This window comes from Coregonus clupeaformis, chromosome 29, assembly GCF_020615455.1.
Source record: "Coregonus clupeaformis isolate EN_2021a chromosome 29, ASM2061545v1, whole genome shotgun sequence".
In the NCBI taxonomy this organism is placed as follows: domain Eukaryota; kingdom Metazoa; phylum Chordata; class Actinopteri; order Salmoniformes; family Salmonidae; genus Coregonus; species Coregonus clupeaformis.
Window position 1 is genome coordinate 2,937,569 of NC_059220.1, and position 71,832 is coordinate 3,009,400.

Consider the following 71,832-nt stretch of genomic DNA (forward strand, 5'->3'; position numbering starts at 1 on the left):
TCTCTGTCTGCACATCTTCCCTTACAGAGTTAGCCTATAATCCATACATTACATGGTTATAATGCATACATTACATGGTTATAATGCATACATTACATGGTTATAATCCATACATTACATGGTTATAATCCATACATTACATGGTTATAATCCATACATTACATGGTTATAATCCATACATTACATGGTTATAATGCATTGCATTGCTGTAATGCCTTGTTTGGTCTCGCTTATACGTCACCTCTATTGAACGCATCTCTGCTGTATATCTAAGGACTACCTTGGCATAAACTATGAACATTGCTCAGTCTTTTCAAAAACCCCTTGGTCTATTCAGTGGCCCTTTCCTTGCATGAAATTTAAGTCTAAACAAACTGTCGTATCGTTCAAATAGAGGTTCTAAACCAGTAGCTGTGGATTCTCATTCATTCCATGGTATTACTATGGTAACTACCCCAACTGCTGTAGTCAGTGCCTCCAGATGATGTCTCAGGGCAGGCAGGCAGGCTCGTGCTAGTTGTTGGCTCCCTGCATCTGTAATTATTTACGTGTAACCCCTGACTCCGCATACCTAGCCGCCCCAGTGCTTCTCTCCCTCTCACTGCCACCAGTAGCCGTCTGGGGATGACAACATCATTCAGGAAACTAGAAGCCAAAGCTTTCAAAGCAGCAAAAAAAGAAACGAGGAAAGAAAAAACGTTTTTCCAACTGCTGCAAGAGAAGGGGGACGATTATGACCATTTTAGGGCACGCTCGCTCCCATCCAAGCCCAACCCTTCTAACCACACGGCTTACTCAGATTCCACTGCTTTTTCTTCCCTATTTTCTCAAAGCAAAAAAAAAGGAAAGTGTGAGAGAGCGAGAGACAGAGAGAGAGACAGAAAGAGAGACAGAAAGAGAGAGCAAGCACGGCACAAATGTTTTCAGCCATTCTCTAAATACTTTCATTTGAATGATTCCATTGGAACTCAGTCTAGTCTGCCCAGTCATACTCGTTCTGATCTGAACCAAACACTCTTAAATTATATAATAAGGGACAATCAATACAATGTATCATCAACACAAAAACAAGTATGTTCTGTAATTGTATGACAAATTAGGCCTGAATCATCAACAGAATATTATAATACTGTTGACATTACCGGAACGGAGGTAGATAGGGAGATCTACAATAGGAGGAGAGGAGAGGAGAAGGGAGGAGTAGGGGAGCGAGAAGGGGGGAGGAGAGGGGAGAGGAGATGAGAGGAGATGAGGTTGGAAGAGGAGATGAGGAGGGAAGAGGAGAGGAGAGGAGATGAGGAGGGGAGAGGAGAGGAGATGAGGAGGGAAGCAGAGAGGAGTGGAGAGGAGATGAGGAGGGGAGAGGAGAGGAGATGAGTAGGGGAGAGGAGAGGAGATGAGTAGGGGAGAGGAGAGGAGATGAGGAGGGGAGAGGAGAGGAGATGAGGAGGGGAGAGGAGAGGAGATGAGGAGGGGAGAGGAGAGGAGATGAGGAGGGAAGCGGAGAGGAGATGAGGAGGGAAGCGGAGAGGAGAGGAGACATGATACAGCAGTAGGAGCACATGTCTGACATCTGTTGCTCTGCGAGGTGGGCGGATTATTCCCAGTAGTAATAGTTATTTTTTGTTGTAGGGGGGATGGGTGAACTGGAGATTAGGCCATTCGTCGGGGCTCAGCAGACACTATGCTGCTTCAACTACAGCGGGCCGGCTGCTTCTACACATTAGGATACAACTAGCCTCAATCCTTCATGTAATGGCTAGTCAAACCATTAGGATAATCAAAAGTTTTGGTGAATTTGCAATATGACACTTACATTGGTTAGCCTATCTAACTCTGAGCTAAATAAATGTAGTGTAAAAATCATTACGAAAACACCCCACTGATGTCAATAATACGCAAAAGCTTATTTGTTTGCTGTCATGGGCACATTTATGTTGGACAATAATCTTGCCAGTTCCCAACCTTCAAAAGAGCAGTATCAATTTCAAAGTAGCCTACAGGTTGCCTGCTGCGCGCTCATAAATCCCTCTCCCCTCTCATCTCACTGCTGCATTCAGGAGGTATTCAAATGCATTTACGCACCACACCAGGAAGGAGGGAGCTAGATCACTATATATCACACCGTAAAGTGTATTCACCTTTCTCTGCTGCTTCTCCCACGCCGGATCCAACAGCATATCCCGGTCCCAGTCATCTTCCTGAGGCATATAATTGTTTTCATCTCCATCATAGGGATCCATGTCGAAGGTAGGCATGGATTATACTTCTTCGCGCTCCTGTATTCTCCGGGACTCAAGGGTGGACCGGAGATGATGTTGCAGCAATACGTTACCGACCGTCTCCCGCACTGGCACACAATCAAGACGGTGTGGTTAAAATTAACGGTCCCCCGGCTTCACTGTATCTCTCTCGCTGAGTCTCTTTCCCGTCCTCTCTCTCTCTCCGCCTTTCTTTTTCTATCAATCTGTTTCAACCTCGGAACTGGAGCGCTATTCTAAGTAGGCAGGTCCTTGAACGCTGCTGCGGACAGAAGCAAAAATGTAGCTGGGAAGAAAAAAATTAACCCCAATGGCGAAAATATACAACGTGATTGGATATAGGGGAGTTATAAGTCCCTCCCACTATCGACCAGTCACACATAATTGGCTGTAGCAGCTGTCAGTGCAAATACTTATTGTACGCTGATTGTATTAGTATAGGTTGGCTGCTCTGGACATGCGGGTACCTTGATTGGATACGTTCTAATCTGTCAAAGTGTTTCATTTTGTTTGAAACAATGTAATTTAAGACCTAAATGCGTAATGTGCGCAAACTTTAGCACCTGTATTACGGTAATGTACCCTTTCAGTATAGGCTACGCCAAAAACGCACATCCTCCTGACAGTATAGCCTATAGCTGCAGGCTATTTTCAGAAGCCGCACTTCCCACCTGGAAGAGAGAGACCACACCCCCATTCTAGTCATCTATAGTAAGGATAGGTGGATATGAGTCGCGCTGTCAAGGCAACTTGTTGACACACAGACCACAGGAGGTTGGTGGCACCTTAATTGGGGAGAACGGGCTCGTGGGAATGGCTGGAGCGGTACATGTGGAATGGTATCAAATACATCTAACACATGGTTTCTATGGTTTCCAGGTGTTTGATTCCATTCGCTCCGTTCCAGACATTATTATGAGCCGTCCTCCCCTCAGCAGCCTCCATGGACATACATTTACATTTACATTTGTCATTTAGCAGACGCTCTTATCCAGAGCGACTTACAGTTAGTGAGTGCATACATTATATTTTATACTGGCCCCCCGTGGGAATCAAACCCACAACCCTGGCGTTGCAAACACCATGCTCTACCAACTGAGCTACATCCCTGCCGGCCATTCCCTCCCCTACCCTGGACGACGCTAGGCCAATTGTGCGCCGCCCCATGGGTCTCCCGGTCGCAGCCGGCTACGACAGAGCCTGGATTCGAACCAGGATCTCTAGTGGCACAGCTAGCACTGCGATGCAGTGCCTTAGACCACTGCGCCACTCGGGAGGTTATACACACACGCGATCTAGACAACTTGTTAACAGATGTCCATAAAGCGACAATGCCCTCCCGGTCATTAATGGCAGGTTAAAGCTTACTAATTTTTTTACGCTGAAGGCTGCATAATAAGTTAATGTGCAGACATGGAGTCTGTAACATGCCTAATTGTCCATTAATTACAAATCAATGAGCCAACAATTTCACGCGCTTTTTACGGAATCGCTCCAAATGGCTGAAGCAATTTGAAGACAATTCCAATGAGTTGTAAAGTTTTGAATTTTTATTGTTAATATTTTATCGGTAGTTATATAGCTACCACCACGTGTTACATCATTTTAAACTTTTGTTTATTTTGTTTTCACATATCAACCGAGTTCGGCTCGTGACTCTTGAGATCTCGTCATTCATCGCAGCTCACATTCCAAGTTTCTTTTGTCCCCCCCAAGATGACCAAGAAGGTTGGCTGAGCTGGGCTGTGCGAGGTGATGCACCACCGGGCGGCTTCAGCGCTGTCATGTAAACACACAGAGCCGTGCTGCCGTGGCCACGGTCTCTCTACCTTGTAAGGTAAAACCGCATACTGGAACTCCTCGCTGCGTGAAGGCCTCTCTCTCTCTCTCGCTCTCTCACCCTCACTGTCTCTCTCCCTCTCCGCAGGGGGGGAAACTAAACTGAATAGGCTACACGGGGTAGCGCGGGTCAGTCTTGCGTAGTTCTTAGTGGCTACATGACACTGGAGCGCTCTTCCATATATGGACAAACTTCCAAGCGGGTGAATGTTAGGGAAAGTGATGTCACAGATTAAGCTCTGGCTACAGACTGGTCTGTGTTTAAAGAGGCAGAGTTCCTTTCACAGCAGGGTGAGTGCTTTACTACTGTGCAGACAGAGGTGAGGAGAACCTCAACCAAACAATGAAAAACAGTGTAGCCTTCAACAGGGTTTAGACAGTGTAGCCTTTCTCCAGGGTTTAGACAGTGTAGTCTACTGTCTTCAACAGGGTTTAGACAGTGATTGTATTCAACATCTGTTTTTCACAGGTAGGGAGAGGAAAAGGAAGTGTTGCAGCAGGAGAGACGGGTCAGGAGAGACGGGTCAGGAGAGACGGGTCAGAGGGCATTTCTTCTAGGTTCATTATTACTCAAAAGAAACAACATCAAATCACATTTTATTCCTCACATGCTTGGTAAACAACAGGTGTAAGTGAAACGGGTCCTTCCGGGTCCTTCCGAACAACGCAGAGAGAAAGAAAGTAGAGAAATAATAGAAAAGTAGAACACGTAATAATAAATACACAACGAGGAACGATAACTTGGCTATATACACGGGGAACCAGGTAATAACATGGCTATATACACTGGGCACCAGGTAATAACATGGCTATATACACGGGGAACCAGGTAATAACATGGCTATATACACTGGGCACCAGGTAATAACATGGCTATATACACGGGGAACCAGGTAATAACATGGCTATATACACTGGGCACCAGGTAATAACATGGCTATATACACTGGGCACCAGGTAATAACATGGCTATATACACTGGGCACCAGGTAATAACATGGCTATATACACTGGGCACCAGGTAATAACATGGCTATATACACTGGGCACCAGGTAATAACATGGCTATATACACAGGGTACCAGGTAATAACATGGCTATATACACTGGGCACCAGGTAATAACATGGCTATATACACTGGGCACCAGGTAATAACATGGCTATATACACAGGGTACCAGGTAATAACTTGGCTATATACACTGGGCACCAGTACAGAGTCCATGTGCAGGAGTACAAAGTAATTGAGGTAGATATGCATGTATAACTAGGAATTAAAAGTGACTTGGCAACACAATAGATGTAAACAGTAGCAGCAGCGTATGTGATGAGTCAAAAAAGTTAGTGCAAAAAGGGTCAATGCAGATAGTCCGGGTAGCTTTTTGGTTAACTATTTAGCATTATTATGGCTTGGGGGTAGAAGCTGTTCAGGGTCCTGTTGGTTCCAGACTTGGTGCATAGATACTGCTTGCCCTGTGGTAGCAGAGAGAACAGTCTATGACTAGGGTGGCTGGAGTCTTTGACCATTTTTAGGGCCTTCCTCTGACACCACCTGGTATAGAGGTCCTGGATGGCAGGGAGCTCGGCCCCAGTGATGTACTGGGCCGTACTCACCACCCTCTGTAGCGCCTTGCGGTCGGGTGCCTTGGAGTTGCCATACCAGGCGGTGATGCAGCCAGTCAAGATGCTCTCAACGGTGCAGCTGTATAACCTTTTGAGTACCTGAGGGCCCATGCCAAATATTTTCAGCCTCCTGAGGGGGAAGAGATAGTGTTGTGCATTCTTCATGACTATGTTGGTGTGTGTGGACCATGATAGATTCTTAGTGATGTGGACCCCGAGGAACTTGAAACTCTCGACCCGTCGATGTGAATGGGGGCGTGCTCGGCCCTCCGTTTCCTGTAGTCCACAATCAGCTCCTAAGGGAGAGGTTGTTGTCCTGGCACTACACTGCCAGGTCTCTGACATCATCCCTAAAGGCTGTCTCAGGTGATGAGGTCATTATTTGAATCAGCTGGGGAAAAACCTAAACATGCATCCCTTGGGGTCCCCAGGACCAAGTTTGGGAAACGCTGCTAAAGGCTGTCTCATCGTCATCGGAGCTCAGGCCTACCACCACCGTGTCACCAGCAAACTTAATGATGGGGTTGGAGTCATGCGGGGCCACGCTGTCATGGGTGAACAGGGAGTACAGGAGGGGACTAAGCATGCAACCCTGAGGGGCCCCCGTGTTGAGGGTCAGTGTGGCGGATGTGTTGTTGCCTACCCTCACCACCTGGGGACAGCCCGTCAGGAAGTCCAGGATCCAGTTGCAGAGGGAGGTGTTCAGTCCCAGGGTCCTTAGCTTAGTGATGAGCTTGGAGGGCACTTTGGTGTTGAATGCTGAGCTGTAGTCAATGAACAGCATTCTCACAAAGGTGTTCCTTTTGTCCAAATGGGAAAGGGCAGTGTGGAGTGCAGTAGAAATTGCGTCATCTGTGGATCTGTTGGGGCGGCATGCGAATTGGAGTGGGTCCAGGGTGTCTGGGATGATGGTGTTGATGTGAGTCATGACCAGCCTTTCAAAGCATTTCATGGCTACAGATGCGAGTGCTAAAGGGCAATAGTCATTTAGACAGGTTACCTTGGTGTTCTTGGGCACAGGGACTATGGTGGTCTGCTTGAAACATGTAGGTATTACAGACTGGGTCAGGGAGAGGCTGAAAATGTCAGTGAAGACACTTGCCAGTTGGTCAGCGCATGCTCTGAGTACGCGTCCTGGTAATCCATCTGGCCCTGTGGCCTTGTGAATGTTGACCTGTTTAAAGGTCTTACTCACATCGGCTATGGCGAGCGTGATCACATAGTCGTACGGAACAGCTGGTGCTCTCATGCATGGTTCAGTGTTGCTTGCCTCGAAGCGAGCATAGAAGGCATTTAGCTCGTCTGGTAGGCTCGCGTCACTGAGCAGCTCGCGGCTGGGTTTCCCTTTGTAATCCATGATAGTTTGCAAGCCCTGTCACATCCGACGAGCGTCAGAACCGGCGTATTAGTGTTCCGCTCCTTAAAGACGGCAGCTCTAGCCTTTAACTCAGTGCAGATGTTGCCTGTAATCCATGACTTCTGGTTGGGATACAGTGCTTTCAGCAAGTATTCACACCCCTTGACTTTTTTCAAATTTTGTTGTGTTACAAAGGGGGATTAAAATTGATTTAATTGTAAATTTTTTGTCAACGATCTACACAAAATATTCTGTAATGTAGAAGAGAATAAATAAAAAATCATGGAATATAAAACAGCTGTCAGTCTTTCTGGGTCTCTAAGCACACCTGGATTATTATTATTTTAAACTGTGTCAAATTGGTTGTTGATCATTGATAGACAGCCATTTTGAAACTGTAACTAGGCCACTCAGGAACATTCAATGTCGTCTTGGTAAGCAACTCCAGCGAATATTTGGCCTTGCGTTTTAGGTTATTGTCCTGCTGAAAGGTGAATTTACTCCCCCAGTGTCTGGTGGAAAGCATAGCTTGATGCAGCCACCACCATGCTTGAAAATATGGAGTGGTACTCAATGATGTGCTGGATTTGCCCCAAACAAAAAAATCATTTCTTTGCTAATTTTTTTTGCAGTATTACTTTAGTGCCGTATTGCAAACAGGATGCATGTTTTGGAATATTTTTATTCTGTACAGAATTCATAATTTTCACTCTGTCATTTATGTTCATATAATGGAGCTACTGCAATGTTGTTGATCCATCCTCAGTTATCTCCTATCATAGCCATTAAACTCTGAAACTGTTTTAAAAATCACAAATTGACCTCATGGTGAAATCCCTGAGCGGTTTCCTTCCTCTCCGGCAACGGAGTTAGAAAGGACGCCTGTATCTTTGTAGTGACTGGGTGTATTGATACACCATCGCAATTGTAATTAATAACTTCACCATATTCAAAAGGGATATTCAATGTCTGCTTTTCTTTTTTTTACCCATCTACCAATAGGTGCCCTTCTTTGTAAACCATTTGAAAACCTCCCTGGTCTGTGCTTGAAATTCACTGCTTGACTGAGGGACCTTACAGATAATTGTATGTGTGGGGTACAGAGATGGGGTAGTCATTTTAAAATCATGTTAAACACTATTATTGCACACAGAGTGAGTCCATGCAACTTGTTATGTAACTTGTTAAGCACATTTTTACTCTAGAACTTATTTAGGCTTTTCATTTTTAATTCATTTGTAAACACTTCTAAAAACATAATTCCATTTTGGCATTATGGGGTATTGTGGGTAGATCAGTGACACCAAATCTCAATTTAATCAATTTTAAATTTAGGCTATGTCAAGGGGTGTGAATACATTCTGAAGGCACTGTATGTACGTACGGCCACTGCGGGGGGGACGTCATCGATGCACTAATTATTGAAGCCGGTGACTGACGTAGTAAACTCCTCAGTGCCATCAGATGAATCCCGGAACATATTCCAGTCTGTGCTAGCGAAAGTTCTGTAGTTTAGCATCCACTTCATCGGACTACTTCCGTAACGAGCGCGTCACTGGTACTTCCTGTTTAGAGTTTTTGCTTGTAATCAGGAATCAGGAGGATAGAGTTATGGTCAGATTTGCCAAATGGAGGGAGAGCTTTGGAGTAAAGGTGATATAGAGTTTTGTCGACTCTAGTTGCACAGGTGACATGCTGGTAGAAATGAGGTCAAATGGATTTCATTTTCATTTTTCCTGCTTTAAAATCACCGGCCACTAGGAGCGCCACCTCTGGATGAGCATTTTCCTGTTTGCTTATGGCCTTATACAGCTCATTGAGTGCGGTCTTAGTGCCAGCATCGGTTTGTGCTGGTAAATAGATAGTTACGAAAAATATAGATGCAAACTCTCTTGGTAAATAGTGTGGTCGACAGCTTTTCATGAGGTATTCCAACTCAGGCGTGCAGAACCTCGAGACTTCCTTAATGTTAGCGATCGCGCACCAGCTGTTGTTTGCAAAGAGAGACACACCCCTCCCCGCTAACCTTACCCGACGCTGCCGTACGGTCTTGACGACGCGTAGAAAAACCAGCTAGATGTGTATCATCCGTGTCCTTGTTCAGCCACGACTCGGAGAAACACAGGATATTACAGTTCTTCAGGTCCCGTTGATAGTCTCAAACAAAAGCTTGTCCAGTTTGTTCTCCAGTGATTGTACGTTGGCCAATAGAACGGAGGGTAGAGGCAGATTATTTATTCGCTGACGGGTTTTGTCAGGGTGCACGCACATCGGCCTCTCTTACGCAGTCTTTTCCGTTTCCGAGTCTCTGGGATTAAGGCCTGGTCCGGGGGAGCAGTAGAAATCTTTCATCGAGGTTAGAAATCGAGGTTAGTGATCGCTGTTCTGATGTCCAGAAGGAAACGATGGCGGAATCATTATGTACCAAAAAAAATAATAATTGCAGAGTTGGTCAGGAGCCTATAAAAACAGAAGCTATCCATTTGCAGCACCATTCTTCCATTAATAGGTTACTGTCTAATTACCATTTTCTCAAGTTCTTACTCAGTACCGGGCCATTTCTGTCCTGGAGGAGGACGACGACATCTAGGAAGAGGAGGTTGTGTCTGCAAAGGAGGAGGAAGAGGAGGAGGAAGAGGAGGAGGAGGAGGAGGCTGGGCAGTTCTAGACACCCTTTTCATCCCGTCGGCATCGACCCTATTCCTAGATGATGTAAAGTGTTGAACTGATCACAGTTGGAAGTAGTAAGACGAGCAGTTTGGGTTTTCTGAGTTTCTGAGACGGAGGTCGTGTGAAGAGCCTGTGTGCGTGACTGCGTGTGTTTGATCGTTCTCTTGCATCTTACCCAAGGCATTCCAACCACGTCGTAGGGAATTCAAAATGCAGCCGTCATTCCTTCAGTTGCAGATATCATTCCTTGTATTGGATAACTAGCTGGGAAAACAATGACAATGTTTTTAATGGTTGTATAAATAAAGGAATGAATGTGTGTGGTCTTAGTGCCCTATGCATTAAATACGACTGTCTTTGTTCAAAAACCGAATATTTTACCCTTTACATAAATGCAAAATATTTCACAATTCTTTATAAGAAGATAAACAGTCAAAAACAACAAGTTGCTGCTGTGTCAGAGGGGGGGGGAAGTGAAGGATGTCCATCTATTTCCTGTCAAGTCTGAGTCCCAAATTGGCTCCCTACTCTCTATATAGTGCACTACTTTTGACCAGGGCCCATAGGAGGGAATAGTGCACTACTTTTGACCAGGGCCCATAGGAGGGAATAGTGCACTACTTTTGACCAGGACCAATAGGGAATAGGGTGCCATTTGGGACACGCCCACAGTGACAGCTTGCTGTGGACAGCAGCACTAAGGGAGATTACTCAGAGAAATACTAGATCAGAGCAAGTAGCTTGATTACCTCCAATAACAATACTGTCTGGTCCGTCTTCCCTCAGATCTCCACCATGAGGGAACAGACATAGAATGACTAGAAGGGAAAGGTATGTAAGTTGGTGGTCTAGACTTAGCCCCAGGATATCCTCTGGCGATAACCTCTAACAATATGGCCCATTCTTAATTGGATTGGCTCAACTCCTGAATCCTCTCTCCTCCGCCCTCTCTTGCCTCCTTTTGAAAAGGGTCATGGATAATTGAGGATAGGGGGCGAGGAGAGGGAACATCTTCCGTTTGCCTACTAATTAATTGACACTCTCCTTGACCACTTATCGGTTTCCGGTCACAGAGGAGAGAGGAGAGACTTTTTACCAAAATGAGAATAGGCCATTGACTAGACAGTGGTCTTAAAGACGTCCTACTAGCATCATGGATTCCAAGACAGACAGCTACAGTAGATGACATCATTTGCCCCACTAACAATCCTTCCACTGTTAGGGAATCTGTGGGTGCGTCCCAAATTGCTCCCTTCATACCCTTTATAGTGCACTACTTTTGACCAGGGCACTATATAGGGAATAGGGTGTCAATTGGAACACATCATGTTTCAGTCAGAGAGGGTGTGACTTCTTTGCTATCTGATCAGAAGACTTTAGTCCTTTTATGGTTATTTGGCTCACTATTAGTCACTGTGAATGAAGTCTTTTTTTGCTAGAGACCTACCATAACCCTGTGGAATTTCTCTCCCATCAATTACACTGAAATTGCTAGCTGCTTGTTAGTTGGCACTATAAATAGTGGCGTATTTAGAAATGTTATTTCATAATCGAGAAGGATATTATATTCAATATGAAAATGACGGTGGACGTACATTCGATTTACAATAAGTGACAGGAATGACGGTTGACGTACATTCGATTTACAATAAGTGACAGGAATGACGGTGGACGTACATTAGATTTACAATAAGTGACAGGAATGACGGTGGACGTACATTAGATTTACAATAAGTAACAGGAATGACGGTGGACGTACATTAGATTTACAATAAGTGACAGGAATGACGGTGGACGTACATCAGATTTACAATAAGAGACAGGAATGACGGTGGACGTACATTAGATTTACAATAAGTGACAGGAATGACGGTGGACGTACATTAGATTTACAATAAGTGACAGGAATGACGGTGGACGTACATCAGATTTACAATAAGAGACAGGAATGACGGTGGACGTACATTAGATTTACAATAAGAGACAGGAATGACAGTGGACGTACATTAGATTTACAATAAGAGACAGGAATGACGGTGGACGTACATTAGATTTACAATAAGAGACAGGAATGACGGTGGACGTACATTAGATTTACAATAAGAGACAGGAATGACGGTGGACGTACATTAGATTTACAATAAGAGACAGGAATGACGGTGGACGTACATTAGATTTACAATAAGAGACAGGAATGACGGTGGACGTACATTAGATTTACAATAAGAGACAGGCATGTAGGCAGTTACCACAGCTGACTAATGTTTTCATTGAACAAAATCAGTGACACAGGAATGTTCATCATAAAATGAAAAAGGTAAGACCTCTGTTCTGGAGTTTGGTCCATAGATTTGGTCTAGCCGATGACTGTATGATATGAATGGACAAAGTCATCGATCACGTGACACCATATGTGAAGACCGCGCACGTTATGTCTCCATGAGATGCCGTCATAATCAACTTCATTTGGTTTTAATGCGTTACCATAGCGATTATGATGGAGACATAACATGCGCAGTTTGACTGATGGCAGCCCATTCTTGCATAATCAATGCTTGGAGTTTGTCCGAATTTGTGGGGTTTTTGTTTGTCCAACCCGCCTCTTGAGGATTGACCACAAGTTCTCAATGGGATTAAGGTCTGGGGAGTTTCCTGGCCATGGACCCAAAATGTCAATGTTTTGTTCCCCGAGCCTTATGGCAAGGTGCTCCATCATGCTGGAAAAGGCATTGTTCGTCACCAAACTGTTCTTGGATGGTTGGGAGAAGTTGCTCTCGGAGGATGTGTTGGTACCATTCTTTATTCATGGCTGTGTTCTTTGGCAAAATTGTGAGTGAGCCCACTCCCTTGGCTGAGAAGCAACCCCACACATGAATGGTCTCAGGATGCTTTACTGTTGGCATGACACAGGACTGATGGTAGCGCTCACCTTGTCTTCTCCGGACAAGCTTTTTTCCGGATGCCCCAAACAATCGAAAAGGGGATTCATCAGAGAAAATGACTTTACCCCAGTCCTCAGCAGTCCAATCCCTGTACCTTTTGCAGAATATCAGTCTGTCCCTGATGTTTTTCTTGGAGAGAAGTGGCTTCCTCGCTGCCCTTCTTGACACCAGGCCATCCTCCAAGTCTTCGCCTCACTGTGCGTGCAGATGCCCTCACACCTGCCTGCTGCCATTCCTGAGCAAGCTCTGCACTGGTGGTGCCCCAATCCCGCAGTTGAATCAACTTTAGGAGATGGTCCTGGCGCTTGCTGGACTTTCTTGGGCGCCCTGAAGCCTTCTTCACAACAATTGAACCTCTCTCCTTGAAGTTCTTGATGATCCTATAAATGGTTGATTTAGGTGCAATCTTACTAGCAGCAATATCCTTGCCTGTGAAGCCCTTTTTGTGCAAAGCAATGATGACGGCACGTGTTTCCTTGCAGGTAACCATGGTTAACAGAGGAAGAACAATGATTTCAAGCACCACCCTCCTTTTAAAGCTTCCAGTCTGTTATTCTAACTCAATCAGCATGACAGAGTGATCTCCAGCCTTGTCCCCGTCAACACTCTCACCTGTGTTAACGGGAGAATCACTGACATGATGTCAGCTGGTCCTTTTGTGGCAGGGCTGAAATGCAGTGGAAAAAGTTTTTTTGGGATTAAGTTCATTTTCATGGCAAAGAGGGACTTTGCAATTCATCTGATCACTCTTCATAACATTCTGGAGTATATGCACATTTGCATCATAAAAACTGAGGCAGCAGACTGATAATTAATATTTGTGTCATTCTCAAAACGTTTGACCACGACTGAACACGAAAATAGTCCAAATTGGTGAAGTGAAATGAAAAAAATAACTTGTTTCAAAAGATTCTAAAAAATAAATAACGGAAAAGTGGTGCGTGCATATGTATTCACCCCCTTTGCTATGAAGCCCCTAAATAAGATCTGGTGCAACCAATTACCTTCAGAAGTCACATAATTAGTTAAATAAAGTCCACCTGTGTGCAATCTAAGTGTCACATGATCGGTCACATGATCTCAGTATATATATATATACACCAGTTCTGAAAGACCCCACTAAGCAAAGGGCACCACCAAGCAAGCGGCACCATGAAGACCAAGGAGCTCTCCAAACAGGTCAGGGACAAAGTTGTGGAGAAGTACAGAACAGGGTTGGGTTATAAAAAGATATCCGAAACTTTGAACATCCCACTGAGTACCATTAAATCCATTATTTAAAAATGGAAAGAATATGGCACCACAACAAACCTGCCAAGAGAGGGCCGCCTACCAAAACTCACAGACCAGGCAAGGAGGGCATTAATCAGAGAGGCAACAAAGATACCAAAGATAACCCTGAAGGAGCTGCAAAGCTCCACAGCAGAGATTGGAGTATCTGTCCATAGGACCACTTTAAGCCGTACACTCCACAGAGCTGAGCTTTACGGAAGAGTGGCCAGAAAAAAGCCATTGCTTAAAGAAAAAAATAAGCAAACACGTTTGGTGTTCGCCAAAAGGCATGTGGGAGACTCCCCAAACATATGGAAGAAGGTACTCTGGTCAGATGAGACTAAAATTGAGCTTTTTGGCCATCAAGGAAAACGCTATGTCTGGCGCAAACCCAACACCTCTCATCACCCCGAGAACACCATCCCCACAGTGAAGCATGGTGGTGGCAGCATCATGCTGTGGGGATGTTTTTCATCGGCAGGGACTGGGAAACTGGTCAGAATTGAAGGAATGATGGATGGCGCTAAATACAGGGAAATTCTTGAGGGAAACCTGTTTCAGTCTTCCAGAGATTTGAGACTGGGACGGTGGTTCACCTTCCAGCAGGACAATGACCCTAAGCATATTGCTAAAGCAACACTTGAGTGGTTTAAGGGGAAACATTTAAATGTATTGGAATGGCCTAGTCAAAGCTCCCTTCATACCCTTTATAGTGCACTACTTTTGACCAGGGCACTATATAGGGAATAGGGTGTCAATTGGAACACATCATGTTTCAGTCAGAGAGGGTGTGGCTTCTTTGCTATCTGATCAGAAGACTTTAGTCCTTTTATGGTTATTTGGCTCACTATTAGTCACTGTGAATGAAGTATTTTGCTAGAGACCTACCATAACCCTGTGGAATTTCTCTCCCATCAATTACACTGAAATTGCTAGCTGCTGTTAGTTGGCACTATAAATAGTGGCGTATTTAGAAATGTTATTTCATAATTGAGAAGGATATTATATTCAATATGAAAATGACGGTGGATGTACATTCGATTTACAATTCGATTTACTGGGAAACTAAATACAGGGAAATTCTTGAGGGAACCTGTTTCAGTCTTCCAGAGATTTGAGACTGGGACGGAGGTTCACCTTCCAGCAGGACAATGACCCTAAGCATACTGCTAAAGCAACACTCGAGTGGTTTAAGGGGAAACATTTAAATGTCTTGGAATGGCCTAGTCAAAGCCCAGACCTCAATCCAATTGAGAATCTGTGGTATCACTTAAAGATTGCTGTACACCAGCGGAACCCATCCAACTTGAAGGAGCTGGAGCAGTTTTGCTTTGAAGAATGGACAAAAATCCCAGTGGCTAGATGTGCCAAGCTTATAGAGACATACGCCAAGAGACTTGCAGCTGTAATTGCTGCAAAAGGTGGCTCTACAAAGTATTGACTTTGGTGGGTGAATAGTTAAGGCACGCTCAAGTTCAGTTTTTTTGTCTTATTTCTTGTTTGTTTCACCCCAAAAAATATTTTGCATCTTCAAAGTGTTAGGCATGTTGTGTAAACCAAATGATACAAACCCCCCCAAAAAATCAATTTTAATTCCAGGTTGTAAGACAACAAAATAGGAAAAATACCAAGCGGGGTGAATACTTTTGCAAGCCACTGTACATCTGGTGTATTAGAAACAAGTACTGGTACCATGATAATAATAATTATTATTATTATTGTACAAAGACTGACATTTTCCCGATTCACTATATCGGTCTGGTCTATAAATTGGTTTGGTCTAGCAGCATATCTAACCATCATTGTGTGTTCTACATTCTCCAGTCTATGGTCTGTTCAGGGTCACATTTCTTTCACTGCAGTGTTGAAGCTTCGTTGCCATGGTGACTTGGTACTGTGGGTGCAGAAACATTATCCAATAGCTCTTCAATTAGAGAAACGCAATAGTACACTAAACACAGAATGTATGTCAATTATTGTGGTAGTAATGGCATGTTTAAATTAGCTATTTAATTATATTTTTTACTCTGTAAGTATCCCAGGGTATCTTGAAAGGTGGGAGTGAAACGTCATCATCATCATCGTAAATTGATTTTAAAAAATCCTGATAACGGATAGAAAAAGGACTCAGAAATGGCAGCAGTGTAATCATCGGGTAGCAGTGTAATCATCGGGTAGCAGTGTAATCATCGGGTAGCAGTGTAATCATAGGGTAGCAGTGTTATCATAGGGTAGCAGTGTACTCACCGGGAAGCAGTGTACTCACCGGGCAGCAGTGTAATCATCGGGTAGCAGTGTAATCATCGGGTGGCAGTGTAATCATAGGGAAGCAGTGTACTCACCGGGAAGCAGTGTACTCACCGGGAAGCAGTGTACTCACCGGGAAGCAGTGTACTCACCGGGAAGCAGTGTACTCACCGGGTAGCAGTGTAATCATCGGGTGGCAGTGTAATCATCGGGTAACGGTGTAATCACCGGGTAGCAGTGTACTCATAGGGTAGCAGTGTACTCATAGGGTAGCAGTGTACTCACCGGGTAGCAGTGTACTCACCGGGTAGCAGTGTACTCATCGGGCAGCAGTGTACTCATCGGGTAGCAGTGTAATCATCGGGTAGCAGTGTAACAGCGCCGGAAGAAGATGGCTGCCGTTTTACAGCCCTCTAACCAATTGTACTATTGTGTGTTTTTCCGCGTTATTTGTAATTTATTTTGTACATAATGTTTCTGCCATCGTCTCTTATAACCAAAGAGAGCTTCTGGATATCAGGACAGCGATTACTCACCTCGTATTGGACGAAGACTTTTTCTTCAACGAGGCGTTCGCGAGGAATATTCTACAGACACCCAACAAGGCCCAGATCCCCGTCATTCGCGTGAGGAAGAGACGGAGATATCGTGGACGCAGATCCGGGTGCCTTGTAAGGATCCGACGGCGAACGAGTAAACTGCCTCTCCCATCAATCCTATTAGCCAACGTTCAAGCTTTTGAGAATAAAATGGACGATTTAAGATTACGGTTATCCTACCAACGGGACATTAAAAACTGTAATATCTTATGTTTCACGGAGTCGTGGCTGAACGACAACAATGACAACATTCAGCTAGCAGGCTATACGCTACATCGGCAGGACAGAACGGCAGACTCTGGTAAGACAAGGGGCGGCGGTCTGTGTATATTTGTAAACAACAGCTGGTGCACAAAATCAAATACTAAGGAAGTCTCAAGGTTTTGCTCGCCTGAGGTAGAGTATCTTATGATAAGCTGTAGACCACACTATTTACCAAGAGAGTTTTCATCTATATTTTTCATAGCTGTCTATTTACCACCACAAACCAATGCTGGCATTAAGATTGCACTGAATGAGTTGTACAAGGCCATTAATCAACAGGAAAACGCTCCTAGTAGCCGGGGACTTTAATGCAGGGAAACTTAAATCCGTTCTACCTCATTTCTACCAGCATGTTAAATGTGCAACCAGAGGGGAAAAAACTCTAGACCACCTTTACTCCACACACAGAGACGCATACAAAGCTCTCCCTCGCCCTCCATTTGGCAAATCTGACCATAACTCTATCCTCCTGATTCCTGCTTATAAGCAAAAACTGAAGCAGGAAGCACCAGTGATTCGGCTAATAAAAAAGTGGTCAGATGACGCAGATGCTAAGCTACAGGACTGTTTTGCTAGCACAGACTGGAACATGTTCCGGGATTCTTCAGACAGCATTGAGGAGTACACCACATCAGTCACTGGCTTCATCAATAAGTGCATCGATGATGTCGTCCCCACAGTGACCGTACGTACATACCCCAACCAGAAGCCATGGATTACAGGAAACATCCGCACTGAGCTAAAGGGTAGAGCTGCCGCTTTCAAGGAACGGGACTCTAACCCGGACGCTTATAAGAAATCCCGCTATGACCTCCGACGAACCATCAAACAGGCAAAGAGTCAATACAGGTCTAAGATTGAATCATACTACACTGGCTCTGACGCTCGTCGGATGTGGCAGGGCTTGAAAACTATTACAGACTACAAAGGGAAGCACAGCCGCGAGCTGCCCAGTGACACAAGCCTACCAGACGAGCTAAACCACTTCTATGCTCGCTTCGAGGCAAGCAACACTGAAGCATGCATGAGAGCACCAGCTGTTCCGGACGACTATGTGATCACGCTCTCCGTAGCCGATGTGAGTAAGACTTTTAAGCAGGTCAACATTCACAAGGCCGCAGGGCCAGACGGATTACCAGGACGTGTACTCCGAGCATGTGCTGACCAACTGGCAAGTGTCTTCACTGACATTTTCAACATGTCCCTGACTGAGTCTGTAATACCAACATGTTTCAAGCAGACCACCATAGTCCCCGTGCCCAAGAACTCTAAGATAACCTGCCTAAATGACTACCGACCCGTAGCACTGACGTCTGTAGCCATGAAGTGCTTTGAAAGACTGGTCATGGCTCACATCAACAGCATAATCCCAGAAACCCTAGACCCACTCCAATTTGCATACCGCCCCAACAGATCCACAGATGATGCAATCTCTATCGCACTCCACACTGCCCTTTCCCACCTGGACAAGAGGAACACCTACGTGAGAATGCTATTCATTGACTACAGCTCAGCATTCAACACCATAGTGCCCTCTAAGCTCATCACTAAACTAAGGATCCTGGGACTAAACACCTCCCTCTGCAACTGGATCCTGGACTTCCTGACGGGCCGCCCCCAGGTGGTAAGGGTAGGTAACAACACATCTGCCACACTGATCCTCAACACGGGGGCCCCTCAGGGGTGCGTGCTCAGTCCCCTCCTGTACTCTCTGTTCACCCATGACTGCATGGCCAGGCACCGACTCCAACACCATCATTAAGTTTGCCGACGACACAACAGTGGTAGGCCTGATCACCGACAACGATGAGACAGCCTATAGGGAGGAGGTCAGAGATCTGGCCGTGTGGTGCCAGGACAACAACCTCTCCCTCAACGTGACCAAGACAAAGGAGATGATTGTGGACTACAGGAAAAAAAAAGAGGACTGAGCACGCCCCCATTCTCATCGGCCGGGCTGTAGTGGAACAGGTTGAGAGCTTCAAGTTCCTTGGTGTCCACATCACCAACGAACTATCATGGTCCAAACACACCAAGACAGTCGTGAAGAGGGCACGACAAAGCCTATTCCCCCTCAGGAGACTAAAAAGATTTGGCAAGGGTCCTCAGATCCTCAAAAAAATTCTACAGCTGCACCATCGAGAGCATCCTGACTGGTTGCATCACCGCCTGGTATGGCAACTGCTTGGCCTCTGACCGCAAGGCACTACAGAGGGTAGTGCGTACGGCCCAGTACATCACTGGGGCAAAGCTCCCTGCCATTCAGGACCTCTATACCAGGCGGTGTCAGAGGAAGGCCCTCAAAATTGTCAAAGACTCCAGCCACCCTAGTCATAGACTGTTCTCTCTGCTACCGCACGGCAAGCGGTACCGGAGTGCCAAGTCTAGGTCCAAAAGACTTCTCAACAGCTTCTACCCCCAAGCCATAAGACTCCTGAACAGCTAATCATGGCTACCCGGACTATTTGCACTGCCCCCCCACCCCATCCTTTTTACGCTGCTGCTACTCTGTTAAGTATTTATGCATAGTCACTTTAACTCTACCCACATGTACATATTACCTCAACTACCTCAACTAGCCGGTGCCCCCGCACATTGACTATGCAACGGTACCCCCCTGTATATATAGCCTCCCTACTGTCACTTTATTTTACTGTATATATAGCCTCCCTACTGTCACTTTATTTTACTTCTGCTCTTTTTTTCTCAACACTTTTTTGTTGTTGTTTTATTCTTACTTTTTTGTTTAAAATAAATGCACTGTTGGTTAAGGGCTGTAAGTAAGCATTTCACTGTAATGTCTGCACCTGTTGTATTCGGCGCATGTGACCAATAAAATTTGATTTGATTTGATTTGATTTGATAATCATCGGGTAGCAGTGAATTATTGTTTAATTGAAGAAAGAAACAGAAAGATAACATGTGCTGCTGGTGACAGAGGGGGTTGATGAGGACGGAGAGACAAGGACAATCATAATACCTTCTTTAATGCACAACTCAAACAGCGGTTTGCCTGGCTCCAACAGCTGACACTTCACCAAGCTAAGCAGAGAAGCTCACTGACAAATCTAAATGAATCAAGTCTCTAACGCCAATAGAAATTAAATATGCTGTCTGAAGCCTTAGTTCTGAACTGGAGCTTCCTTACAGGAGTGTTTTCTTCAACAACAAAAAACAACTAAACTGGACGTATTTTTTTCATATAAAAAATAAAAACAATAATAACATTTCTGCCTTATAAGACTAAATTACTAACTAGTAGGGCATTTATAATTCCATTATTGTCAATGTCAATATTATTACTTCTATTTTAGGATCTTTTCATTATTAATGTCATCTATGGTTTGACCGCAGAAGTGATGACCATTTCTAGAAGTTCTAGAATGCGTTGCTGCCATAGTAATAATTGGACCAATCATTATCCAGTATGTTCTGATTGACAAACAGAGAGCCAAGCCCTCCTAACCACTGTGTCCTGCTCTTAGCAGAATACGTCCCAACGTCTCAAAAATTCAAAATTTGCGACACCCTTTTTAGTGTCACCAAACCAAGAAACTGGATTGTAAAAACCCATAGAAAAGCCACCCTAAGGTGAGTCTCTGGTTACATCCCAAATGTAGGCTCAAAAAGGCCCCTGGTGAAAAGCAGTGCACTATATAGGTCAGTGGTTCTCAAACCTCTCCTCGGGGACCCCCAGCTGTTCCAGGTGTTTAATCTATTCCAGAGTTAGCAGACCTGATTCAACTCGTCAACTAATCCTCAAGCCCTTTGGCTAGGTGAATCAGCTGAGCTAGTTCAGGGTTGCAACGATGTTGTGAAACGTCCCCGAGGAGAGATGTTTGAGAACCACTGGGAATAGGGAGCAATGTAGGACAGCATCTTTGACCAAATGATCACCTTCCCAAGACAGGCATCATCATCATCATGTCTTCAACTTCTTCTCTGAGGGCGAATTCTCCAATCCCTCCAACTCCCCTTGACCTCCGGACCCCAGGTGAGTCCGTTTCAGCTGGCCTCTCTGAGAAGACAACCCTGCCTCTTCCTTCTCCTCTACCTGGGTCCTAGTGTCTGTTTGTTTCTCCTCTAAGGCCTCCCTCTCTCCCCTGGAGTCTGAGGACTCAAACAGGTCTGGAGCCAGACGGTCCCTGGAGTCTACTGGCACTTCAGTCATCTCAGTCTGGTCAGGGTGCCGCAGGCCGTTAACGCCAGGGCTGTGGTGATGTCTGGAGGAAGGGGAGACCCAGCTACTGTTGTCCTCCTCCGGACTCTCCAAGCCCTCGACCATCCTCTCTAAAGCAGCCTCCCTCCCCCCCTCCCAGGACTCGGTCCTCTGCTGCAGGGCGTCTTGAGCCAGAAGGGAGGTGATGTGGAGCCCCTCCTGCTCCGCTCGGTCTCGGTCGTCCTGGCTGTCCAGAGACACTGCAGGGCTGGAACCGGCAAGTCTGCCTGAATTGCTAGTACGTCTCCCCGTTTCCGAGCTCCTCCTTTGGAGCACGATCTGGACCGAGTCCTGGTCCTGCTGCAGCTCCGCGGAGGACGCGGAGGAGGATGAGGCCTCATCGACGGAGATCTTGGGGTAGGAGCAGGAGTCGACCCCCCCGGGGTACAGTGCCTGGGCGGACTCAGGGCGCCCCCCGCTGGGCCGGCAGGGGAAGTGCATGCGGCTCCTCCGGGCTGCGTTACGTTGCCTGGTGCTGGCCCTGCGGCGCTCCTCGTCCTCAGAGCTGGTGGAGGTGGTGGAGGAGCTGGAGGAGGCCCCAGCGGGGGAGGATGTGGGGCTGGAGTGTGTGGAGTTGTCTCGGGGGCTGGGGGAGCGCGGGCGGGGCATGGGGTCAGGCCAGAACCTAGAGGAGTCAGAGGCCTCTCCCACCAGGTCCAATAAGACCGCAGACTGGTGTTGTCGCTGACGACTCCTGGGCAGCAGCGGCTCCACCCCCTCTTGACGCTCCGCCCCCGAGGCCTCGGGTGCAGCCAATGAAGATGAGGAGGAGTGGTCAGAGTCGCCTGTAGCAGCAGCAGGGTGTACAGGTGGAGCAGCACCACCAACCCCAGTCCCAACCAGGGCCCCGGAGCCGTCTCTTACAGCCCGCGTGGAGCGTCGGCCCCTGGCGTGGAGCTGCTGGATGGCCCCCTCACTCAGGTCGCTGTCCGAGTCCGAACTCCAGCCCTCGATCTCCCGACGCACCAGAGAGTCAAAGAAGGCCATCATACGAGGGTCCTCCTGGATGGACTGAGATGAGATAAGAAAGATGCAATCGTACTTAATGAATCCCCCAAAATATGTGTGTGTGTGTGTGTGTGTGTGTGTGTATGTGTGTGTTACCTGTGAGACGTAGTCGTGGCTCAGGCCGCTGCCGCTGTTCAGCACCAGGTTGATATATTCCTCATGGCTGTACAGACTCCTGGACTTATCCTCTACACAGCCATCCAGGTCTCCCACACTCTCCGGCTGCTGGTAGGGGCTCCACGCCTGGGGGAGGGAGGAGAGGGGAGCGGGTGGGAGGGAGGAGAGGGGAGCGGGTGGGAGATGGAGGGAGGGAGGGAGGGAGCGGGTGGGAGAAGGAGGGAGGGAGCGGGTGGGAGAAGGAGGGAGGGAGCGGGTGGGAGAGGGAGGGAGGGAGCGGGTGGGAGAGGGAGGGAGGGAGGGAGCGGGTGGGAGAGGGAGGGAGCGGGCGGGGTCAGGTTTAGAGTGCACCTGGGCCTGTATCAGCTTTCACACTTCTGGTACAGAACAAGAGTTACTGTAGGAGAGACTAGAGCTATGATGATGAACAGACTAGAGCTATGATGATGAACAGACTAGAGCTATGATGATGAACCAACACTCATCTTCCTTCTCTACAAGCTCAGGCCAGTAGACAAGCTTGTGAACAGATGGTGAAGGAGAAAGTGGACAGATGGTGAAGGAGAAAGTGAACAGATGGTGAAGGAGACAGACAGTGGACAGATGGTGAAGGAGACAGACAGTGGACAGATGGTGAAGGAGACAGACAGTGGACAGATGGTGAAGGAGACAGACAGTAGACAGATGGTGAAGGAGACAGACAGTGAACAGATGGTGAAGGAGACAGACAATGAACAGATGGTGAAGGAGAAAGACAGTGGACAGATGGTGAAGGAGACAGACAGTGAACAGATGGTGAAGGAGACAGACAATGAACAGATGGTGAAGGAGAAAGACAGTGGACAGATGGTGAAGGAGACAGACAGTGGACAGATGGTGAAGGAGACAGACAGTGGACAGATGGTGAAGGAGGCAGACAGTGAACAGATGGTGAAGGAGGCAGACAGTGAACAGATGGTGAAGGAGACAGACAGTGGACAGATGGTGAAGGAGACAGACAGTGGACAGATGGTGAAGGAGACAGACAGTGAACAGATGGTGAAGGAGCCAGACAGTGAACAGATGGTGAAGGAGCCAGACAGTGAACAGATGGTGAAGGAGCCAGACAGTGAACAGATGGTGAAGGAGCCAGACAGTGAACAGATGGTGAAGGAGCCAGACAGTGAACAGATGGTGAAGGAGACAGACAGTGAACAGATGGTGAAGGAGACAGACAGTGAACAGATGGTGAAGGAGCCAGACAGTGAACAGATGGTGAAGGAGCCAGACAGTGAACAGATGGTGAAGGAGACAGACAGTGGACAGATGGTGAAGGAGACAGACAGTGGACAGATGGTGAAGGAGAAAGTGGACAGATGGTGAAGGAGACAGACAGTGAACAGATGGTGAAGGAAAAAGTGGACAGATGGTGAAGGAGACAGACAGTGAACAGATGGTGAAGGAGAAAGTGGACAGATGGTGAAGGAGACAGACAGTGAACAGATGGTGAAGGAGAAAGACAGTGGACAGATGGTGAAGGAGACAGACAGTGAACAGATGGTGAAGGAGGCGATGAGCCGTCTGTCTTCACCTCAGACCCTGTGATTGATGAGGGACAATGAGTCATCATTACTCGAGACCTGAGACTCATACAGGGTGGGAAACAACCTAGAGGGACGGATGGGTGTAACTACCTTTCCAAGGGTTTAAGGAGTAGAAGGGCTGATTCATTCATGCCGAGATGATGATTCATTTTTTCCTTTTCTTGCAACAAACAATTACCTTCAAGATTCTGTGCATTTTCTAAGTACTTAGACAACTGAACTGATGACCTTCTAATCATGATGACGTAATCAATTGACGTTCATTCAAGCATGGTGATGATATAATGTTGATATGATGTCATTGATGATTTCATGAACCAAATCATTGTACCGAGTCATTTTACACAAAGTCAAAACACCCACCCCGACCTGTGTTTTGTACGATTATGAAAACGTGTTTTTTTTGTTGTTTTTCCTCAACGACGTCACTACTGACCTTGATGACCTTCTCGACCCCGGAGGAGCAGATCATATAGGTGCTGGGGTTGAACCGGACCTGGTTCACGATGGAGCGGTGACCCTTTAGGACCATGCTCGCTCCGTTCACCACACGACCCGGGCCTCCTGGAGGGGTGAGACGGAATAAGAGAGATCGTAATCTGTAACCACGTTTCCATCCAAACATTTCATGCGGATGAATAACCGGATGCATGAAAAAGGTCACGACTGGGCAGATGGAAACGTTAAAATGCCGGTACAATTTTATAAATGCCAACCGACAATTTGGTGGGATCTTTTTGTGTCGGTAAAATGTATTAAAGCAAGAAATGGCAGAAACGCCTTTTATGTGCAAATATTGATATAATAACCGTCATATCGAAGTAAATTTGGAGTCACGCGATGACATGTTGTGTGGTCCTCCCACTACAACTCATCGGGAAACCATGCCGTTTATTAGGCTACAGATCAAATAAGTTATGATGAACTTCACAGGGTGGTGAAAGGGCACGGTGATGAGCTTCATGCTCCTTTCCAATAAATATCAAGGGTCTTATTCTGGTGACATGATGATGATGATCGATGCTTGGCTGCAGTTTTGACAAATAAGAAATCTCTCTTATCCATAATAATCTCATCATGTAGGTATCCCTACCCACATTGTCTCCGCGAGCCGATGGCTAGAGCGCACTTGGGTACACTCGCTATACATTTTACATGTTTTAGTCATTTTAGCAGACGCTCTTATCCAGAGCGACTTACATGAGCAATTTAGGGTTAAGTGCCTTGCTCAAGGGCACATTGACAGATTTTTCACCTAGTCGGCTCGGGGATTAGAACCAGCGACCTTCGGTTACTGGCACAACGCTCTTAACCACTAAGCTACCTGCCGCTCTATATAAGGCAAAACCATCAGTAGAGTTGAAAATGTGAGTGAAACTCATTGAACACGGGAATTTAACAGCAAAAGTAATTTATATGTGCACCACGCCATCACGCACAGCCTTTTTCACCCGCAAAAAAAAAAAAAAAAAAAAAAGTCAGTTTGCTGGAAACATCTCTGGTGGGAAAACGCCACCAGAGATGTGTTTTATCTGTCACAAATTGGACAGAAACGTAGCTATTGACACAAACAAGATCAACAAACTGATATATACGGAAACGCACACTCTTACCTGCTTCAGGATCCTTTGGGATTCTCCACATATAGAGGTTGAAGTCATCTGATCCAGACAAGATGTACTGGAGGACAACAAAAGAGATTAAACATAAGAGTTCACCGAGGCTGCGTCTCAAAATGGCACCCTATTCCCTATGTAGTGCACTACTTTAGACCAGGGCCCTGATGGAAAAAGTAGTGCACTACATCGGGAATAGGGGGTCATTAGGGACGCATTGTAAGACATAGTCCTCTAAGCAAAACATCATCATGATGTTAAAAGCTATTACATAATATTCTCTGCCGCCTGTTAATTAAAAAGAGAAGCCGTCGTCAACAAACAAATTGCCAAAACAAAAGCTGCTAGATGGCCAGGGAACATCTAAACTTAAAACATTACGGCCATTTTGAGATAAGGGTCCAAATTCATAAAGTGCTGATCTAGGTTAAGTTCATTTTTGTATTTTAGAATAATAATAATAATAATAATAATAATAATAATATGCCATTTAGAAGACGCTTTTATCCAAAGCGACTTACAGTCATGTGTGCATACATTTTTACGTATGGGTGGTCCCGGGGATCGAACCCACTACCCTGGCGTTACAAGCGCCGTGCTCTACCAATTGAGCTACAGAGGACCATTCATTTCATTTACATCATTTAGCAGACGCTCTTATCCAGAGTGACTTACACATTGGTGCATTCACCTTATGATAGCCAGTGGGACAACCACTTTACAATATATTATTCTCTTTTTTTCCCCCTCTTTTTTTTGGGGTAAGGCGGGGTAGAATGATTACTTTATCCTATCCCAGGTATTCCTTAAAGAGGTGGGGTTTCAAGTGTTTCCGGAAGGTGGTGAGTGACTCCGCTGTCCTGAGATTACATGGACAGGGTGATCTAATCCTAGATCAGCACTCTTGACGCTTTATGAATCCGGGCCTAGATCCTCGGTGTAAAATGTGACATTTTTCCTTTTTAAACTTTCCTTTTTTTAAATTTAAAATCAAGGATCCATTTGTAGATACAGCAAACAGTCAGCACAGTTACAGACGGAGACCGACGTATTTATGACAAATCTCTTCTCCGAGAGAAGATAGAATTTGAGATGTGGTGTAACTTCTACAAAAACACACTGAGCAGAAATATGTGTGCTGTCCGTTGCCAGGCAATGAGGAGCCAAGCCAATGAAGCCAGAAGATAATAATGATCCAAAATGACCCAAAGACTGTATCCCAAATAGCACCCTATTCCCTATATAGTGCACTACTTTTGACCAGGGTAGTGAACTATGTAGGGAATAGGGTGCCATTTGGGGATGCAGTTTTTGTCTTTCTCACTAGGGTAATTATATATCTACTAACTAAAGGGCTCCTAGTGACATCACTAGGGTTATTAGGAGGCCTGTGGTGACACCTGGTCATGCAGCACACCTGGGAGGGGAGGGGAGGGGAGCCCCAGGACACGTCAAGTAGGACTGTAGCCATTCCCGGCACTAGCCTTTTTGGGGTCTCTTAAGCAAGATCATCACCTTCACAACAAGTAGTCAGGGGGCCATGCGCACAGAATAGAGAAAGCACTACTGAATGTAGCTGCGGCCATTTCACTCGGGTCTGTCCAGCTGATGTGCTTCACCACCTCCCACAGGCCTCACCTCTCCCTCTTTCTCGGTTTCATTCTGGTCTCTCACACCACTGGTAGAACCCACTGGTAGAACCCACTGGTAGAACCCACTGGTAGAACCCAGCCTGCTGCAGCACAGTTCTGTTCTTTTAGCGTAGAAGAGTCTTCTGTAGCTAGGTCTCCCCTGACAACACCGCAGCATATTGTGAACATAAACTACACATGGTTGCAGAGTGATGTCATGTCTCATACGAGGAGGGACTAGCCCCTAAATTACACCCTATTCCTTACATAGTGTCCAGAGCTCCGGTCAAAAGTAGTGCACTACGTAGAGAATAGGGTGGCATTTGGGACGCTGTGAAATATATATCGGGGTCGTTGACTTTCTAGGTATGCAGGAAAACAAAACAAGTCTGTGTGGTTCAGATGGTAAGAGTGTTAAGCTAGCGATGCAAAAGGTTGTGGGTTCAAGTCCCACATCCATATACTGAAAATGTATGCACTCACTGTAGTGTAAGTCGCTTTGGATAAAGTTCTGCTAATTGGCATGTACAGTACCAGTCAGAAGTTTGTCCACACCTACTCATTCAAGGGTTTTTCTTTATTTTTTACTATTTTCTACATTGTAGAATAATAGTGAAGACATCAAAACTATGAAATAACACATATGGAATCATGTAGTAACCAAAGCCACCCTTTGCCTTGATGACAGCTTTGCACACTCTTGGCATTCTCTCAACCAGCTCCATGAGGAATGCTTTTCCAACAGTCTTGAAGGAGTTCCCACATATGTTGAGCACTTGTTGACTGCTTTTCCTTCACTCTGCGATCCAACTCATCCCAAACCATCTCAATTGGGTTGAGGTCGGGTGATTGTGGAGGCCAGGTCATCTGATGCAGCACTCCATCACTCTCCTTGGTCAAATAGCTCTTTCACAGCCTGGAGGTGTGTTTTGGGTCATTGTCCTGTTGAAAAACAAATGATAGTCCCACTAGCGCAAAACAGATGGGATGGAGTATCGTTGCAGAATGCTGTGGTAGCCATGCTGGTTAAGTGTGCCTTGAATTCTAAATAAATCACCAACAGTGTCACCAGCAAAGCACCATCACACCTCCTCCTCCATGCTTCACGGTGGGAACCACACATGCGGAGATCATCCGTTCACCTACTCTGCGTCTCACAAAGACACGGTGGTTGGAACCAAAAATCTCCAATTTGGACTCATCAGACCAAAGGACAGATTTCCACCGGTCTAAAGTCCATTGCTCGTGTTTCTTGGCCCAAGCAAGTCTCTTCTTATTATTGGTAATCCATTTTAGAATAAGGCTGTAACGTAACAAAACGTGGAAAAAGTCAAGGGGTCTGAATAATTTCCAAATGTACTGTACATTGGCGAAAGACTGCCACTTAAGTATTGTGGTCAGTTTGTATTACCTTGTAAATTCAGCTATAACGACAAACAAGGAATAATGATTCGACATCCTCTCCTTTTTTAGTTTTTTCTATCTTGTCTCATCGCTGCAACTCCCCAATGGGCTCGGGAGGCAAAGGTCGAGTCATGCATCCTCCAAAACATGACCCGCCAAACCACGCTTCTTAACACCTGCCCGCTTAACCTGGAAGCCAGCCGCACCAATGTGTCGGAGGAAACACCGTTCACCTGACGACGAGGTCAGCATGCAGGCGCCCGGCCCTCCACAAGGAGTTGCTAGAGCGCGATGAGCCAAGTAATGCACCCCCGGCCAAACCCTCCCCCAACCTGGACGACGCTGTGCCAATTGTACGCCGCCCTATGGGACTCCCGATCACAGCCGGTTGTGATACAGCCAGTGATCGAACCCGGGTCTGTAGTGACGCCTCTAGCGCTGCGCTGCACCACTCGGGAAGCCCACGACATCATCTCCTAATCTGTCCAGAACTCTTATTCTTTTTACAGCAGGTTCGCAAGTCACAAAAATAAATAAAATGACATTGTAGTATAGTTAAATCCTTCCTTCTCTCTCTCCCCCAAGCAAAACCCATCTGTCTCCACCTCCCCCTCCCTGTTTCCTCCCCCCTTTACCCCACCCAAGCTTCTCCCAACCTCTCACCCAAGCCAAGCTTGTCCCTACCTCCCATCCTTGGTCACCCAAGCCAAGCTTGTCCCTACCTCCCATCCTTGGCCACCCAAGCCAAGCTTGTCCCTACCTCCCATCTTTTCCCACCCTCGGATACACTTAATCCCATCCATTCATCGACCTACTCATCCATTCTCAATAATTCCCGGCCTACATACGTGACTTGTTTCAGGAAACCAGGCGTATGTCACGGGTCACTACTTCACAGGAGAGCCATTTGAACTTAAACTTTTTTTTTTGGCAGAAATGCCTTCTGGAACGTGTGAATTTTCATGTGCCTTAATAACAAACTTGTATGCGAATACGAATAAAATTGTTAAAATTACGAGCCCTGTTGGTTTAGCTACAGAAAAAGACAGCAACCTTCCCGCTAGCCATGATTGGCTGAGATAATGAATGGGCTGGAAATGCAGAGAGATGAGTTCGGATTGGTCTGCCATGTAGCACGCTTCTGTCTATTTGAGCGGATCAGTATGTGCAGGTAATCCTGTGTAACGCGGCTTTAAAAAAATAAATATACATTGCGTAGTGGAACTGCATAAGTGTTGCTCTCCACTTTCTGGAGGACCGAGTTTTGAAATAAGTGGAATGACAGTATGATAGCTAAGGAGATGGCGAAAACACCCGTCTCCGGATTACATCTTCAAACTAAGGGCAACCATGGCATCCGTGACAAAGAGTGAGAAGCGTCCATCCATGTATACGGGTAAGATCTAGTCTAGCTAGCTACATTTTCATATATTTCAAGTTTCTAATTTTGTCAGGAAGTAGTTTTCATTTCAAGTTATAGTGTACTAGCTAGCTAACGTTAGCTGGCTGGCTTGCTAGCTAACGTTACGTGTATGATCTGTGTAGTAATATTATTCGTATCTCAGAGCCATTTGCTTTGCTAGTTATAGCCTAATGTTACCTAGCTAACATTGAACCTGGTTGGTTAGCTATCTGCAGATTCATGCAGGGTAGTAACGTCATGAGTTGGGATTATGGTTCATTGTTTAGCTAGCTAGCTACATGTCTTAACAAAAGACTTCACTATGCAAGTAACCATTTCAATTGAATGTTAATTATGTCACTGCGAAAACTGATAGACGTAGCTGGTAAATTCACTCTGGCTATCTACTCCGATTTCAGAGCACTCTCGTCTGAGTGTGCCAGAGCGCAGAATAACTGACGAATTTACCAACACCAACTGAATATTGCCGGTGTCAGTAAACTTTGGCAAAAAAGCGTAAATTGTTGCTAGCAGCACAGTTGCCGTCACCAACGCTCTGGATAACATAAAAACAGCCTAACCAGCTCTGCTAGGGCGAGTAAAATGGTCATTGAGCTGTTCTCTCATTTGTGTCTGGAAGTAGCTAGCAAGCTAGCCAGTTAGCTTGGGTGATTGACTGCTGTTGTTAGGACAGAATTCTCAGATCAAGCTTAAGAGGGTGTGAACGATGCTGAATGGGTTTAGACAAAGAAGAGCTCTTCAGTAGGTACCAAAACATTCAAAGGCCATTTTCTCAAACGTGAGGTTACAAGTTTATCAACTTTCAAAGCAGAATTACTTTCCCATTGTTCCTCAACTGTAGTGTATGATATACCATTTTCTAGCTCTGAGTCTCTACTTTTCGTTTTGAGCCGGTCGGTCACCCTATGCATCCACCCACCCACTCTCCCACCATCCTACACATATTCACCATGGCTCACCCTCCCATTCTGACACACACGAGAGAACAGTTATTGACATATGCTATATTTCCCCCTTTGAATTGTCTTTTCAGTGTCCATGTAGTCCACTGGCTACTTCTATAGTTACTTCATAGAGAAGAACAGATACTTGGGGGAAAGTAGAGTATAGATTGTATTGTTGGGAGGGGGAGGAAAGGATATGGTCTCAATGAATGATAAGCCGGTCTCAGGCATCACTCACTATGTAGCCTAGTGCGCACATCGTTTCTTGTAGCTTGATTAAGGCGCTTGTGAATTCCATCCATTGCGTTCCCTTCTATTACCCACAGCACTGCCAGGAAGCAGCGTTGAGATTTGAATCCTTTTTCCTCCGGTGACTGTCTGATCGGAATGCATTACTTGTGTTTTTTTTCCCTCAGCTTGGCAGACAGGTCCTGGATGAATCGAATGGACTGGCCGTGGATTTATCTAAATGTTCCCCTCTGTGGCTTCAGAATGTTGACTTTGGTCTGATAGCTCCACAGCTTGAAGATTACCATGCGAGGGTATTTAGCGTTATTCTGTTTCACGGCAATCCTATGGCATCGTTCCAGATTCTTCGGTGATATATCCACGTCAACTTCCTATCCTTTTTTGTCCTCGTCTTCCAGTAAGGACAATATTCATGTTGTTTCGTCTCATTCGGTTTTCTTGCTGGTCCAATTAATCTTCTAAAAGTTTGAAACTTTTTTTCCAGAAGGCTAATTTTGTTGTCTTGTTCATTCATGCGCACGCCTTGAATGCGCATGTCTGGCACGATAGACTCCTTCTCTTCGAGCAAATCTACTTATTTAAAAAAAAAGACTGTAGCAGTTTGTTTGTTTTGGTGAGCGTTTGAGCCGTTTTCCTGGATATCCTTTAGCTCTCTCCAAGTTGCCCCTCGTCTTTTCCCCCTGGGGGAAGCCACGGCTTGCTGGATTTGTGTCACCGCGCAATTTTACCAACTGATTGGTTCGCTGTTGTACAAAAACAGACTGCTCACTCTCTCTGTTGCTTGAGGATATATTGAGGCTTCATTTAAACTGTGTCTGATTTCTACATACAACCACAGTTTTGTTGGTAGAAAACCCATGCGTCCTATCGGTGGTACACGCCTCCATCTTTATCTAAATCTATATATACACACTACCGGTCAAATGTTTGGGGTCACTTACATGTCCTTGTTTTCCATGAAAACATACATGAAATGAGTTTGAATAGGAAATATAGCTAAATGAATAGGAAATGTAGTCATTGACAAGGTTAGAAATAATGATTTTTAATTGAAATAATAATTGTGTCTTTCAAACTTTACTTTCGTCAAAAGAATCCTCCATTTGCAGCAATTACAGCCTTGCAGACCTTTGGCATTCTAGTTGTCAATTTGTTGAGGTAATGTGAAGAGATTTCACCCCATGCTTCCTGAAGCACCTCCCACAAGTTGGATTGGCTTGATGGGCACTTCTTACGGTCAAGCTGCTCCCACAACAGCTCAATGGGGTTTCCACAACACCTCTTTCTATTCTGGTTAGAGACAGTTTGCTCTGTTCTGTGAAGGGAGTAGTACACAGCGTTGTACGGGATCTTCAGTTTCTTGGCAATTTCTCGCAAGGAATAGCCTTCATTTCTCAGAACAAGAATAGACTGACAAGTTTCAGAAGTTAGTTGTTTCTGGCCATTTTGAGCCTGTAATCGAACCCACAATTGCTGATGCTCCAGATACTCTAGTCAATTTCTAATGATCAATTAGCCTTTTAAAATGATAAACTTGGATTAGCAAACACAACATGCCATTGGAACACAGGACTGATGGTTGCTGATAATGGGCCTCTGTACGCCTATGTAGATATTCAATATATTTTTTTTTTAATCAGCAGTTTCCAGCTACAATAGCCATTTCTTTCGAAAACAAGGACATTTCAAAGGGACCCCAAACTTTTGAACAGTAGTGTATATATTTGTTTTTACCCCTTTTTCTCCCCAATTTCGTGGTATCTAATTGGTTGTTACAGTCTTGTCCCATCGCTGCAACTCCCGTACGGACACGGGAGAGGCGAAGGTCGAGAGCCGTGCGTCCTCCGAAACACAACCCAACCGAGCAGCCCTGCTTCTTGACACAATGCCCGCTTAACCCGGAAGCCAGCTGCACCAATGTGTCGGAGGAAACACTGTACGCCCGGCCCGCCACAGGAGTCGCTAGTGCGCGATGGGACAAGAACATCCCTGCCGGCCAAATCCCTCCCCTAACCTGGATGACGCTGGGCCAATTGTGCGCCGCCCCATGGGTCTCCCGGTCTCGGCCGACTGCGACAGAGCCTGGACTCGAACCAGGATCTCTAGTGGCACAGCTAGCACTGCGATGCAGTGCCTTAGACCACTGCGCCACTCGGGAGGCCCCGATCCTCTTGCTTGACTAAATTGATACCTTGCTACACTGATGCATTGAAAACTGATGCATTATTAATTCACACAATGAACCCACAGACCGGTCAGTGGCAGTGTCCCAGATAACAATTTTGATTGGTCAACAGCTTAGAGCAAAGAACAACTTTGTCGACTGCTGTCGAATAATGAATGAATATTCAGACACATCCAACCTTTTTTTTTTAAAAAGAAGACTGATTTATTTATTTACTAGCAAGCAATGAAAACGTTGTATAAAATAAAACTCCAAAACATCAAACAATGTTTTGACTGAAGTGTCATAGTGAATAGACTAGACCCTGCACATCTAGCGGACTGGCTGCCGGAGCATTAAACAACAGTTAGAAGAAAAAGGAGATGTAGACAGACTAAACAAATGGTCATCAGTAAACACTCCCGCTATAAAGTTCCTCTACATGAAAAGAAAGTAAAATGGAAAAAATATATATACAAAAAAATAAATGAATGTAGGCCTATGTAACGGTTTTGACGGTTATTTTATTTTCATGGCAGGCTTCATCCACGACCGTCAGTTACACGGTTATTCAATTACCGTCACAGCCCTACAAACACCGAGGGTAAAGCAGCAGTTCTGTAGGAAAACAGAAAAGCTCTGAGAAGGTCACAAATGCTGCACCCTATTCCCTATATAGTGCACTACTTTTGACCTGAGCCCGTAGGGCTCTACAAGCTGTACAGGGAATAGGGTGGCATTTGTGATGCACCCACAGCCCCGAAGCTCACCTGGTCCTTGTCTCCAGCGAAGCAGCAGCTCTTCATGGTACAGGAGTTGAAGTAGCCCTGGTTGTCGAACTGGAAGCTGGGTAGGCGTGAGTGTAGCTCGTAGAGGACTGGGGGTAGCCTGCGACGCAGGGCCAGGAGCTGGGTCCCCGTGCTGTTGAAACGCACCGACATGGCACTCTGAAGGGACATGCTGCCACCGTACCGCAGCAGAGAACTGGGACAGACAAAAAGAAAGAGAGGTGGGTTAGGAAGGAGCCGGGTTTCCTCTCTGGGTTTCTTCCTGGCCACTGTGCTTTGCGCTGCTGCCTTGACTCTTTGGGTTCTAGGCCGACTGTTTGTTAAAGCACCGCGACAGCTGCTGATGTGAAAACGGGCTTTAGAAAATAAAATGTGATCGACAGACAGCGTACATTTTAGTCATTTAGCAGACGCTCTTATCCAGAGCGACTTACATGAGCAATTTAGGGTTAAGTGCCTTGCTCAAGGGCACATCGACAGATTTTTCACCTAGTCGGCTCGGGGATTAGAACCAGCGACCTTTCGGTTACTGGCACAACGCTCTTAACCACTAAGCCACCTGCCGCTACAGGTAGATAGAAAGCAGCAATATAAAGAGAGGGTCCTTAGTAGGTCTGATTATATTTAGTGGCAGTTTCAATCTTATACGGTCAGAATAGAAGCAATGAGAGAAATGAATTAAATAATAAAAGAGTGCCCTCTGGTGGACAAATTGGGTAAAACAGATGCTGGATTACAGCCTGAAAATTCAGAGTGTGACAGTTTTTACATCATCATTTAACAGAAGCCTCACGTGCGAGGCTTGCGGATGTCCCACAGCCCCACCCCCTCCTTGGAGTTGGCTGTGGCCAGCAGTCGGGGCTCTGCCGGGTTGAACATCACACTGTGGAAGGCTGATGGGTAATTGGCCAGACAGAAGGGTTCTGAAAAACACAGGGAAGGACATGTGTTTAACTCGGATGACATGGTCATTGATCAGGGGGAGGCCTATTGCAATATGTTTTATATACAGTAATACACTGAAAATACACTTTTATATACAATAATACACTGAAAATACACTGCTTTATACTGAACAAAAATATAAAAAACGCAACATGTAAAGTGTTGGTCCCATGTTTCATGAGCTGAAATAAAAGATTTGTGCACACATTTGTTTAAATCCCTGCTAGTGAACATTTCTCCTTTGCCAAGATAATCCATCCACATGACAGGTGTGGCATATCAAGAACAGCCTGATCATTACACAGGTGCACCTTGTGCTGGGGACAATAAAAGGCCACTCTAAAAAATTTGCAGTTTTGTCACACAACACAATGCCACAGATGTCTCAAGTTTTGAGGGGGCGAGCAATTTCGCATTCTGACTACAGGAATGTCCACCAGAGCTGTTGCCAGATCATTTAATGTTAATTTCTCTACCATAAGCCTCCTCCAACGTTATTTTAGAGAATTTGGCAGTCCATCCAACCGGCATCACAACCGCACACCACGTGTAACCACGCCAGCTCAGGACCTCCACATCCGGCTTCTTCACCTGCGGGATCGTCTGAGACCAGCCACCCGGACAGCTGATGAAACTGAGGAGTATTTCTGTCTGTAATAAAGCCCTTTTGTGGAGGAAAACTCAATTCTGATTGGCTGGGCCTTGCTCCCCAGTGGGTGGGCCAGTCTCCCTAGTTGGTGGGCATATACCCTCCCAGGCCCACCCATAGCTCCGCCCCCTGCCCAGTCATGTGAAATCCATAGATTAGGGCCTAACGAATTTATTTAAATTGACTGATTTCCTCATATGAACTGTAAGTCAGTAAAATCGTTGGAATTGTTGCGTGTTGCGTTTATATTTTTTGTTCTCCTGAGTGGCGCAGTGGTCTAAGGCACTGCATCGCAGTGCTAACTGTGCCACTAGAGATCCTGGTTCGAATCCAGGCTCTGTCGCAGCCGGCCGCGACCGGGAGACTCATGGGCGGCGCACAATTGGCCCAGCGTCGTCCAGGGTAGGGGAGGGAATGGCCGGCAGGGATGTAGCTCAGTTGATAGAGCATGGCGTTTGCAACGCCAGGGTTGTGGGTTCGATTCCCACGGGGGGCCAGTATAAAAAAAGATATGTATTCACTAACTGTAAGTCGCTCTGGATAAGAGCGTCTGCTAAATGACTAAAATGTAAAATGTAAATGTATTATTATTACCTCCGTGTGGCGGCTGCCGTGTGTCCCAGATGAGAACACGTCCGTCGTCAGAGGAGCTGGCGAACACGTTGTCGTTAACCGGGCTGACTGACAGGCCGTACACCGCATCGTCATGGAGGAACACGTTCAGAGTCTCACCTCTGGAAGAACAGAATACAGCTGCTTCATGTACAATAGCAAAGTCAATATCTGTGTCAATATTTTCCCCGATAGGCCTATTTGAGGAGATGTGTTATCTAAATGCGGTTTCAGACTATGTTCCAAATCCCATATATTAATTAATACTAACATAACACATAGAAAGAAGCCTTGTTTTAATACTAACCTACCACTTAGAATGAAGTATTAATACTAACCTACCACTTAGAATGAAGCCTTGTATTAATACTAGAGCTTGTATGATACTGCATGCGATTTAACAGCAGCCAAAGTACATTCATTCATTTTATTCTGAAGGATTGACAGAACATTTTGGCGTCTATGTTGTTACAACGGTCAAGTTAATTAGCCTACTTCATGGACAACATTAAAATCAAGATTCCTGAGGTAAGTTCTTGTAAGTTTTGATCATTTGTTTTCCGAGTTAAAATTAAGCAATTGGGAATGTGAAAATGGACTGTTTGAATATGCTTATTTTTGCATACAAAACCAAAAGATGACTTGATATTTCGATGTTAAAATGTGTGTGGGGTTAAAGGTGGAATGCCTGGTCAAGTGCACAGCCAACACTTCCTGTCCTTTCAAAGTAAGAGGTCAACCTTTAACTCCATTCTATGAATCTATGACCTATTAATAGCTGCCCATGACGTGCCACAGCGCCAAGATAAGGTAAGCTTTCTACATTTTTGCATAAGATTTAGTGTGTATTGGTTTATTAATGAACTGCTGTTACTGTATATGGTTAGCTGACTGATATAGCCTAGCTAACCATTAGTCATCGTATTAAATGATGCTTTACAGCCCAAAAAAAAAGAAACAGTATCTATTGCTAGACTAGAGATATTCCCTTAGCTGTAGTTAGTCAGTGGTTGCACGTCTAACTAGCTGGAATGAAGCCAGGGTGTGAATAGTAGACGTGTAAATATATAATCTCACTGTTTACAGCAGGTCTCCAGCTACCCAGACCTGCCTGATCAGCCTGATAAGGTGCCGTGGGTGTGGTCTCCAGCTACCCAGACCTGCCTGATCAGCCTGATAAGGTGCTGTGGGTGTGGTCTCCAGCTACCCAGACCTGCCTGATAAGGTGCTGTGGGTGTGGTCTCCAGCTACCCAGACCTGCCTGATCAGCCTGATAAGGTGCTGTGGGTGTGGTCTCCAGCTACCCAGACCTGCCTGATCAGCCTGATAAGGTGCTGTGGGTGTGGTCTCCAGCTACCCAGACCTGCCTGATAAGGTGCTGTGGGTGTGGTCTCCAGCTACCCAGACCTGCCTGATCAGCCTGATAAGGTGCCGTGGGTGTGGTCTCCAGCTACCCAGACCTGCCTGATCAGCCTGATAAGGTGCTGTGGGTGTGTCCAGCTTACACCTGTGCAAATCTGTGTATAGCAACGGAATGAACGATCCCAACCAATGCCTGGGTCGTGCCGTAGGTCCACCACACACCCGAAGTGTCTAGACTGTTTCTGGACAGGCCATGGGTAGTGTCTAGACTGTTTCTGGACAGGCCATGGGTATTATGGTAGCTCAGGCAGTCTGGCAACGTCAACAAAAATAAAAATAAATGAATATCTGTCAAATACTTGCTTCGTCTGTCCTTGGGAGAACCTCAATTGCATTTCCTTGATTCGTTACATCTGCTCACCTCGTCTCCTCAAAACCCATTAGACGAGAAGGTCAGAGGTCCCTCCCCTCTCACCTTCTTATCCAATGGGTTTTGAGAAGGCGGCGAAGAGAGAGGACGTGAGGAATGAAGGACGTGCAATTGAGATTCTCCCCTTGTTTCCCCCCCCATTCCTCACCTCCCTCTCAAAGCCCATTGGAGGAGAGGAGGCTCCTCCCCTCAGGCTCCAATACACTATCAAGGAGAGGAAGCAAGAATGTGACGTCTAGTACACACACACACACACACACACACACACACACACACACACACACACACACACACACACACACACACACCTTGAAGAGTTTACCGATGATAATATTGTCATTAATGGCTATTATTATTATTATTATTATTATTATTGTCAATGATTTTGTTGACAGAACCTATTGTATTATATTATTATATTATATTCTATCGACTATTAAAACATATAGAAATCTTTTCATTCTTCTGGTAGGTTTAGCATGGCTATAAATGCTAGAGAAGTTGACTAAAGCACAAACAGACCTGCTACTAGGCATGTCACATTGTTAATGGCAGGTAGATGTTTTGTTGTTGCTAGTGGCAGGTAGATGTTTTGTTGTTGCTAGTGGCAGGTAGATGTGTTGTTGTTGCTAGTGGCAGGTAGATGTTTTGTTGTTGCTAGTGGCAGGTAGATGTTTTGTTGTTGCTAGTGGCAGGTAGATGTGTTGTTGTTGCTAGTGGCAGGTAGATGTGTTGTTGTTGCTAGTGGCAGGTAGATGTGTGGTTGTTGCTAGTGGCAGGTAGATGTGTTGTTGTTGCTAGTGGCAGGTAGATGTGTTGTTGTTGCTAGTGGCAGGTAGATGTGTTGTTGTTGCTAGTGGCAGGTAGATGTTTTGTTGTTGCTAGTGGCAGGTAGATGTTTTGTTGTTGCTAGTGGCAGGTAGATGTGTTGTTGTTGCTAGTGGCAGGTAGATGTATTGTTGTTGCTAGTGGCAGGTAGATGTGTTGTTGTTGCTAGTGGCAGGTAGATGTGTTGTTGTTGCTAGTGGCAGGTAGATGTGTTGTTGTTGCTAGTGGCAGGTAGATGTGTTGTTGTTGCTAGTGGCAGGTAGATGTTTTGTTGTTGCTAGTGGCAGGTAGATGTGTTGTTGTTGCTAGTGGCAGGTAGATGTGTTGTTGTTGCTAGTGGCAGGTAGATGTGTTGTTGTTGCTAGTGGCAGGTAGATGTGTTGTTGTTGCTAGTGGCAGGTAGATGTTTTGTTGTTGCTAGTGGCAGGTAGATGTGTTGTTGTTGCTAGTGGCAGGTAGATGTGTTGTTGTTGCTAGTGGCAGGTAGATGTTTTGTTGTTGCTAGTGGCAGGTAGATGTTTTGTTGTTGCTAGTGGCAGGTAGATGTTTTGTTGTTGCTAGTGGCAGGTAGATGTGTTGTTGTTGCTAGTGGCAGGTAGATGTTTTGTTGTTGCTAGTGAAGGTAGATGTTTTGTTGTTGCTAGTGGCAGGTAGATGTTTTGTTGTTGCTAGTGGCAGGTAGATGTTTTGGTTGTTGCTAGTGGCAGGTAGATGTGTGGTTGTTGCTAGTGGCAGGTAGATGTTTTGTTGTTGCTAGTGGCAGGTAGATGTGTTGTTGTTGCTAGTGGCAGGTAGATGTGTTGTTGTTGCTAGTGGCAGGTAGATGTTTTGTTGTTGCTAGTGGCAGGTAGATGTGTTGTTGTTGCTAGTGGCAGGTAGATGTGTTGTTGTTGCTAGTGGCAGGTAGATGTGTTGTTGTTGCTAGTGGCAGGTAGATGTGTTGTTGTTGCTAGTGGCAGGTAGATGTGTTGTTGTTGCTAGTGGCAGGTAGATGTGTTGTTGTTGCTAGTGGCAGGTAGATGTTTTGTTGTTGCTAGTGGCAGGTAGATGTGTTGTTGTTGCTAGTGGCAGGTAGATGTGTTGTTGTTGCTAGTGGCAGGTAGATGTGTTGTTGTTGCTAGTGGCAGGTAGATGTGTTGTTGTTGCTAGTGGCAGGTAGATGTTTTGTTGTTGCTAGTGGCAGGTAGATGTGTTGTTGTTGCTAGTGGCAGGTAGATGTGTTGTTGTTGCTAGTGGCAGGTAGATGTTTTGTTGTTGCTAGTGGCAGGTAGATGTTTTGTTGTTGCTAGTGGCAGGTAGATGTGTTGTTGTTGCTAGTGGCAGGTAGATGTTTTGTTGTTGCTAGTGAAGGTAGATGTTTTGCTGTTGCTAGTGGCAGGTAGATGTTTTGTTGTTGCTAGTGGCAGGTAGATGTGTTGTTGTTGCTAGTGGCAGGTAGATGTGTTGTTGTTGCTAGTGGCAGGTAGATGTTTTGTTGTTGCTAGTGGCAGGTAGATGTGTTGTTGTTGCTAGTGGCAGGTAGATGTTTTGTTGTTGCTAGTGGCAGGTAGATGTTTTGTTGTTGCTAGTGGCAGGTAGATGTTTTGTTGTTGCTAGTGGCAGGTAGATGTGTTGTTGTTGCTAGTGGCAGGTAGATGTTTTGTTGTTGCTAGTGGCAGGTAGATGTTTTGTTGTTGCTAGTGGCAGGTAGATGTGTTGTTGTTGCTAGTGGCAGGTAGATGTGTTGTTGTTGCTAGTGGCAGGTAGATGTTTTGTTGTTGCTAGTGGCAGGTATATGTGTTGTTGTTGCTAGTGGCAGGTAGATGTTTTGGTTGTTGCTAGAGGCAGGTAGATGTGTTGTTGTTGCTAGTGGCAGGTATATGTGTTGTTGTTGCTAGTGGCAGGTAGATGTTTTGTTGTTGCTAGAGGCAGGTAGATGTGTTGTTGTTGCTAGTGGCAGGTAGATGTGTTGTTGTTGCTAGTGAAGGTAGATGTGTTGTTGTTGCTAGTGGCAGGTAGATGTGTTGTTGTTGCTAGAGGCAGGTAGATGTTTTGTTGTTGCTAGTGGCAGGTAGATGTTTTGTTGTTGCTAGTGGCAGGTAGATGTGTTGTTGTTGCTAGTGGCAGGTAGATGTGTTGTTGTTGCTAGTGGCAGGTAGATGTTTTGTTGTTGCTAGTGGCAGGTAGATGTGTTGTTGTTGCTAGTGGCAGGTAGATGTTTTGTTGTTGCTAGAGGCAGGTAGATGTGTTGTTGTTGCTAGTGGCAGGTAGATGTTTTGTTGTTGCTAGTGGCAGGTAGATGTTTTGTTGTTGCTAGTGGCAGGTAGATGTGTTGTTGTTGCTAGTGGCAGGTAGATGTGTTGTTGTTGCTAGTGGCAGGTAGATGTGTTGTTGTTGCTAGTGGCAGGTAGATGTTTTGTTGTTGCTAGTGGCAGGTAGATGTTTTGTTGTTGCTAGTGGCAGGTAGATGTTTTGTTGTTGCTAGTGGCAGGTAGATGTGTTGTTGTTGCTAGTGGCAGGTAGATGTTTTGTTGTTGCTAATGGCAGGTAGATGTTTTGTTGTTGCTAGTGGCAGGTAGATGTTTTGGTTGTTGCTAGTGGCAGGTAGATGTTTTGTTGTTGCTAGTGGCAGGTAGATGTGTTGTTGTTGCTAGTGGCAGGTAGATGTGTTGTTGTTGCTAGTGGCAGGTAGATGTTTTGTTGTTGCTAGTGGCAGGTAGATGTGTTGTTGTTGCTAGTGGCAGGTAGATGTGTTGTTGTTGCTTGTGGCAGGTAGATGTTTTGTTGTTGCTAGTGGCAGGTAGATGTTTTGTTGTTGCTAGAGGCAGGTAGATGTGTTGTTGTTGCTAGTGGCAGGTAGATGTTTTGTTGTTGCTAGTGGCAGGTAGATGTGTTGTTGTTGCTAGTGGCAGGTAGATGTGTTGTTGTTGCTAGTGGCAGGTAGATGTTTTGTTGTTGCTAGGAGTTATGGTTTCATTGTGCCCATCTAGACTATTATTCCTGTAACTACACATGTGAAGCTGCAAGAAAATCATATTTAAATGTATATCAAACCATTTTTAAAAATGTTGACCCTGATTTTGGCCCCTTTATTTATAGAAAGACCCACATTCATTCCAAGTAGCGAGCTGGAGTGGGAACCAATGTCTGCATTAATGTCTTGCTGGTATATGGGGAGATTAGTTGTAATTTCATAAAAACATAAAATTTCTGACTAACACATTAAAATGCAGCTAAACGCATTAGGAGTATTTTAGACAGAGTAAACACTTTGCGGGAGAACCAGCAGGGTGGGACGAGCTGGAGAACCCAGCCCAGAGCGAGAAGGAAAGGGGTCGTCCATGGCCTATGCTCCCAAAGAAGGAAGTAGGCACGTACACACCGAGGAGGATGAATAATAACACTCACCGCTCTACATCATGAAGGATGACCTGTTCATCGTTGCCTTTAAAAAGAGACAATAGTAACAGTTTAGTTGAACGGTACCTACATGAAGAACTTCATAACCCATTCATAACCCATAGAGGGCAGGTAGATGTTGGAAATGCATTCCAGGTGACTACCTCATGAAGCTGGTTGAGAGAATGCCAAGCGTGCGCAAAGCTGTCATCAAGGCAAAGGGTGGCTCTTTTTTGGTTACTACATGATTTCCATGTGTGTTATTTCATAGTTTTGATGTCTTCACTATTATTCTACAATGTATTAAAGTTTTTTAAAAATAAAATAAAAACCCTTGAATGAGTAGGTGTTCTAAAACTTTTGACCGGTAGTGTAGATGTTAAATTCTTTGTGGGTAGCTAGCTAGCTAACAGTAGTAGCTAGCCAGTTAGCCCTATTGACTTGCGATCTATGCACACTACAGTTGCTATTGTAGGCAGGTAGAAATGCCAAAATTAACACAGTATGTGTTTATTAACATATCAAGCTGAGATGTGAATGGGGAACTTTTCATTCTGAAGTCAGTTTTTTTCTCTCTCGCTTCAGCTCAAATAAATGTCTGCCATTGACTTCCAAGAAATGTTGCGTTGTTTTTTTATGTGGTTGCGTCATATTTCTGCGCATACTTCCCGTTGAAGCTTGAATAGATGGATGCTTCAAAATAAGTAGTACAACTGGAGTACGCGTCGGGAGAAGTGCCCTCCGTGCTCCGTTACGCATACTTTGATTTGGACTCACTCAGACCCTCCCGTGCCCGGAGCACGGTTGTATGCATTTTGAGAAACACCCTGTATGTTAACTAAAACGGATCATTTTATGTTCTCTTACCCCCAGAGAACACCCTCTTGTTGGTACTGTCGAAGGCCAAGCAGAAGATGTTGGAGAGGTGTTCTCCCTTCAGTATGAGAGGCTTGGCCGAGCGGGCATGGAGGACTCTCTCCAGATCCCATAGCAACACTCTGCGATCATCTCCTCCTGTGGATTGAAAAGACACACACAGTAAACAAAACCAGTACAACAAACTTCTGGTTTGGTCTGGGGTTTTTACTCTTGCAAGGCCCACCGGTAGAGAAACACACCATCACCTCCCCTAGCTACCACACCATCACCGCCCCTAGCTACCACACCATCACCGCCCCTAGCTACCACACCATCACCGCCCCTAGCTACCACACCATCATCACCGCCCCTAGCTACCACACCATCATCACCGCCCCTAGCTACCACACCATTACCTCCCCTAGCTACCACACCATCACCGCCCCTAGCTACCACACCATCACCGCCCCTAGCTACCACACCATCACCGCCCCTAGCTACCACACCATCACCTCCCCTAGCTACCACACCATAACTGGAATAACTAAGAGTCTCTTCACATTTACTACACTTCTCGTAAAAATACCGTTGGCTACACATACTACTCAAATGTAAAAATACTAATTGAGCCAACACTCCTACAGTATAAATGGTAATAGCAGGGCAATGTTTTTTTTAAACAGCTGAAATGCAGACTTTTTCCTAATAGTTGAGACTTGTTTTATTTCGTTTTTACCTGAAATTGCAGTAAACAGCCTGTTACATTCTGAAATTGTCACAGTAGCTGCCTGCTGCACTGAGCATGGTACAAATATGGAAGCCCATCACCACCACCAAAAACACACAAAATGTAGATCATACAAATAGGATGTTCTCATTTTAACATTGTGTGGGGATTTCCGAGTGGCCCAGAGTTTTTCCTGATCTGGTAGTAGACCATCTTGTTACATTTCACAGCAGGGGATCAAATACTTTTTTCCCCTCACTGTAGATCTGCTTTAGCCTTGCACAGCCATTTTTATCCATCTTCTTATTCCTCTGAATTATGTGATTCATACCAAGGTGGGTACTTTAGTACTTATGAGTACATGTCAACTATTGTATACAGATACAGAATATACTATATAGTGTATACAGATACAGAATATACTATATAGTGTATACAGATACAGAATATACTATATTTAAATTTAAATTTTAGTCATTTAGCAGACGCTCTTATCCAGAGCGACTTACATGAGCAATTTAGGGTTAAGTGCCTTGCTCAAGGGCACATCGACAGATTTTTTTCACCTAGTCGGCTCGGGGATTAGAACCGGCGACCTTTCGGTTACTGGCACAACGCTCTTAACCACTAAGCTACCTGCCGCCCATAACCACTAAGCTACTAACCTAACCAACTCCGACCCTAGTTGTAGCTATGACATGGTAATGAACCATCTGTAAAAAACGGTTTTATTTGGGCTATGATGGGACCAGATGATTTTTCTAAATCCGTGTTTTTTTTTTCTGGCCCTAGAGAGGATGAAAACCTTAGACCAGTGACAGTTTGGTGAGAATCACCCCTATATCGAAGGAAGGGGCAGGAATGTGGTGTTGCTAGCTAGCTGCTACAGGCATGTCACAGATGGATTTTGGCCAACATTCTTATCATTTACTCATCAAGGATACATTTGATCTCAATTTAATTTTTATTTAACCTTTATTTAACTAGGCAAGTCAGTTAAGAACAAATTCTTATTTACAATGAAGGCCTACACCGGCCAAACCCGGACGATGCTGGGCCAATTGTGTGCCGCCCTACGGGACTCCCAATCACGGCCGGTTGTGATACAGCCTGGAATCGAACCAGGGGGGTCTGTAGTGACGCCTCAAGCACTGAGATGCAGTGCCTTAGACCGCTGCGCCACTCGGGAGCCCATCAATACAGTTCTGTTCCCAAAACTACAATATCTTATGAACACAGTGGACAAAGTTTTTGTAGACCTTACCCTTTGCCAAAGTTACAAAAAATTGCATTGTTTAGGAGTGCGTTATTGCACACGCGCACTTCAGAGTAGGTGTTCCCTAACGGAAACATGCAAATGTATGCAAAAAAAACGCGCCAATAGGATCTCGCTAGGTCGTGCTTGGCTCTGCCCACCTCCTTGGTTGTTCTGCCCACTATGGCTCATTTGTTCCATTTACATTTTAGTCATTTAGCAGACGCTCTTATCCAGAGCGACTTACAGTTAGTGAGTGCATACATTATTTTTTGAATTTTTTCATACTGGCCCCCCGTGGGAATCGAACCCACAACCATGGCGTTGCAAACGCCATGTTCTACCAACTGAGCTACATCCCTGCCGGCCATTCCCTCCCCTACCCTGGACGACGCTGGGCCAATTGTGCGCCGCCCCATGGGTCTCCCGGTCGCGGCCGACTATTTGAACCAGGATCTCTAGTGGCACAGCTAGCACTGCGATGCAGTGCCTTAGACCACTGCGCCACTCGGAGGACGCCCCCAAATGTTCCCATTTGAAACGACAGGCTGTGGTCTATCTTGGTTTAGTTATAAAACTCTTAGGTCATGTTGTGGTAGTTTGTCAGATGGATAACATGCTAACCTAGTTAGCCAAAATGAATGTCCGTTTTTTTAACCCATGCAGGCTTGGCCTGTACATGCCAGTCTTTTCGTGGTCATAATTGAGAGAGAGCCAAATGTGCATATTCGCTGTCTCGACCAGCTAAGCTTGATTTCTGACGTGCTAGCTTGCTGGAATTTGTAGCTAGCTAGCAACTCCATAACTAGTGATCTAGTTACCAACTTACCGGACACAAGGTATTCACCTCCATTGTTGGAAAACTCTATGGCGTTTACACATCCGAAATGTCCCAGCATATCCTTCTTGTAAAGGCTTGTGCATCCTGCCAACCGGAGTCTCTGGAATTCTTCCTTCATCAGCGGGTTCCCGAAAAGCCTTCTCTGGGACAGAAAGCCCACAGAGGACCTCATACCGCAACCCTTCACCTCCTTCATTTTTCCTGGAGCCGTTAGCTAGCTAGCCCGGTTAGCTTGTCAGCTAGACACAACAGGAAGATAGCTTGCGATTCCTCACCTATTTGTGCACTTTAGCAATATATTGTAAATGTTTCCAAGTTCATATCTGCAATCTGTTGGTGTCTAACCTACATTATGGAGAAGAGCGAGATATCCCCGAGAGTACCGCTGTTGATGTCGTTATTAGCAGCAGATCCTTCTCTTTCCGTGTAGTCCCAGTCGCTTCCTGCTCCGCTCCCCTTCAGTCGTCACTAGTTACCACAGCCAAAAAGTCATAAACCCCGCCTATACAATTTATCTTTCTTAAAGTGTGACCTTAAACCTAACCTTAACCATTTTTGGAAGCATAGGACCTTATCTTTCATATCAGGGAGAAATCATTTTCAAAAAACAAAAGGTTAAATTGATACACACCTTTATAAAGGTTCCCACACGGCCATATCATCTTGTTACTACGTGTGTGTATGGAAGACAGAGGGACCACCTGTGCTAATTAACTATCTAGCGTGCTCCTAACACCTGTGTGTAGGAAACGTGTTGTCTCTGAAAAATACTGTCGGCTGCAACTGCGATAAAGCCGGTTAAAACAGTACAGTAAGTGTATATTTTGAATTTGTGAAATTATTTTGATGTGATAGTAAAGGGATTTATGTCTCTAGAACCATATCGCAATTGAGATTCGATTCATGTTTAGATAAAGTATTTGGCTCTTGACTGCCAGAGCCAGTCTACATATATAACATATGGTCCTTGGACCTTAAAGGGAAACTTCAGGATTTTGGCAATATAACCTGTATCTACTTCCCCAGAGTCAGATTAACTTGTGGATACCATTTTTATGTGTCTGTGTCCAGTATGAATGAAATCAAATCACATTTCGGAAGTCTCAGATATCCATAGACTTTCAGTCATTGCACAAACACTAGTTAGCAATTGCGCTAATGCTAGTGAGCAACTTCCTTCAAACCACACGCAGAGGAATAAAAATGGTATCCATGAGTTCATCAGACTGTGGGGAAGTAGATAAAGAGCCTCATTGCCAAAATCCCAAAGTAATGGTAGGCTGATTAAGAGTACATCTTGGGCTAGCCTAACCCTAAATGAAGACAAAATCACATCTTTGTTTTCACGAATTTTTACGACATAGCCAATATATCGCATTAGTGGATACTCACACTGCTGTCAGGGCAGGTCTGCCGGGTTTGACTAACAGAAGTGAATTTTCGTAGCAGGTCAGGAGAACTAGTGTGGCAGGTTAGGAGAATTAGGAAAAGGGTTAGGGGTAGATAAAATGCTGAATTTGTCCCTGACACGACTCGAACACATCTACAATAGCTACAACCAGGCTTGCTCTGAGAACAGTCTTGGTTTCCACTAATGCGATTCTGCCTGCTTCAAGATCCTAGATCCCTGTCACAAACGTCATCACGTGCCAGCTGACCCATTCAAGTCGTTCTTTCTTCTTCAATGGAATATTGGCAATCGCACGATTTAATGTGCATCCCGCCACTTACTGTGCGGGATGGAAACAGGATTCCCAAAAATGGAACAGAATACTAAACTAAATCGGACAACTTTTCTGTTAAAAAATAAAACGGCTCTGACCCCTACACAGGCTCAAGGGGAACCTGGGAGGGCGGATCTTCCGGCACCAGTACACCTTGAAAGTCTTCAGATGTAAAATCCTTAAGTCCCAAAAACTTTTCTGCCACAATAATGTCCAGTTTCTTAAGACTTCTTTGACACTTGTGCCGTACAGTTTATAACTGTGGCAATGAACGCCACAAATCTACCTTTTTTAACACACAGGGTATCTTTTGACTGGCAGCAGACATTTACTACAGGCTGTGGTGCGTCCACTACCATATCTTCACTAGAATAACTTGTTTTCTCAATTATTTTAAATCGCTTCCGCGTAGGAGATTCGATTGACCGCTCTAACTTTTGTCACCTCAATCTCCTTCACCCTTACAGGGCACTCCAGGAACTCAGGATCATGATCCCCTACCACAAATGCAACACCGTCGTCCTTCTACACACCGTTCTTCAAAATGGTCAAAGACTCCAGCCACCCTAGTCATAAACTGTTCTCTCTGCTACCGCACGGTAAGCGGTACCGGAGCACCAAGTCTAGGTCCAAAATACTTCTCAACAGCTTCTACCCCCAAGCCATAAGACTCCTGAACAGCTAATCATGGCTACCCGGACTATTTGCACTGCCCCCCCACCCCATCTTTTTACGCTGCTGCTACTCTGTTAATTATTTATGCATAGTCACTTTAACTCTACCCACATGTACATATCACTTCAACTAGCCGGTGCCCCCGCACATTGACTCTGCACCGGTACCCCCCTGTATATATAGCCTCCTTACTGTTATTTTATTTTACTTCTGCTCTTTTTTTCTCAACACTTTTTTTTGTTTTATTTTACTTTTTTATAAAAAAAATAAATGCACTGTTGAGTAAGGGCTGCAAGTACGCATTTCACTGTAATGTCTGCACCTGTTGTATTCGGCGCATGTGGCCAATACAATTTGATTTGATTTTTTATACTCTGTCCATCTGCACACACTTGAAACATGGCCAAATCCTTTACAATTCTTACACTGCAATGGTTTGGGGACGAAAGCACTTACGGCATATCTTAAATAACCGAGCTTCACATGGGTAGGTATTTGCTCTTTTTCAAAAAACAACAGGACCGACAGACTTTTCTTATTTTTCTCCATTCACCCAGCGGGTCAGGCGTCGGGCCCCGACCACACCAGGAATTTTCTTCAGGTATTCAACCTGAACATCCGTCGTCACTCCTGAGATGACTCCTTTGACGGGTGCTCTACTCTACTACTAAGTTGAACTCTACTAAGTTCAAAACACAAAATTTCTGTTGTTCTGATTCTTTTTGAGGCCCCACTGCAATCTTCCTCTGTTCTTCAGAAATACAATGAATCAAAAATAAGACCACTCCTGGTCACTCTGATAGACTCCACTTCTCCCAGCGCATACTTTACCATTTGACACCTCAAACGGGTTTCCCAAATACAGTGAGGGAAAAAAGTATTTGATCCCCTGCTGATTTTGTACGTTTGCCCACTGACAAAGAAATGATCAGTCTATAATTTTAATGGTAGGTTTATTTGAACAGTGAGAGACAGAATAACAACAAAGAAATCCAGGAAAACACATGTCAAAAATGTTATAAATTGATTTTCATTTTATTGAGGGAAATAAGTATTTGACCCCCTCTCAATCAGAAAGATTTCTGGCTCCCAGGTGTCTTTTATACAGTTAACGAGCTGAGATTAGGAGCACACTCTTAAAGGGAGTGCTCCTAATCTCAGCTTGTTACCTGTATAAAAGACACCTGTCCACAGAAGCAATCAATCAATCAGATTCCAAACTCTCCACCATGGCCAAGACCAAAGAGCTCTCCAATGATGTCAGGGACAAGATTGTACACCTACACAAGGCTGGAATGGGCTACAAGACCATCGCCAAGCAGCTTGGTAGAAGGTGACAACAGTTGGTGCGATTATTCGCAAATGGAAGAAACACAAAAGAACTGTCAATCTCCCTCGGCCTGGGGCTCCATGTAAGATCTCACCTCGTGGAGTTGCAATGATCATGAGAACGGTGAGGAATCAGCCCAGAACTACACGGGAGGATCTTGTCAATGATCTCAAGGCAGCTGGGACCATAGTCACCAAGAAAACAATTGGTAACACACTACGCCGTGAAGGACTGAAATCCTGCAGCGCCCGCAAGGTCCCCCTGCTCAAGAAAGCACATATACAGGGCCGTCTGAAGTTTGCCAATGAACATCTGACTGATTCAGAGGAGAACTGGGTGAAAGTGTTGTGGTCAGATGAGACCAAAATGGAGCTCTTTGGCATCAACTCAACTCACTGTGTTTGGAGGAGGAGGAATGCTGCCTATGACCCCAAGAACACCATCTCCACCGTCAAACATGGAGGTGGAAACATTATGCTTTGGGGGTGTTTTTCTGCTAAGGGGACAGGACAACTTCACCGCATCAAAGGGACGATGGACGGGGCCATGTACCGTCAAATCTTGGGTGAGAACCTCCTTCCCTCAGCCAGGGCATTGAAAATGGGTCGTGGATGGGTATTCCAGCATGACAATGACCCAAAACACACGGTCAAGGCAACAAAGGTGGCTCAAGAAGAAGCACATTTAAGGTCCTGGAATGGCCTAGCCAGTCTCCAGACCTTAATCCCATAGAAAATCTGTGGAGGGAGCTGAAGGTTCGAGTTGCCAAACGTCAGCCTCGAAACCTTAATGACTTGGAGAAGATCTGCAAAAAGGAGTGGAACAAAATCCCTCCTGAGATGTGTGCAAACCTGGTGGCCAACTACAAGAAACGTCTGACCTCTGTGATTGCCAACAAGGTTTTTGCCACCAAGCACTAAGTCATGTTTTGCAGAGGGGTCAAATACTTATTTCCCTCATTAAAATGCAAATCAATTTATAACATTTCTGACATGCGTTTTTCTGGATTTTGTTGTTGTTATTCTGTCTTTCACTGTTCAAATAAACCTACCATTAAAATTATAGATGATCATGTCTTTGTCAGTGGGCAAACGAACAAAATCAGCAGGGGATCAAATACTTTTTTCCCTCACTGTATGCATCCTTACTCAACAAACGCAGCCCAACAAGAAGCGATTCATTATAATTCATACACGTATCCTCCACTCCAATTTTAGACAATTTCCTGTTTGTTCCAGTTTTCGATACTGCTGTTGTCCATTCAGAACATTCGTCTTCACCAGCTTTGCTCGACACGCTGCTTGATTCGAACTCCGCATCCACTTCCGCCATCTTTAACTTTAAGCATCAGTTGTCAGAGCACCTTACCGATCACTGCACCTGTACACAGCCCATCTGAAATTAGCCCACCCAACTACCTCATCCCCATATTATTTATTTTGCTCATTTGCACCCCAGTATCTCTATTTGCACATCATCTCTTGCACATCTATCATTCCAGTGTTAATACTAATTCTAATTATTTTGCACTGTAGCCTATTTATAGCTTTACCTCCATAACTTGCTACATTTGCACACACTGTATATACACTGCTCAAAAAAATAAAGGGAACACTTAAACAACACAATGTAACTCCAAGTCAATCACACTTCTGTGAAATCAAACTGTCCACTTAGGAAGCAACACTGATTGACAATACATTTCACATGTGTTGTGCAAATGGAATAGACAACAGGTGGAAATTATAGGCAATTAGCAAGACACCCCCAATAAAGGAGTGGTTCTGCAGGTGGTGACCACAGACCACTTCTCAGTTCCTATGCTTCCTGGCTGATGTTTTGGTCACTTTTGAATGCTGGCGGTGCTTTCACTCTAGTGGTAGCATGAGACGGAGTCTACAACCCACACAAGTGGCTCAGGTAGTGCAGCTCATCCAGGATGGCACATCAATGCGAGCTGTGGCAAGAAGGTTTGCTGTGTCTGTCAGCGTAGTGTCCAGAGCATGGATGCGCTACCAGGAGACAGGCCAGTACACCAGGAGATGTGGAGGAGGCCGTAGGAGGGCAACAACCCAGCAGCAGGACTGCTACCTCCGCCTTTGTGCAAGGAGGAGCAGGAGGAGCACTGCCAGAGCCCTGCAAAATGACCTCCAGCAGGCCACAAATGTGCATGTGTCTGCTTAAACGGTCAGAAACAGACTCCATGAGGGTGGTATGAGGGCCCGACGTCCACAGGTGGGGGTTGTGCTTACAGCCCAACACCGTGCAGGACTTTTGGCATTTGCCAGAGAACACCAAGATTGGCAAATTCGCCACTGGCGCCCTGTGCTCTTCACAGATGAAAGCAGGTTCCAACTGAGCACGTGACAGACGTGACAGAGTCTGGAGACGCCGTGGAGAACGTTCTGCTGCCTGCAACATCCTCCAGCATGACCGGTTTGGCGTTGGGTCAGTCATGGTGTGGGGTGGCATTTCTTTGGGGGGCCGCACAGCCCTCCATGTGCTCGCCAGAGGTAGCCTGACTGCCATTAGGTACCGAGATGAGATCCTCAGACCCCTTGTGAGACCATATGCTGGTGCGGTTGGCCCTGGGTTCCTCCTAATGCAAGACAATGCTAGACCTCATGTGGCTGGAGTGTGTCAGCAGTTCCTGCAAGAGGAAGGCATTGATGCTATGGACTGGCCCGCCCGTTCCCCAGACCTGAATCCAATTGAGCACATCTGGGACATCATGTCTCGCTCCATCCACCAACGCCACGTTGCACCACAGACTGTCCAGGAGTTGGCGGATGCTTTAGTCCAGGTCTGGGAGGAGATCCCTCAGGAGACCATCCGCCACCTCATCAGGAGCATGCCCAGGCGTTGTAGGGAGGTCATACAGGCACGTGGAGGCCACACACACTACTGAGCCTAATTTTGACTTGTTTTAAGGACATTACTTCAAAGTTGGATCAGCCTGTAGTGTGGTTTTCCACTTTAATTTTGAGGGTGACTCCAAATCCAGACCTCCATGGGTTGATACATTTGATTTCCATTGATAATTTTTGTGTGATTTTGTTGTCAGCACATTCAACTATGTAAAGAAAAAAGTATTTAATAAGATTATTTCATTCATTCAGATCTAGGATGTGTTATTTTTGTGTTCCCTTAATTTTTTTGAGCAGTGTATATTTACTGTTGTATTTTTGACTTTGTTTTGTTTTACCCCATATGTAACTCTGTGTTGTTGTTGTTTTTATCGCACTGCTTTGCTTTATCTTGGCCAGGTCGCAGTTGTAAATGAGAACTTGTTCTCAACTGGCTTACCTGGTTAAAAAAAGGTGAAATAAAAATAAACATTTTTACCTCGCAACCCGTCCCGCTATCTGGGGTCCTTGGGATGCCCCCCCCATTCAAGTCAATTAGCCAACTTTGACAAAGTTGCCTCCCAATAATATGCCTACATAATTCACGTCACTTGAACCATGCATTGGACAACATGTTTTTTTTAATGATATCACATTTGGCAAAGCTGGCTGACCATAATAATAAATTAAACATTACTGTCACTTGATTTTGCACAAAAAAAAAAAAAAACTCACAGATAACAAACACAACCTAAATAAGATTAATATCACATTTTAAATAAGTAAATCAAAAGCACACATTGTAGTGAGGTTTTTTCATTCCCGACATTGGGATTACAGTGGTAGTCTTAAAAAAAACACAACAATACATATTATTATTTTAATAAGGGAACCTTCCATTCATTACAATCCATTTTCCCAAGATAAACAGGATATGGAAAACTCCCTCTAACCCACGCCTACACCAATCCAATGCTTTTAGATTTGTGGGGAGTAGTGAAAGAGTGCACACTGCAGGAGGAAGGAGAGATAATTGAGACGTAGCCACTGTATACCATAGGAGTCGTAGACTATTTGGAATAATACATTTCTCCCCCTAGGGTAGGGTTGGTGGATACCTCCCCCTGGTATACTGAGCAGGGTAGGGTTGGGGGATACCTCCCCCTGGTATACTGAGCAGGGTAGGGTTGGGGGATACCTCCCCCTGGTATACTGACCCTGGTATACTGAGCAGGGTAGGGTTGGGGGATACCTCCCCCTGGTATACTGAGCAGGGTAGGGTTAGGGGATACCTCCCCCTGGTATACTGAGCCAGGGTAGGGTTGGGGGATACCTCCCCCTGGTATACTGAGCCAGGGTAGGGTTGGGGGATACCTCCCCATGGTATACTGAGCAGGGTAGGGTTGGGGGATACCTCCCCCTGGTATACTGAGCAGGGTAGGGTTGGGGGATACCTCCCCCTGGTATACTGAGCAGGGTAGGGTTGGGGGATACCTCCCCCTGGTATACTGAGCAGGGTAGGGTTGGTGGATACCTCCCCCTGGTATACTGAGCAGGGTAGGGTTGGGGGATACCTCCCCTGGTATACTGAGCAGGGTAGGGTTGGGGGATACCTCCCCATGGTATACTGAGCAGGGTAGGGTTGGGGGATACCTCCCCCTGGTATACTGAGCAGGGTAGGGTTGGGGATACCTCCCCTGGTATACTGAGCAGGGTAGGGTTGGGGGATACCTCCCCATGGTATACTGAGCAGGGTAGGGTTGGGGGGATACCTCCCCTGGTATACTGAGCAGGGTAGGGTTGGGGGATACCTCCCCCTGGTATCCTGAGCAGGGTAGGGTTGGGGATACCTCCCCCTGGTATACTGAGCAGGGTAGGGTTGGGGGATACCTCCCCTGGTATACTGAGCAGGGTAGGGTTGGGGGATACCTCCCCTGGTATACTGAGCAGGGTAGGGTTGGGGGATACCTCCCCCTGGTATACTGAGCAGGGTAGGGTTGGGGGATACCTCCCCTGGTATACTGAGCAGGGTAGGGTTGGGGGATACCTCCCCCTGGTATACTGAGCAGGGTAGGGTTGGGGGATACCTCCCCCTGGTATACTGAGCAGGGTAGGGTTGGGGGATACCTCCCCCTGGTATACTGAGCAGGGTAGGGTTGGGGGATACCTCCCCATGGTATACTGAGCAGGGTAGGGTTTGGGGATACCTCCCCTGGTATACTGAGCAGGGTAGGGTTGGGGGATACCTCCCCTGGTATCCTGAGCAGGGTAGGGTTGGGGGATACCTCCCCCTGGTATACTGAGCAGGGTAGGGTTGGGGGATACCTCCCCCTGGTATACTGAGCAGGGTAGGGTTGGGGGATACCTCCCCCTGGTATACTGAGCAGGGTAGGGTTGGGGGATACCTCCCCCTGGTATACTGAGCAGGGTAGGGTTGGGGGATACCTCCCCTGGTATACTGAGCAGGGTAGGGTTGGGGGGATACCTCCCCTGGTATACTGAGCAGGGTAGGGTTGGGGATACCTCCCCTGGTATACTGAGCAGGGTAGGGTTTGGGGGATACCTCCCCTGGTATACTGAGCAGGGTAGGGTTGGGGGATACCTCCCCCTGGTATACTGAGCAGGGTAGGGTTGGGGGATACCTCCCCCTGGTATACTGAGCAGGGTAGGGTTGGTGTATACCTCCCCCTGGTATACTGAGCGGGGGGGGCATTTCGAGGCACTTCTGTACATCAAGAAGAAATCATCTTGTGGTCCTCTGTAGCTCAGCTGGTAGAGCGCGGCGCTTGTAACGCCAGGGTAGTGGGTTCGATCCCCGGGACCACCCATACACAAAAATGTATGCACGCATGACTGTAATTCGCTTTGGATAAAAGCGTCTGCTAAATGGCATATTATTATTATTATTATTATTATCTTGGTAATGGTTTAAATATTCGGCACACAATGAAATCACTGCTACAACAGTAGGCTATAAATGTATTTCATAGTGTTGTTATTATGACGAAGTTTCACCAAGGACTGTACTAACTAGTACAACGTTTACATAAGGAGTGGTTGACGATACTTCAACAAATAAGTAGTAATTTGGTTGCTACAGTTTTTAAAAGCTTCTCTAACTTCTGAAAATATTATGAAGCCCGACTGTTTTAAAAAAAAGTGTTTTGAAATTAGTATTGTAAATAGCACTAAGTGTTTTACTGAGTGGCATCCAAGAGACCAAGCAAAATAAGGGACGATCTGATGTCACAGCAGTGACGCAGTGCAGTTTTATTGTATGGGTTTTTTAATGCACACGTTAAATTAACCGTACTGTTTTTTTTTATTTATGTCTGGTCAGCTCAGAAGTATGACAGATTACAATGCCTGTCTATGTGCCATTAGTGATCTGCAGCTAGTTTGCATCAGTGGTGTATTCATTAGTGGCACGCGCCGTTGCGAACAAGTTTCTTATTGGACAAGTTCACGTAGTCCCACCCCATTTTCTTCCGTGGGGGGGGGGGGGGTTTAAAAACACTGACCCTCTAGAATGGACCTAAACATTTTTAAAAAAGTGCTTTACATTAAGGTTTTCATCAATGTATACATTCACCTCTACATCATGAAGTAGTAGACTATCATCCGGAGCGGGTAAACAAAGCCACAGATTTAGAATTCTGAATATTGTTCTAATCCTACACATTCAGTTGAATAGCTTTGTTTAAATATTCCATATGTAATGTTTAATGGGGAGCTAACATGGCTGCCATAGAACGTTGAGGTGTCGTGTAAATACATCATAATGCAGAAACGTCACTGTTCCAATTCTCTAAATATAATGGCTGTAGGATCAGGTCATCTGTGAGTTGCAGTCTTAACTGTATGTCTAGTGTTCTGCCAGAAGGTGTGTGTGTGTGTGTGTGTGGTTGTTGTGAGATAAAGAGATGGGGTTACAAGGACGGACGGATAAAGAAGGAGGGGATATGTATGAGATATTCTCTGGGATAGCTTGGTGATGGCTGGTGGTACGTCCACTGCTCCCTTTCTAAAGAAGAAGATAAGAGGACAGGATAGAGTGCGAGAGAGCAAGGGATTCACCAACCATTAGTCAGTGCAGGGTCGGTTCCATCTCAATTATGAGCTGCGTTTACATATAATCGATTGGATGTTACAGGACAATATACAGTATATTGTAGCCTGGGTACCTGTCTGTTTGTGCAATCATGCCACTCCTTGTCATTGCCAAACATATGACACAGAGTAAAAGGAGTGGAAAAATAGCACAAAGCAGGTATGGATTTCAGGCTAAGTCTATTGCACATTTCACTCTTCTTCCGATGAGTGAAAAGGGTCTGTGGCCTGCTTCAACAACAGGAGCCACTGGCATTAGGGGAGTATTCATTAGTGCACAGCGTAGCAAACCGCAGTGCAACAAAACGTTTTGCAATGAAAAATTAGTTTATTTTGGACACATTCTGGTAGGTTCCTGTCCCGTTTTCATTATGTTTGCTTCCGTTTGGTTCCTAGTGAATACACCCCAGGACTAGGGGTGTCTAGGGTGGTTAAAGTCATTTCAGTGGAGGATCCAGACCACTTCTTCCAAGGCTGACAAGATAACATATGTTATTGTGTTGTCCATCGTTTTCAGTGCCTTTGGTTACGAAGTGATCTTGAATTAGGACGTGCCTGGGAAAGTGTTTGAAACTATCCATCTTCGCCACATAAAAAAAGCAAAGTGGGGGAGGGAGCGTGCCGAAGGTTTGCGCATCGCTAGTTAAGAGTTAAGTCGTTCATTTTCCAAACAATTATTTCATTTAGGTTTCCGCTCATCTTTTTCCTTCTTCAAAAGTCTATAAAACATCAGCAGGGTTTAAAAAGCTTGGTGAGAACTAAATCTCCTTGCGACAGCCTTGCCTTGAGAAGTTTTATAATATATAAAAACAACAACAAGAAGAAAACACAAAAGAAGTATGAACTTAAACAATAGGTAAAGCTGGGGCTTAAATTAAGACAGCGGGGTGCGTAGCCTGGTCCCAGATCTGTTTGTGCTGCCTTGCCAACGTTTGGCTTGACAATGACCATAGGAGTTGGAAAGAGCACAGACAGATCTGGGACCAGTCGAAAATGCGTGGCTTGTTAATAAGGGCCTTTAGTGTGTCCAAAGATCCCGATGGGGAAATGTTTGACGTGTGACGACCACTGTGCTGCCAACTGGAAAAACTTGACATCATTCCACTCCACTCCATCAATCAGCACTGGAAGAAGAGAGAAGAAGAAATAATAATAATAATATATATATATACATATACACACATACATACATTCCTGAATCACAGAATATAATATATTAAATTATTTTTATTTTTTTTAGCCCCTTTTTCTCCCCAATTTCGTGATTACGATCTTGTCTCATCGCTGCAACTCCCCAAAGGGATCGGGTCGAGGCAAAGGTCGAGTCATGCGTCCTCCGAAACATGACCCGCCAAACCGCTCTTCTTAACACCCGCCCGCTTAACCCGGAAGCCAGCCGCACCAATGTGTCGGAGGAAAACACCGTTCAACTGACGACCGAAGTCAGCCTGCAGGGGCCCCGGGCCCGCCACAAGGAGTCACTAGATGAGCGATGAGCCAAGTAAAGCCCCCCCCCCGGGCCAAACCCTCCCCTAACCCGGACGACACTGGGCCAATTGTGCGCCGCCCTATGGGACTCCCGGTCACGACCAGGTAATAACACAGCCTGGGATCGAACCCGGGTCTGTTGTGATGCTGCGGCACTCGGGAGGCCCACAATACATGTTCTTATACTAGTTCTTGGGTATCTATGTAATACCTGAATCAGATAGACTTGTCAGCATCTGTTTAAAGACAAGATGGTCTAAACTCTTTTGGGTATAAAACGAGTCAGATGTAAACACATGAATGCTAACGTGACTAGATTTGGTTGTCTGGGGTCCGGAGATTAGGAGGAGTCTTACCCCTCAGCATGGTCTGCTGGTGCTTGGCTGTGCAGATCAGTCGACTGATGCCCTCGATGACCTGGCTCTTGGACTCCATGTCCTTGTCTTTAGTCTTCTTTGGCAGGAACATGACTGAGAAGAGAGAACAGAAGAGTCAGGATTCCTAACTTAAGATGTGAATGCTAATCATCACAATCAACGATGACGACAAACGTTTTTATTTTATTTTATTTTTTTAGCAAAAACTCAAGTTAGGATTCGGGCTTTACATTTCAAGATAATTGTGATTTCATTCATGTCTTTAGAATAGCTTCACTAATCAGTGATAACAATATATACAGGAGTGAGTCCATTCATTAAAGGGAGTGTCACGGGGAAACCCTACACTAGTGTGTCTGTGTTGAGTCTGCAGTTGGCCTTCATGAGGAGCGTTACGGTCAATCCCAGCTCTTAGCCATAAAGATACTTGATTTACTTTATTTATAACCTTTACCCTTCTTGTTCTTCTCCTTCATGACGACGGTCATGGACATGGTGGTCTGCGGCTGGGCCCCGGCCTGGGGGAGCCTGCCGACCTGGAGCGAGCGAAACGTACACTTCAGAGTGTTCTTAGAGGAGGAGGAGGAGGAGGAAGAGTCCCTCTTCTCCACGTCCCTCTTCCTGTCAGCCGGGCAGGGAGCCACCCAGTAGTCAACCTGTAGTCCCATCAGCTCCCCCTGGGGAGAACTACAACACCCAGCAGACATCACACCACAGAGGGAGGAAGGGGGCATGAGGAGAAAAGGGAGAATGGTACAAGATGGGGGGAAGGTAGAAAATCAAATCCGTTGGCGAAATGAACAATATGGAAGCCACAATCTAAACTATTCAACCCCCGACCCTCCCAGACGGTTATCTTCTCTACTCCTCCAGAAGCAGTTGTGGTGGTGTACCTGTACTGTACCTGTATGAGCTGTGGACAGAGGGGGAGGAAGGAGGGGTGGGCGAGGCTTCCTTCAGGGCGGGGGACACCTGAGGAGGGGTGGAGGAGAGGAGGGCCGTCGCCATGGGAGCTGCATCGTCCGAGTCACCTGATGAAGACACAGGGATCACAATCAATCATCAGGCTGTACAACACACAGGGGTACAATTACATCACGTGATAGATTAGATTAGGGGCCAGATTCCCGGGACACAAGAGTAAACCTATGCCTAGATTAAATGTACAGGATTAGGTTTAATTGGTGCCCAGGAAACCCAGCCCTAATAAGTGTACTGTATAACTACAGTATCCCATCAAAACGTTCTCATTGACGACATGAAAGTAGTAACATGCAAACAGCCACTGGTGTGAAACCCATCACTAACCTGATGTCGCTGATGACTGTTCCACCATTCCAACGTTCACCATCTGGGGAGGGAGGTCAGGGTGAAAAATATGGACCCATGGACACAAGTTGAAATGATCAGGTTGAAGGATAAAAATGTATCCGTCTCTACAATAAGGTGAAAGGGGAAAAAAAGCCACTTACCCCGATGAACGGGATGAACCTCTGACAAGAGTCCTCATTTGGGCTGTAGATTGGACAGTGGTACCAGGAGATATCAGACAGACAGGAGACATGGGGAAACAGGCACAGAGTGAGCATGTGCAGAAGCGCCAACCTATCAGGATGGAAGAGGGTTTGTCTAGTGTCTAGTCCACTGAGACGAAGGCTTTAAGAGCACCACGATGAGGTAGTCACCAGGAATGCATTTCAATTAACAGGTGTGCCTTCTTAAAAAGTTAATTTGTGGAATTTATTTCCTTCTTAGTGCGTTTGAGCCAATCAGTTGTGTTGTGACAAGGTAGGGGGGTATACAGAAGATAGCCCTATTTGGTAAAAGACCAAGTCCATTTTATGGCAAGAACAGCTCAAATAAGCAAAGAGAAACGACAGTCCATCAATACTTTAAGACATGAAGGTCAGTCAATCCGGAACATTTCAAGAGCTGTGAAAGTTCCTTCAAGTGCGGTCGCAAAAACCATCAAGCGCTATGATGAAACTGGCTCTCATGAGGACCGCCACAGGAATGGAAGACCCAGAGTTACCTCTGCTGCAGAGGATACGTTCATTAGAGTTACCAGCCTCAGAAATTGCAGACACAGACACATGTCAACATCAACTGTTCAGAGGGGACTGTGTGAATCTGGCCTTCATGGTCGAATTGCTGCAAAGAAACCACTACTAAAGGACACCAATAAGAAGAGACCTGCTTGGGCCAAGAAACACGAGCAATGGACATTAGACCGGTGGAAATGTGTCCTTGGTCTGGAGTCCAAATTGGAGATTTTTGGTTCCAACCGCCGTGTCTTTGTGAGATGCGGTGTGGGTGAACGGATGATATCCGCATGTGTATTTCCCACCGTAAAGCATGGAGGTGTTATGGTGTGGGGGTGCTTTGCTGGTGACACTGTGATTTATTTAGAATTCAAGGTACACTTAACCAGCATGGCTACCACAGCGATACGCCATCCCATCTGGTTTGGGCTTAGTGGGACTATCATTTGTTTTTCAACAGGACAATGACCCAACACACCGCCAGGCTGTGTAAGGGCTATTTTACCAAGAAGGAGAGTGATGGAGTGCTGCATCAGATGACCTGGCCTCCACAATCCCCCGACCTCAACCCAATTGTGATGGTTTGGGATGAGTCAGACCGCAGAGTGAAGGAAAAGCAGCCAACAAGTGCTCAGCATATGTGGGAACTCCTTCAAGACTGTTGGAAAAGCATTCCAGGTGAAGCTGGTTGAGAGAATGCCAAGAGTGTGCAAAGCTGTCATCAAGGCAACGGGTGGCTACTTTGAAGAATCTCAAAAATAAAATATATTTTGATTTAACTCTTTTTTTTGTTTGTTTACTACATGATTCCATATGTGTTATTTCATAGTTTTGATGTCTTCACTGTTATTCTACAATGTAGAAAATAGTACAAATACAGAAAAACCCTTGAATGAGTAGGTGTCCAAACTTTTCACTGGTACTGTATCTGAAATGGATGGTTGTATAAAAATATTGGGGGGACGAGACGAGACGAGACACATAAGCTAATGTAACCCAATATTGCTCTGATATTGTTCAAATTGAGAATACAAAGTAGTGAATTGTCTGCCCTGCAAACAGCATTAGGATATCTCAAAGCATCTTGGGAAATATAGACCTGTAAACGCAGCGATACAGCAGGCGGAAAATACCAACTATGAATATTCGTGATGAATGTAAACTTCGCTTTTTGGTAGCTGATCAATAGACAACTTTCCAAGTCAAATGTGCTCTCATTCAGTGCTGCCTGACAGAAATACAGCAACATTTGTGTTGATGATGTTGCTATTGTAATCAGCTCTAAGGAAAACACCCCCTAAACTCAAAAAAAGTGTAGAATAATGCCTTGTTGAAAGCTGGTGGGCCAATATTGCAGTTACACATGTTTTTTTTTTTTTTTATGTTGTGGCTATTGTAATTTTCTCCAAAGGAAAGTGGGCTCAAAGAAACTTAAAACTGTCCTTTTTATTCCAGTCAAAAGGTTCCTCTGTGACTTTTATATGTTTAGCCCCTACTCTTGCAATTACGTTAGCCCACGTACAAATGTATATATGTGTGTGTCGAGTTGTGCTATGTCCCTCACAACCAACGATTCTTAAAATCATAGCCCGTGACCTAGATACACTCTGATTTAACCTCTAAGTAGCCTGAGGTCACCCTCTCCACATCTCCTGCTGGGCCTGCCCCAGACCGTAAACAACGGCCAACCATCCACAGTTAATATCGGCCAAATAATCATCCTACCCGACTTCCAAAGGAATATAAAGCAATATGTAGGATGTGACCTGCAATACTTTTTTTTGTTGTTGCCACATTCAACATAGAAAAACTCCATCCACAGGCCAATTAGCTGTTGGAAAGATCTAAGGGCAGGTCTGTTTGTCACAGCCCTTTCACAGACTGTCCTTCACAACCAGACAACCACAACCATCCCACTACAGGAGTATCCCCAGCATCATTCAGGCTGAGATAACATCCCTACTGCCTATAGCGAACTGTAGTAATGGAAACTGATCACCACACAGCCTCAATACCCCACCAGTCATACTTTATTATAGACAGAAACCCCCCCGCCTCCGCCCCGCAGGTAAAAAAGCTGGATGTGGAGGTCCTGGGCTGGCGTGGTTACACGTGGTCTGAGGTTACTTTGCCTCCTCACCCTGTTAGAACCCACTCATGTCCAACTGGGCCTCACAACCGCAGACCACGTGTAACCACGCCAGGCCAGGACCTCCACATCCAGCTTTTTTACCTGCGTGGCGGGGTGGGGCGGGGGGTTTCTGTCTATAATAAAGCCATTTTGTGGGAAAAAGGATTCTGATTGGCTGGGCCTGGCTCCCAAGTGGGTGGGCCTGGCTCCCAAGTGTGTGTGTGTGTGTCCATGCAAACCTGCCCAATCATGTGAAATCCATAGATTAGGGCCTAATGAATTTATTTCAATTGACTGATTTCCTCATATGAACTGTAACTCAGTAAAATATTTTAAACTGTTGCATGTTGCGTTTCTATTTTTGTTCAGTGTAGATTTAGTGGAATCGCCCCATTGTTGAGTGAATGAGATTAAAGCATGAACACACATTGAACAACTAGTTGGCTTGAGCTATTCAAACACCAGAGGCATGGCAGAGCCACTCGTAATGCTAGATATACCAAGAGCCTTATGAAACCCCTTTAAAGACAGAATAACACATTTTAAAATGAACAAGGGCTTCTTATATGCATATGCAGGCTAAAGGTGTTTGAAGCCTAATCAGCAGCGACAACGAAGCCAAAAAAATACATCAAAGCCCGACTAAACAGAGGAGCTTTCGGTCGACTCCGTCTCATATGGAGCTCAGTCCACTCTGTCCCATATGGAGCTCAGTCCACTCCGTCCCATATGGAGCTCAGTCCACTCCGTCCCATATGGAGCTCAGTCCACTCCGTCCCATATGGAGCTCAGTCCACTCCGTCCCATATGGAGCTCAGTCCACTCCGTCCCAAATGGAGCTCAGTCCACTCCACTCCCATATGGAGCTCAGTCCACTCCACTCCCATATGGAGCTCAGTCCACTCCGTCCCATATGGAGCTCAGTCCACTCCGTCTCATATGGAGCTCAGTCCACTCCACTCCCATATGGAGCTCAGTCCACTCCGTCCCATATGGAGCTCAGTCCACTCCGTCCCATATGGAGCTCAGTCCACTCCACTCCCATATGGAGCTCAGTCCACTCCGTCCCATATGGAGCTCAGTCCACTCCGTCCCATATGGAGCTCAGTCCACTCCGTCTCATATGGAGCTCAGTCCACTCCACTCCCATATGGAGCTCAGTCCACTCCACTCCCATATGGAGCTCAGTCCACTCCACTCCCATATGGAGCTCAGTCCACTCCGTCCCATATGGAGCTCAGTCCACTCCGTCCCATATGGAGCTCAGTCCACTCCGTCCCATATGGAGCTCAGTCCACTCCGTCTCATATGGAGCTCAGTCCACTCCGTCCCATATGGAGCTCAGTCCACTCCACTCCCATATGGAGCTCAGTCCACTCCACTCCCATATGGAGCTCAGTCCACTCCGTCTCATATGGAGCTCAGTCCACTCCGTCTCATATGGAGCTCAGTCCACTCCGTCCCATATGGAGCTCAGTCCACTCCGTCTCATATGGAGCTCAGTCCACTCCACTCCCATATGGAGCTCAGTCCACTCCACTCCCATATGGAGCTCAGTCCACTCCACTCCCATATGGAGCTCAGTCCACTCCACTCCCATATGGAGCTCAGTCCACTCCACTCCCATATGGAGCTCAGTCCACTCCGTCTCATATGGAGCTCAGTCCACTCCGTCCCATATGGAGCTCAGTCCACTCCGTCCCATATGGAGCTCAGTCCACTCCACTCCCATATGGAGCTCAGTCCACTCCGTCCCATATGGAGCTCAGTCCACTCCGTCCCATATGGAGCTCAGTCCACTCCGTCCCATATGGAGCTCAGTCCACTCCACTCCCATATGGAGCTCAGTCCACTCCGTCCCCAATGGAGCTCAGTCCACTCCGTCCCATATGGAGCTCAGTCCACTCCGTCCCATATGGAGCTCGGTCCACTCCGTCCCATATGGAGCTCAGTCCACTCCGTCCCATATGGAGCTCAGTCCACTCCGTCCCCATATGGAGCTCAGTCCACTCCACTCCCATATGGAGCTCAGTCCACTCCGTCCCATATGGAGCTCAGTCCACTCCGTCCCAAATGGAGCTCAGTCCACTCCGTCCCATATGGAGCTCAGTCCACTCCGTCCCATATGGAGCTCAGTCCACTCCACTCCCATATGGAGCTCAGTCCACTCCGTCCCATATGGAGCTCAGTCCACTCCACTCCCATATGGAGCTCAGTCCACTCCGTCCCATATGGAGCTCAGTCCACTCCGTCCCATATGGAGCTCAGTCCACTCCGTCCCATATGGAGCTCAGTCCACTCCGTCCCATATGGAGCTCAGTCCACTCCGTCCCATATGGAGCTCAGTCCACTCCGTCCCATATGGAGCTCAGTCCACTCCGTCCCATATGGAGCTCAGTCCACTCCACTCCCATATGGAGCTCAGTCCACTCCCATATGGAGCTCAGTCCACTCCCATATGGAGCTCAGTCCACTCCGTCCCATATGGAGCTCAGTCCACTCCGTCTCATATGGAGCTCGGTCCACTCCGTCCCATATGGAGCTCAGTCCACTCCGTCCCATATGGAGCTCAGTCCACTCCGTCTCATATGGAGCTCAGTCCACTCCACTCCCATATGGAGCTCAGTCCACTCCGTCCCATATGGAGCTCAGTCCACTCCCATATGGAGCTCAGTCCACTCCGTCCCATATGGAGCTCAGTCCACTCCGTCCCATATGGAGCTCAAAAGTATACAGCATCAAAACTAAGATCAGGCTCTATAACAGCAATGTGAAGTCGCTGCTTTTATATCTGGCCATACAAGATCTCGGCCATATTGGATTCAGAATCAAATTGATTCACACCAACAGTCTTCATAGGCATGAGTGTGAAAAAATGCCTAATTTACTAAATGCATATTTACAGGTGATTTAACCTCTTACCAAATGTTATTTGATTTTGGCAGCCATTTTTGATTTTTCGGATGCCATATTAGATTAGAGTGTAAATATAATCTGTGATTGCCCCTTTGACTTAATTGCAAGACTAGGGGTTAAAGATACAAAATCTTTTAAGGGACATTGGACCCCAAAAAATGTCTGAGCCCATGTCTGAGCTTGTTTTCCTTGGAGCCAATTACAATAGCCACAACATCAAAAAACGTGTAACTACTTATTTTTATCAAGCAGGACCGTACACCACTGAATGAGAGCACATTTGACTTGGAAAGTTGTCTACCAAAATGTGTATTGCAGCTCTGTGTTTCCAGGTCTATATTTCCCAAGATACTTTAAGATATCCTAATGTTTATTTCTGTATGCAGGGCAGACAATTGACTATGTTATGCTAACAAGGGGTAGGCCTATGCTTTTTTTTTTGGCCATTTTCTTTAATAAAAGGTACGCCTATGGCAAACTCTCTCATACCCTTCACTGACACGGATGTAGGTTATTTAAAGAGTGCATGGTGGGTGGAGGAATTGACTGACAAATCTATGGACATCAGTGGCGGCTGGCCGATAGAGGGCGCTAGGGCGCCGCCCCCTTAAATAAAATTATTTTAAAAAATAAAATAAAAAATAAATAAAAATAATAATAATAATAATAAAAACATCAGTATGTCAATATTTGTGTGTTTGAAATATGGAATGCACACAGTAATATGTGTAAGATATGATAGAAAATCATCTTCGCAACCTTTCCTCTGCCTGTCAAACGCCTCGTCAGCTCTGGGCGATACAGAAAGTGCCCCGAGGAGGCGGGTCTACGTAGCAGTTAAGCCAATTGCTAATTTAAGATATGAATGTATAACATAAAATGTAGCTAATCAGCGATTTTAATTCGAATCCAAGGAGGGCGATTATTTTATCGCCCCAAGCTCGCCCCTGATAAAATAAGGACCGGGCTCCAGTGGCGCCATTTTTACTAGACGACAATGGCGAGCGCAAACGTTACTCCTCCAAGACCCAACCCTAACTCGGTGAAATCTCTCCTCCAAGATCCGTTTGAGAGGAGAACTTTGTCAGAGAAAGTTCGGGTGAAAGAGCTGGGCCCAGATCAACCTGACCTCTCAATCAGACAGCAGGCTAGCGAGAAAGGGAAGCAGTATATGCGCGGCTTCTCCCGTAGCTGGTACACCAGGAAGGCTTGGCTAGCTGGGTGCACTGATGCTAATGCTTTATTTTGCTTTCCGTGCTTGCTTTTTTAAAACGACGGGGTCAGATTCAGCATGGACAGGTACCGGAGTGAGGGATATGAAGCACCTGTCAGAGAAGGTAAAGAAACATGAGAACACCAGGGCACACATGGACAACTCTGTAAAGCTAGCTGTATTAGGAAGGGTGAACATTGCTACGCAGCTGGATGACGGCCACAGGATTGCGGTGAGGAAACACAATGAGGAGGTGGATAAAAACAGGCACATTCTATCCAAAATTATCGATTGTGTGAAGTTCTGTGGGGCTTTTGAGTTGGCCTTGCGTGGGCACGAGGAGACTGACTCCTCGGACAACCCCGGCATTTTCCGGGGCTTAGTGGATTTTGTTGCCTCCCTCGACAGTGTGCTGGAGGAGCACCTGAAGACAGCTACCGTTTTTAAGGGCACGTCAAAGACGATACAGAACGAGCTGTTGGACTGTATGCTGTCAGTGCTTAAGGATTACATCCTGGAGGAAGTAAAGAGTGCTGATTTTATCGCCATTCAAGCTGGACGAGACGACTGACGTTTCCACCCACTGCCAGTTGGTGCTTGTGATACGCTACATCGATGCTAAAAGTAACGTCCAAGGGCGTTTTTTCGAGTTCATTTTGATCGAGAACGCAACCGCCCGACACCATCGCTACAGCGCTGCTGGAGAGGCTCAGCACCATACTCTCACATGGACAAAAGGCCAAACTTATTGCCCAGGCTTACGACGGAGCAAGTGTGATGAGGGGAGCCACCGGCGGAGTGCAGCGTAAAATAGTGGATGTGTACGAAAATGCGCACTACGTCCACTGCTATGCACATCAGCTGAACCTCATCATGCAGCAGGCTACTTCACGCATCCCCAGGATCGGCACTTTCTTTTCCGACCTTGCAGGATTTTCTGCTTTCTTCTCCAGGTCTCCCAAGCGAACCACCGTGCTTGACGAAGTGGTTGCGCATAGACTCCCAGAGCCTCTACAACACGGTGGAACTTCCACAGTCGCGCTGTAAACACTGTGTACGAGTACAGGGATGACCTCCTAACGTGTTTCCAGACCATCAGAGACTCTGGGAACTTTGATGCCCCGACTGTCAGAGAGGCGGGGGGCTTTGTGAGGATGCTCGAAGACGAGGCTTTCTGTTTTTTCCTGGCACTGTTCCACAAGATCATGCCAAATGTGGACATGCTTTTCAGCCAGCTGCAGAAGAGGAACATCGACCCTGTCTTCATTAAAGCACTTGTCCAGAGGTTCACAGACAGCATGCTAACAATCAGGTAAATAACTATATTTACTATTGGCTGATAAAGATGTTGTTAGAAAGATGAATAGTTCACTTACAACAGTTTAAAAGCCTAAATGTGTCTGGTCATCAACGTGAGTGATTATCATAGAGCCGTCACAATTATATTTGTTTTAGTATTTTAAAAGGAAAGAGAAGACACAATCAGACGTTGATAATAATGCAGGAAAGTACTACACAGTTTGTAATAATTATTCAGGTGTCCACCAGGTCAATTTCTAGAAGAGGCCTAGTTGTTATTGAAGATTAACTTTATTGCTAAGTGCACAGCAGAACAAAATGATGTTGCATCCCTCTCACAAATGTAATAGAAAAAGGCTTTAAAACGTAATAACATCAGTTAATTATGTACATCACAGGTTAAAAGCAGTTACTAGACATAGTTTGTGTGTATATACACACTATCTGTCTGTCTGTCTGTCTGTCTATATATATATATATATATATATATAAAAGTCACTGGTTGTGTGTTGAGGGGGAATTACAGTGAGTTAAGAAGTCTGATTGCAAGTTATCAAATTAAACTTTATTTTTTGGACCCAGGGCCTCAATTCCCTCTTTGTGTGGGGACAGCTTATCTGACGAGCAGCAACAGCCCATCAAGCGACGGAGGATGCTGGGACCAGGAGAACAACAGAGGTTGGCTATAGAGGTACAGTGGGGAAAAAAAGTATTTAGTCAGCCACCAATTGTGCAAGTTCTCCCACTTAAAAAGATGAGAGAGGCCTGTATTTTTCATCATAGGTACACGTCAACTATGACAGACAAAATGAGAAAAAAAAACCCAGAAAATCACATTGTAGGATTTTTAATGAATTTATTTGCAAATTATGGTGGAAAATAAGTATTTGGTCAATAACAAAAGTTTTTCAATACTTTGTTATATACCCTTTGTTGGCAATGACACAGGTCAAACGTTTTCTGTAAGTCTTCACAAGGTTTTCACACACTGTTGCTGGTATTTTGGCCCATTCCTCCATGCAGATCTCCTCTAGAGCAGTGATGTTTTGGGGCTGTCGCTGGGCAACACGGACTTTCAACTCCCTCCAAAGATTTTCTATGGGGTTGAGATCTGGAGACTGGCTAGGCCACTCCAGGACCTTGAAATGCTTCTTACGAAGCCACTCCTTCGTTGCCCGGGCGGTGTGTTTGGGATCATTGTCATGCTGAAAGACCCAGCCACGTTTCATCTTCAATGCCCTTGCTGATGGAAGGAGGTTTTCACTCAAAATCTCACGATACATGGCCCCATTCATTCTTTCCTTTACACGGATCAGTCGTCCTGGTCCCTTTGCAGAAAAACAGCCCCAAAGCATGATGTTTCCACCCCCATGCTTCACATTAGGTATGGTGTTCTTTGGATGCAACTCAGCATTCTTTGTCCTCCAAACATGACGAGTTGAGTTTTTACCAAAAAGTTATATTTTGATTTCATCTGACCAAATGACATTCTCCCAATCCTCTTCTGGATCATCCAAATGCACTCTAGCAAACTTCAGACGGGCCTGGACATGTACTGGCTTAAGCAGGGGGACACGTCTGGCACTGCAGGATTTGAGTCCCTGGCGGCGTAGTGTGTTACTGATGGTAGGCTTTGTTACTTTGGTCCCAGCTCTCTGCAGGTCATTCACTAGGTCCCCCCGTGTGGTTCTGGGATTTTTGCTCACCGTTCTTGTGATCATTTTGACCCACGGGGTGAGATCTTGCGTGGAGCCCCAGATCGAGGGAGATTATCAGTGGTCTTGTATGTCTTCCATTTCCTAATAATTGCTCCCACAGTAGATTTCTTCAAACCAAGCTGCTTACCTATTGCAGATTCAGTCTTCCCAGCCTGGTGCAGGTCTACAATTTTGTTTCTGGTGTCCTTTGACAGCTCTTTGGTCTTGGCCATAGTGGAGTTTGGAGTGTGACTGTTTGAGGTTGTGGACAGGTGTCTTTTATACTGATAACAAGTTCAAACAGGTGCCATTAATACAGGTAACGAGAGTGGAGGACAGAGGAGCCTCTTAAAGAAGAAGTTACAGGTCTGTGAGAGCCAGAAATCTTGCTTGTTTGTAGGTGACCAAATACTTATTTTCCACCATAATTTGCATATAAATTCATTAAAAATCCTACAATGTGATTTTCTGGAATTTTGTTTCTCAATTTGTCTGTCATAGCTGACGTGTACCTATGATGAAAATTACAGGCCTCTCTCATCTTTTTAAGTGGGAGAACTTGCACAATTGGTGGCTGACTAAATACTTTTTTTCCCCACTGTAAGTTGTGATGTAATTGTCAGTGTTTCCCCCTAGAACTTTTTTCAGGCCTGGTAGTATGTAGCCAAAACCCTGAACAATCAGCACCTTGGTAATCATATACTTGAGTTGGACATAGGCATGTGTCAGTCAGGATCACTTGCATCAAAATAGCTTAATTGCAAATTAAAGCTGATGATGTATCTTTTACAGGTATGTGATACCATCCTGAGTCATGCCAAAGAGAGGTTCTCCTTCACCCAGCACCTCATCAGCGCAACACTATTGCACGGAGAGTTGTTCCCACAACACAGTGTGAAGTTCCCGATACAGCGCTTGAAACAACCGTGGAGGCGTACCCCATGTTGAACAAGGCCAAGCTCAAAACCGAACTGTCCCTCATCTATGAGAACAGTGAGTTCAAGGCTTGTAGTGGTGCAGTGCCCCTGTACCAGTTCTTCATGGAGAACAACCTTCAGAGCACTTTCACAGAGACTGCCAGCCTCCTCAAGATCCTCATCACCACACCCATGACAACTGCTGAGTCAGAAAGGTGCTTCTCTACACTGAAAAGGATCAAGACCTTCCTGAGAAACAGCATGACACAGGATCGCCTGAACGCTCTGGCCATGCTCTCCATGGAGAAGAAACTTGTCAGGGACATTCCTGACTTTAATCAAAGGGTCATTGAGAGGTTTGCCACTCAGAAGGACAGACGGGCAAAATTCCTGTACAAATAAGATGACAGACACACACACACAGAGCAGCTCTGGCCGCATGTTTCTTTGTATATAGTTGACCTTAGCATAAAAAATCCAGTTATATATGGTACTCTAGAAAGTCTTAATAGTGTCTTTGCTAATATTACTGTATATATGTTGTTTTGTATCAATTAATTGTTGCAGTTCTGGAGCACATTAACAATTAGTCACATTTAGTATGATCATAAAATACTGTATGCTATTCTTCCAGTCAAAGGTTTGAGTTCATCCACTTGATATCCATTTCTATATTATACATCCTTTTATACAGTGTAAGATTTCCTATAAACTTTATAATAATTTCATGTTATTGTCCACTTTCCACTCTGTTCTGACAGCATGCCTGTTGCGTTGCCTGTTTACTACCAATGGTGAAAAGTTCACTTTAAATGCAAATGAAAGGCTTGGGTTTGTGTAATATGTTTTTGTGTAAGAATGCCTCAACTTTTTAATATTGGCATTAAATAATTACTGAATGTTTCACTGAGCACTGCTGTCCTGCAGTTTGTGTTAAAATATATCGCGATGGTTACAGGAAA

General features: G+C 45.5%; 3 protein-coding genes and 1 long non-coding RNA gene across 10 annotated transcripts in view; all 4 read right to left on the reverse strand.

The window, feature by feature from the left end:
* actn1 (actinin, alpha 1) overlaps positions 1–2,557 on the reverse strand; it is a 140,449-nt gene extending 137,892 nt beyond the window's left edge. For all 5 annotated transcript variants that reach the window (XM_041854559.2, XM_041854557.2, XM_041854558.2 and 2 more), the window contains exon 1: positions 2,142–2,557. In XM_041854559.2, the coding sequence (XP_041710493.1) occupies positions 2,142–2,258 (117 nt within the window). In that variant the 5' untranslated portion in view covers positions 2,259–2,557. The remainder of the gene's footprint in view (positions 1–2,141) is intronic.
* Positions 2,558–20,040: 17,483 nt separating this feature from the next.
* On the reverse strand, positions 20,041–46,560 carry LOC121544592 (DDB1- and CUL4-associated factor 5-like). 3 transcript variants are annotated; one of them, XM_045209072.1, is made up of 10 exons: positions 46,112–46,560; positions 43,292–43,438; positions 42,434–42,470; positions 36,409–36,548; positions 35,014–35,143; positions 34,203–34,416; positions 25,615–25,681; positions 24,438–24,565; positions 22,398–22,544; positions 20,041–22,304 (listed from the first exon to the last, which is right to left on the reverse strand). In XM_045209072.1, exons 1-10 carry the CDS (start codon positions 46,299–46,301, stop codon positions 20,997–20,999), a joined length of 2,508 nt encoding a protein of 835 aa, XP_045065007.1. In that variant the 5' UTR covers positions 46,302–46,560; the 3' UTR covers positions 20,041–20,996. The 3 variants fall into 3 exon arrangements, with proteins under 3 accessions (XP_045065007.1, XP_045065006.1, XP_041710489.2); XM_045209071.1 differs by having other exon boundaries at positions 20,041–22,295; positions 46,094–46,560; XM_041854555.2 differs by having other exon boundaries at positions 46,094–46,560.
* Positions 46,561–53,303: 6,743 nt separating this feature from the next.
* On the reverse strand, positions 53,304–54,255 carry LOC121544269. Its single transcript, XR_006657589.1, has 2 exons — positions 54,055–54,255; positions 53,304–53,878 (listed from the first exon to the last, which is right to left on the reverse strand). It is a non-coding gene; the product is annotated as an uncharacterized LOC121544269 (long non-coding RNA).
* A 1,274-nt stretch (positions 54,256–55,529) lies between these two features.
* The window catches only part of LOC121544591 (phosphofurin acidic cluster sorting protein 2-like), a 158,148-nt gene continuing 141,845 nt past the window's right edge, over positions 55,530–71,832 (reverse strand). Inside the window, exons 19-24 of the mRNA XM_041854554.2 lie at positions 60,128–60,170; positions 59,964–60,006; positions 59,560–59,686; positions 59,110–59,342; positions 58,635–58,748; positions 55,530–57,914 (exon numbers count right to left, since the gene is read on the reverse strand). Coding sequence (XP_041710488.2) covers positions 57,796–57,914; positions 58,635–58,748; positions 59,110–59,342; positions 59,560–59,686; positions 59,964–60,006; positions 60,128–60,170 — 679 coding nt within the window. The 3' untranslated portion in view covers positions 55,530–57,795. The remainder of the gene's footprint in view (positions 57,915–58,634; positions 58,749–59,109; positions 59,343–59,559; positions 59,687–59,963; positions 60,007–60,127; positions 60,171–71,832) is intronic.

What these genes read in the sequence shown, in the direction of transcription:
- LOC121544592 (XM_041854555.2), bottom strand. Translation starts at nt 46,301, where the DNA reads ATGAAGGAGGTGAAGGGTTGCGGTATGAGGTCCTCTGTGGGCTTTCTG. An exon ending in AGGTGAATACCTTGTGTCCG is followed by an intron (nt 43,439 to 46,093) that starts GTAAGTTGGTAA and finishes TTCAATCCACAG; the next exon opens with GAGGAGATGATCGCAGAGTG. An exon ending in GACATCCGCAAGCCTCGCAC is followed by an intron (nt 34,417 to 35,013) that starts GTGAGGCTTCTG and finishes TGTCTGTCCCAG; the next exon opens with TTCTCTGCTGCGGTACGGTG.